Source organism: Suillus paluster, assembly GCF_016628075.1.
Source record: "Suillus paluster strain FC165 chromosome Unknown EDB91scaffold_102, whole genome shotgun sequence".
Taxonomy (NCBI): Eukaryota; Fungi; Basidiomycota; class Agaricomycetes; order Boletales; family Suillaceae; genus Suillus; species Suillus paluster.
This window is the reverse complement of record NW_024537662.1, coordinates 1-65,220: the sequence shown is the minus strand read 5'-3', so window position 1 is coordinate 65,220 and position 65,220 is coordinate 1. Positions and strand designations below refer to the sequence as shown.

The 65,220-nt window shown below is 47.0% G+C and overlaps 18 protein-coding genes across 18 annotated transcripts; 7 read left to right on the top strand and 11 right to left on the bottom strand.

The window, feature by feature from the left end:
• Positions 1-1,037: 1,037 nt before the first annotated feature.
• On the bottom strand, positions 1,038-2,866 carry EDB91DRAFT_1254209 (uncharacterized protein; the record flags this gene model as incomplete). Its single annotated transcript, XM_041323778.1, has 6 exons — positions 1,038-1,341; positions 1,393-1,961; positions 2,024-2,275; positions 2,324-2,686; positions 2,738-2,785; positions 2,834-2,866. The coding sequence occupies 6 exons, from the start codon at positions 2,864-2,866 to the stop codon at positions 1,038-1,040; spliced, it is 1,569 nt and encodes a 522-aa protein (XP_041171472.1).
• A 3,564-nt stretch (positions 2,867-6,430) lies between these two features.
• On the bottom strand, positions 6,431-8,671 carry EDB91DRAFT_1086684 (uncharacterized protein; the record flags this gene model as incomplete). The annotated part of the gene is made up of 11 exons (XM_041316088.1): positions 6,431-6,525; positions 6,646-6,901; positions 6,954-7,228; positions 7,281-7,519; positions 7,608-7,643; positions 7,795-7,881; positions 7,988-8,049; positions 8,167-8,213; positions 8,278-8,393; positions 8,560-8,617; positions 8,650-8,671. The coding sequence occupies 11 exons, from the start codon at positions 8,669-8,671 to the stop codon at positions 6,431-6,433; spliced, it is 1,293 nt and encodes a 430-aa protein (XP_041171471.1).
• Positions 8,672-9,992: 1,321 nt separating this feature from the next.
• EDB91DRAFT_1086683 (uncharacterized protein) lies at positions 9,993-10,727 on the top strand (the record flags this gene model as incomplete). Its single annotated transcript, XM_041316087.1, has 3 exons — positions 9,993-10,034; positions 10,228-10,427; positions 10,481-10,727. The coding sequence occupies 3 exons, from the start codon at positions 9,993-9,995 to the stop codon at positions 10,725-10,727; spliced, it is 489 nt and encodes a 162-aa protein (XP_041171470.1).
• A 937-nt stretch (positions 10,728-11,664) lies between these two features.
• On the top strand, positions 11,665-13,524 carry EDB91DRAFT_1086682 (uncharacterized protein; the record flags this gene model as incomplete). The annotated part of the gene is made up of 12 exons (XM_041316086.1): positions 11,665-11,676; positions 11,729-11,802; positions 11,857-11,913; positions 11,964-12,036; positions 12,091-12,352; positions 12,401-12,425; positions 12,487-12,535; positions 12,618-12,717; positions 12,781-12,822; positions 12,947-13,191; positions 13,244-13,295; positions 13,487-13,524. 12 exons carry the CDS (start codon positions 11,665-11,667, stop codon positions 13,522-13,524), a joined length of 1,029 nt encoding a protein of 342 aa, XP_041171469.1.
• A 415-nt stretch (positions 13,525-13,939) lies between these two features.
• Positions 13,940-14,895, bottom strand: EDB91DRAFT_1086681 (uncharacterized protein; the record flags this gene model as incomplete). Its single annotated transcript, XM_041316085.1, has 6 exons — positions 13,940-14,029; positions 14,292-14,441; positions 14,488-14,514; positions 14,582-14,641; positions 14,693-14,705; positions 14,861-14,895. The coding sequence occupies 6 exons, from the start codon at positions 14,893-14,895 to the stop codon at positions 13,940-13,942; spliced, it is 375 nt and encodes a 124-aa protein (XP_041171468.1).
• Positions 14,896-18,142: 3,247 nt separating this feature from the next.
• Positions 18,143-19,432, top strand: EDB91DRAFT_1239614 (uncharacterized protein; the record flags this gene model as incomplete). The annotated part of the gene is made up of 7 exons (XM_041321878.1): positions 18,143-18,300; positions 18,350-18,458; positions 18,504-18,700; positions 18,752-18,884; positions 18,943-19,071; positions 19,125-19,270; positions 19,321-19,432. 7 exons carry the CDS (start codon positions 18,143-18,145, stop codon positions 19,430-19,432), a joined length of 984 nt encoding a protein of 327 aa, XP_041171467.1.
• Positions 19,433-22,104: 2,672 nt separating this feature from the next.
• On the bottom strand, positions 22,105-24,557 carry EDB91DRAFT_1254203 (uncharacterized protein; the record flags this gene model as incomplete). Its single annotated transcript, XM_041323777.1, has 8 exons — positions 22,105-22,126; positions 22,174-23,156; positions 23,203-23,279; positions 23,336-23,485; positions 23,544-23,650; positions 23,699-23,827; positions 23,879-24,264; positions 24,318-24,557. 8 exons carry the CDS (start codon positions 24,555-24,557, stop codon positions 22,105-22,107), a joined length of 2,094 nt encoding a protein of 697 aa, XP_041171466.1.
• Positions 24,558-26,671: 2,114 nt separating this feature from the next.
• Positions 26,672-30,677, top strand: EDB91DRAFT_1330919 (uncharacterized protein; the record flags this gene model as incomplete). Its single annotated transcript, XM_041325372.1, has 12 exons — positions 26,672-26,702; positions 27,445-27,626; positions 27,688-28,059; positions 28,110-28,297; positions 28,357-28,522; positions 28,574-28,715; positions 28,750-29,135; positions 29,232-29,355; positions 29,395-29,401; positions 29,496-29,597; positions 29,646-30,310; positions 30,360-30,677. 12 exons carry the CDS (start codon positions 26,672-26,674, stop codon positions 30,659-30,661), a joined length of 2,667 nt encoding a protein of 888 aa, XP_041171465.1. The 3' UTR covers positions 30,662-30,677.
• Positions 30,678-32,525: 1,848 nt separating this feature from the next.
• Positions 32,526-34,405, bottom strand: EDB91DRAFT_1263533 (uncharacterized protein; the record flags this gene model as incomplete). Its single annotated transcript, XM_041324455.1, has 5 exons — positions 32,526-32,582; positions 32,656-32,762; positions 32,813-32,999; positions 33,054-33,154; positions 33,214-34,405. 5 exons carry the CDS (start codon positions 34,403-34,405, stop codon positions 32,526-32,528), a joined length of 1,644 nt encoding a protein of 547 aa, XP_041171464.1.
• A 1,251-nt stretch (positions 34,406-35,656) lies between these two features.
• Positions 35,657-36,530, bottom strand: EDB91DRAFT_1086676 (uncharacterized protein; the record flags this gene model as incomplete). Its single annotated transcript, XM_041316084.1, has 3 exons — positions 35,657-36,239; positions 36,294-36,368; positions 36,427-36,530. 3 exons carry the CDS (start codon positions 36,528-36,530, stop codon positions 35,657-35,659), a joined length of 762 nt encoding a protein of 253 aa, XP_041171463.1.
• Positions 36,531-40,539: 4,009 nt separating this feature from the next.
• Positions 40,540-41,668, bottom strand: EDB91DRAFT_56719 (uncharacterized protein). Its single transcript, XM_041327728.1, has 4 exons — positions 41,450-41,668; positions 41,303-41,395; positions 41,123-41,251; positions 40,540-41,071 (listed from the first exon to the last, which is right to left on the bottom strand). Exons 1-4 carry the CDS (start codon positions 41,527-41,529, stop codon positions 40,693-40,695), a joined length of 681 nt encoding a protein of 226 aa, XP_041171462.1. The 5' UTR covers positions 41,530-41,668; the 3' UTR covers positions 40,540-40,692.
• A 926-nt stretch (positions 41,669-42,594) lies between these two features.
• EDB91DRAFT_1263529 (YT521-B-like domain-containing protein) lies at positions 42,595-45,698 on the top strand (the record flags this gene model as incomplete). The annotated part of the gene is made up of 3 exons (XM_041324453.1): positions 42,595-44,286; positions 44,344-44,489; positions 44,543-45,698. 3 exons carry the CDS (start codon positions 42,595-42,597, stop codon positions 45,348-45,350), a joined length of 2,646 nt encoding a protein of 881 aa, XP_041171461.1. The 3' UTR covers positions 45,351-45,698.
• A 227-nt stretch (positions 45,699-45,925) lies between these two features.
• Positions 45,926-48,209, bottom strand: EDB91DRAFT_56760 (uncharacterized protein). Its single transcript, XM_041327729.1, has 5 exons — positions 47,955-48,209; positions 47,726-47,900; positions 47,532-47,672; positions 46,400-47,480; positions 45,926-46,344 (listed from the first exon to the last, which is right to left on the bottom strand). The coding sequence occupies exons 1-5, from the start codon at positions 47,995-47,997 to the stop codon at positions 46,012-46,014; spliced, it is 1,773 nt and encodes a 590-aa protein (XP_041171460.1). The 5' UTR covers positions 47,998-48,209; the 3' UTR covers positions 45,926-46,011.
• An 843-nt stretch (positions 48,210-49,052) lies between these two features.
• EDB91DRAFT_1263523 (cytochrome P450) lies at positions 49,053-51,323 on the bottom strand (the record flags this gene model as incomplete). The annotated part of the gene is made up of 12 exons (XM_041324452.1): positions 49,053-49,269; positions 49,335-49,601; positions 49,654-49,678; positions 49,725-49,781; positions 49,834-50,023; positions 50,078-50,091; positions 50,147-50,264; positions 50,313-50,428; positions 50,480-50,631; positions 50,687-50,875; positions 50,928-51,057; positions 51,107-51,323. 12 exons carry the CDS (start codon positions 51,321-51,323, stop codon positions 49,179-49,181), a joined length of 1,566 nt encoding a protein of 521 aa, XP_041171459.1. The 3' UTR covers positions 49,053-49,178.
• A 646-nt stretch (positions 51,324-51,969) lies between these two features.
• EDB91DRAFT_1165750 (inositol hexakisphosphate-domain-containing protein) lies at positions 51,970-58,308 on the top strand. The gene is made up of 33 exons (XM_041319971.1): positions 51,970-52,384; positions 52,439-52,636; positions 52,755-52,890; positions 52,947-52,981; positions 53,035-53,150; positions 53,224-53,231; positions 53,287-53,317; positions 53,380-53,625; positions 53,678-53,689; positions 53,751-53,850; positions 53,899-54,063; positions 54,179-54,308; positions 54,359-54,434; positions 54,509-54,528; positions 54,586-54,769; positions 54,822-54,850; positions 54,903-55,180; positions 55,238-55,328; positions 55,390-55,666; positions 55,724-55,880; positions 55,932-56,096; positions 56,144-56,263; positions 56,317-56,518; positions 56,574-56,684; positions 56,734-56,754; positions 56,804-56,879; positions 56,930-57,000; positions 57,047-57,269; positions 57,321-57,344; positions 57,395-57,656; positions 57,711-57,834; positions 57,885-57,962; positions 58,018-58,308. Exons 1-33 carry the CDS (start codon positions 52,039-52,041, stop codon positions 58,160-58,162), a joined length of 4,257 nt encoding a protein of 1,418 aa, XP_041171458.1. The 5' UTR covers positions 51,970-52,038; the 3' UTR covers positions 58,163-58,308.
• A 57-nt stretch (positions 58,309-58,365) lies between these two features.
• Positions 58,366-59,929, top strand: EDB91DRAFT_1165746 (uncharacterized protein). The gene is made up of 3 exons (XM_041319970.1): positions 58,366-59,156; positions 59,213-59,623; positions 59,649-59,929. The coding sequence occupies exons 1-3, from the start codon at positions 58,550-58,552 to the stop codon at positions 59,759-59,761; spliced, it is 1,131 nt and encodes a 376-aa protein (XP_041171457.1). The 5' UTR covers positions 58,366-58,549; the 3' UTR covers positions 59,762-59,929.
• Positions 59,930-59,984: 55 nt separating this feature from the next.
• Positions 59,985-61,781, bottom strand: EDB91DRAFT_56268 (uncharacterized protein). Its single transcript, XM_041327719.1, has 9 exons — positions 61,660-61,781; positions 61,572-61,600; positions 61,500-61,513; positions 61,412-61,447; positions 61,180-61,239; positions 60,992-61,126; positions 60,701-60,935; positions 60,584-60,638; positions 59,985-60,526 (listed from the first exon to the last, which is right to left on the bottom strand). Exons 1-9 carry the CDS (start codon positions 61,678-61,680, stop codon positions 60,305-60,307), a joined length of 807 nt encoding a protein of 268 aa, XP_041171456.1. The 5' UTR covers positions 61,681-61,781; the 3' UTR covers positions 59,985-60,304.
• A 1,206-nt stretch (positions 61,782-62,987) lies between these two features.
• On the bottom strand, positions 62,988-63,447 carry EDB91DRAFT_1165731 (uncharacterized protein). Its single transcript, XM_041319969.1, has 3 exons — positions 63,247-63,447; positions 63,103-63,177; positions 62,988-63,048 (listed from the first exon to the last, which is right to left on the bottom strand). The coding sequence occupies exons 1-2, from the start codon at positions 63,412-63,414 to the stop codon at positions 63,133-63,135; spliced, it is 213 nt and encodes a 70-aa protein (XP_041171455.1). The 5' UTR covers positions 63,415-63,447; the 3' UTR covers positions 62,988-63,048; positions 63,103-63,132.
• Between the last annotated feature and the right edge of the window lie 1,773 nt (positions 63,448-65,220).

Sequence of the window (65,220 nt, the reverse complement as noted above, 5' to 3'; positions counted from 1 at the left end):
CGCACAAGATCAGTGACACGCTCGCCAGCATTGAGTGTTGGCGGCTCACGTTCATAACACTCTAACTCCCTTCTAGCATCCTTGCAATCTTCCTCGACTGCTTTGCCTCCCGTTCGTGCCATTGTTGAAGGTCCAACACCACATATGGGAGCTGTGGAAGGGACACCTGTTCCTGTGTTATTTTTCGCTTTTTGGTGCCTTAGTACCACTGGCAGCAGCAGTACTCTTTTGTTTCCTGGTGCCTGCAGCTGATTTTTGTGTATTATTGACCATCATTGTGACATTCTCGAATGGTGGAGGTGGCATGTACTAGATAGGATGAGGCATGTAGGGCACATAACTTCCTGATGCCGGCGGCAGAAGGTTTGATGGATGGGTGACCTGTGATGGGGTATGAAGGCTGCTTGGCAATCCATAAGCCTGGTGTTGAAAAGCATGATGATACCGCGGGTAAACTGGAGTAGTACTAGCAAAAGAAGGATGAGTGGGAGCACTTGAAATCGGAGATGGCTGAATGTGTAACTGCTGAAAACTCATATTTTGAAAAAAAAAATTCTCCGTCAGACAGAGAGCTCGAATACTTATACCAGCTGCTTGGTGTTGTGAAAGGGCATGGCCACAGGCCTCCCATTGATCTCGATGAGCGGCAAGCAAATGTATTGCATAGCCTTGCATCGGCTTGCGGGCGTAGAATCCTCCGAAACTGATGTGCAGTCATGATAGGTCTGAATTTACAGATATTGTCAAGTAATAGTCGAGTCGGTAGATGAGAAATGACGACCAGAGGCTGGTGCTCCATGCAAGTATAGTGCTCAAGATAAGAAACTATCTTTCTTCATCTTGATGCACAATTAGGCAAATTGGGTTGTTGCATCGCCTTGTTTACAAAAATGTTTGGTCGAAGTGTAATGAACCGGGTTGTGAGGATGAACTGCCTCATTTTCGAAGTGAAGTGTCACAAGTCAGTTTGAACTGCGTTCAGTTCACCAGCAACACTAACTTGGGGCTATGATCATATGGTTCCGAGTCAGGATGGTTTAGGATTCGTAATCTAACTTGTGTTCAATGGTAAACATGTTATCTAGCTCCTCAATAATAGATTCCGTACTTCCATTTTGCTCCTGATCAAATAGAACTTCTTCCTCGACGCCAGTAGGCTCATACTCAGAGTTTTCACTATCGATCTCCTCATGTTCGTCACCCTCTCTACCATCAACGGTGATCTCCTGGGGACTGGAAACGTCGGAAGGAGAACCCACAGGCAGCATGTCCTGATGAGAATAGACATGGCCCACCCCCAGACCATAATGAAACCGCATGAGCATGTCCCTGTCTACAAATCTATTGCGCAATTTTAGTGAAGGAAAATTTACGAACCTTGAATGCACTTACCGATTAACGAAATATTCTTGCCAGTCGCCTCTGTCTCTAGCCATGCCAGACAATCCTCTGCCATCTGCATGGTGCATTCCTTTAGAGAAGTGAGGGATTATATGACTAGCTCTGAGGACATCTACTGGATTCAGGAAACCAAAAGCGCCTTCACTATCCAACAACGAAAAACAAATGTGATCCAAAGCCATCCTGCAACTATCAGCATCTGCAGCCTCATACCAGCGTACAAATAGAAACTCCATTTGATGGGGAGTCTGATAGGAACCTCTGACAACAACAGTGTTGACGTGGTGGATTCCTAATACATTGGCGTAATGATAGTGTCCTGATTCGCTAGAACTACTGAGCACCATGATGTTGCAGTGAGAGGTCTTGGGATTGATAACATCCTGATCGCGTCTTGTGTCGTAGGTTGTATAGTTGATGCATGCAATATTGTGGTGGAAGATGCGATTCCTTTTGAAGAGAATTTGATTGATGTCGCCATGTGCCGCTTGATCCAAATCAGCAAATTGAGATGATAGGACACGTTGGAGAAGATGGTCTTTCAAGCGTGAAAAATAATTCTGCATATCAAGTATTTGGCAATCAATGATCTATTCGTAGAAATCAACATAGCGATACTCACCTTCATGGCTGGATCGCCCTCGCGCAAACGCAAATGAGAACCTATGTTGTCGTTAATTTTCTCACTCAGACCGATGTGGTGGTGAATGGTAGGATCACTGTCTGCCGCTTCATGGGATTGGGACTGTTGAAGGTGATTCTTGATACGTCTGATGCGTGTTTGGTGACGCTCAATCTGAGTTAGTTGGTGAACAAATGTTTTGCGGTCTGTTCTGAGATATCTTTGTTTTCCTGTGCGATGCTCAAGTTCTCCCTGTCATAGACGTCAAACACAAATAAGCTGAGAACTCCAGAAACTTACTGCCTCTGTGCTATAAGAATCAGTAGTACCGAGGCGCCTTATACACAACGCGTAATCTCCAAGCGAGTGGAACTTGTAAGTGTGCAAATTTAAGGAAACTTTCCTGTGCAACACATTGCGTTCTACAGATTCCGCCATCCCATCTGGCTTGTCCTCATGCTTGGAAGGGTTCTTGCCCTTGCCAGCTTGAGTTTGTCGAGCTGCTTCCTTTGCCTGACGCCTCGATCGCGTATTCACTTCCTTGTCTAGCTCTCTTGCATCATAGGCTGTGCAGACATTTGCCTTGAATCTGCGGAACTGCTTGCCAAGCTCGGTTGTTGTCTGATCTAGAATATCTAACGTCAAGTCAGAATGCATGTGGAGCTTGGCAAGGCCATGCCAATACGCTAGGGTAAAAAGGAGGTCTCAAATGACCGTGTCGTGAGGACGGGGGAGAAGATCATCGAAAACAGGAATCGCACACTAAGGAGAATCAGCCTAGCTAATGTAGTAGCCTGCACGTTGACTTACCTGGAGGAGATCTTCAAAGTTACGTGCCGCCATGTTTGATAGATCTGAAGTATTTGCTGTGAATCTTCTAATAGTCGATTGTCCAAACGGCGGGACCTGTCTGTATCTGTGAAGATGTAATCTAAGCATCAGCGTACTGTGGATATTAGAAGAAGAAGAAAAAGCCAACCTCTTATCTAGTTCATGGATCAGATCTTTATCAGCCAATCATAAGATCCTCAATAGGTGAATGAGCAGTGATCTCCAAGCGCCAAGTTCAACTTCATGAAGAAGATCTACAACCAATGCTTCAAATACGTTGAAGCCATGTGCACCAAGTCTATTAGAAAAAATGTTCTGATGTTGCTCGTCAGCTGAGTTAGACAAGTGATAAAGTTGCTTACACATGTCGGTACCCAGGAGCAAGGCTTGAGTAGATTCTCTACAGCGATGCTGTCAATGCCACGATTCTGGTCGTAGATGATGCTTCTAGCTGTGACAACCAAATGGTCGCGCTGTGGGTGAGGAAAATAGACTCCATGTGGATCAGAAGTCTAACAAGGGTGTGAGGCTTATACTCGTCCCGAGGGGATTGCTACTGGGTAGTGAGTCCTCAAATAAGTGCAAGGAAACAAAGACTAGACTCTGTCTAGCGAGCCGAAGGGTTCCGGTCCTTACTAGGACTGGGAACACAAAGATGCGGAGGGTTCCCGATGAGCGGAACTCAGCGCGTGACAAGTGGAACTATGGGGAACTAATGGAACTAACGCAGAACAAACAGGACGAACAGGGAACAAACAGAACTAATGGGGAACAAATGGAGGGAAAAGAAACTACGAGCCTGCAGGAGGATGATTGGGCAAAGTCGGACCAGGCTTGTGTCTGGTACTTGCTCCAAGTCGTCGGATCCGATGTCGGGCATTTTGAGCGGAACTCATGGGGGTGGGAACGATACAATGTGATCAGGAATAGATTCGGGAAGATATTTTAAACAGTGAGTGGAGTACTGGGAAGTACTCTGTAAGTGGAAGTGGAGTCGAGTCTATCAGAAGGTAAAAAACTAAGATCCCATCTATTGCTACCTATATAGGAAGGGGTTCCGAAATGCAATATGCTACAACCGGGTGAGGCTGTGAGATAAGGAATCGGTCCCGAGTAGCAGAAGGATCCGTATAAGTACCGTAACACATGGGAAATGAGATAGGAACATGTTGGTGACACGAGGAACGTAGCTAGTACTCACCAGCGAGGATGGAAGGACTTGGACAGGACAGAGGAGGATGTTCTGAAGGCTAAAGGAATATAATGCGTGTGGTACGTGATTGTTCCGCTGGGTTCTGCTGGGTTCCGTGTAGTGGACGGGTTGGGGAAGATGCGGATGGGTAGCGGGATGGTAGCGGAACGCACGGGAAAATGGTGGGAAGGCATGGGAATTATAGGGGATATGGGCCTACAGTGGGGACGTTCCCCACAGCGCGCTTCATCTGAACACAGGAGTGTGGTGCGTTGCTGCCTGTCACGAGCCATGCCGAGACTGTGGAGTCTTATCTTTGGAATAAGACATCTAGGACATGGGCATCCACCTAGTTGGCATATAGTGGCAATGAGGACTCTGTTCTGTTGAGCTTCTGGCATTGCGTTTAAAGGTAAAGGACTCACTTCTCTGGGTAATCCGCTGAGTAAGTAAAAATCCTTGGGTAGAATCGTCTTGTGATACCATCACAACAGTTGATTATGATACCATGGGCATATGCCGCCAAGAACTTGTCATCAAGTATAACCCCCCACTGTGCCTGGAATAATTCTCTGTGACAGTGCGTCGTACATTCCCGGCCAACACCCTTTCCACCTGTGTGTTGACAAGTAAAGTCCTTGAACGAATCCGGAAGCTGCAAGCTACTATTGAGTTCATGCACGACAAAGAAAACATGTTAGAACATCACCTTTTGAAAGTATGCAATATGATTACCTAAATGAGAAGAGGGTTTGCACCGACGATACTTGGATTCATTACCAAAATAAAGATAAATGGGCCATAGTTTGGCATTGCCAAAACTGGTCAGATGGGTCGTGTCTGACCAGAACATGAGTGCAACTATAGCCCTGGGGAGATCACAACCAGGTTCCCCCAGAGAGTTTTGCAGATCGCGGTGTGCATCCATAAATGCTGGAGATGTATATAGCTCCCCTTGGATGTTGACCTCGCTCTGAAGGTGGTCAGGTTTCCATAGGAGCTCATATGGCTCGTAATGAAATCGTTCATCATCACCTGCATTCGCCAGTTTCTCCCGAATAACGCCGACTAAAGAGCGATGGTACAGTTCGACGCCCGAGTATGATAGAACTCCTGGATTATTGCTGGTGCGAGAGAAAGGGACCTGAATAGACACATCAGTTTTATGCCAGCCCGCATCTTCATCCTCTCACTCCTCATTTCCATCCTTGTAGTCGTTTTGACCTAGGGTCGAGTTGATTTTCTCCCAAGGCGTTGAGTGAACACCGGCGCTGTCAAAATCATGATCTGTGACAATACTGAGGAGATCATTGAAGCTCTTTTGAGACTTCTGCACCCCTCCATTCCAGTACCAATCACCAAGCTCCAACAACGATTGATTTGGGTATGGGTAGTATGGTGAAGCCTCGTGTGTAGTGGTCTCCATATTTGATAGAGGACGAGGAATAGCGCTAATGTCCCCTAGTGTGACTGCCTCTTCAGGATCATGAGACGGCGGGTTTGGGGAGAAGAACCAGTGCACGAGTCCAAAAGTATTTCGAGGGGAGCAAAAAGGAGGTCGTATTTCTGAAGGTGGGGTTAAAGAAGGGGGGGGGAGAGTCTGAAGATTGATCTACTTTGTTTATTGGAATGCTGGGAAGAGGTTCAGGTAGAACATCCTGGAATTGCCTGTAGCGCTTAGGCAGCTGGACATCGTTGCGTCTCTCCCTATGCTGGGCTAAGGGCTAGTCATCATGACTATTATTGTCGAGGGGTGCGGCAACAGTATGCACCGCTAACACCGATGTAGAATTAGAAGTCCCAGAAGCTATGGCATGATGGAAGATAGGAGAAGTCGGCCTGGCATCTGAAGAAACAACCTGAGGGTGTGAAGAGCTTTCATGATCATCAAGGCGCTTTCTTGCCCTTTTGACGGACCCAAGAAGATCTTTTGCTTTGCTCAAAGCAGAGAACAGTCATTTTTTGCCCTTGATGCAAGATTTTTGGTGTCTGGTGAAAGCACTTTCCTGCTGAAACCCTCGGCCACAAGTACATGTGAAAATGGGTTGGTTCATTGAAGACTGAACAGGACACATGGATGCGCACTAGGGACCATCCAATGACGCTGGTCAATCAGGGGACCATCATCGTTCAGAATCAATAAACGATAAAAGAATATGCAGCAGAATTAGGTAAGCAGAATTCGTGAGCTAGACCTTTCATGCATCAAGCTCGGTTGTCACAGTAGCATTATTCAAATACTCGCTGCACTTTTCACAATCTGTTGTATGAGACTGGTCAACTTGGCTCGCTCAAACCTGGTGCTCTCTCACAAATACATATATATATGAAAAGACATGCCTACAATTGTGAGTTGACGTTACAAGTACTTAGTTAATCCATAATCATACATCGATACTGTACATCATGGACTCCGGGCTTTTGCAGGAACAACCATTAGGAGTCAGACCATCCACAGCTTTCTTCTGTGTAAGAGGAGCTATCCATTAAGTGTTCATACTGGACAACAAATGAGCGACAGTGCAGCTGAGGACCTCCCATAGACCAGCCTGGGCAGTGTCAATCACCATGAGTTTGAAAATATGGCAGTTGCACTCACTAGTATTGCTCTCAGTAAGGTATTGTATGGCATCTGAGAGGAGCTCCACCTCTGTTTGAGCACGCCGCAGTTTTGATTGCATTAGACTCAGCTGAGCTTCAAGGAAGTGCTGTTCAGCTTGGACATCGGATAAATCACCGGCTTGCAATATCAACATCTGCAAGGACGCTTGTTCCATCACTCTATCATCCATGTAGTATTCCTCCATACATTCCTCAACCCATGTACTGACCAAATGGTAAGGGCATTGAGTTGCCTACCAGACATCATGAGAATCAATACAAAGATGTAATTGTAACCATGCTCACTTCAGGCAACACTAGTGTAGTGTATATTGTCATGAGTTTGGATGCAATGGATGTTGGTTCTTCTTTCACAATAGCAGGAACGGTATCCTTGGCGGATTCAAGCCTACCTTCACCAGCAGAATTAGACTTGCCAGTCAAGATACCGCTTAACCACTCTCTGCATTTCATATGCACTAGATCTGGCTGGCGCAAGCTCCCTGAACCAACTCTTGAGAAAGTGCCTGGCAAACGCCTGTCTCCCACTGAGAGTTGAATTACAGGACTTCCATGGCGTACTTCCAAATAAATGTCAATATTTCCAGGCATATATATGAGTGGTGTACATACACCCTAACTGCAGCTGAAAGACGTCCGTGGCCTGAGAGTATAGCGACAGTTCCAATTGAGCTCTATCTCTCTTATCTTCCAAGAACTCTAGCTCCCTTTCAAACCGAAATCTGCTGCTGAAGTTCTGTGTTTGCGTCTTGCGTAATTGTGTTTCTTGCATAATTTCTATGTGGTGTGCTATAACAAGGCGCCATAAATCTCCAGAGAAGACATAGTCCTCCAATAGAAAAAGCAGCAATCTAAGTTCAAATTGAAGCTGCTTGCAACACATTAGAGGAGATAATTCGATGACAGAGGGTGAGTAGCTGACCGTGGGGTTTGACTGACAATCGATCCACCATCTTAATCCGTCGACCCCTGGACCTGCAGCACAGGAAGACAAAGCGAGAGCTCCTTTACATGATATTATTGATGGTGGAAGGAGTGATGAAAGACGGCTGTTGAGAGTCGACATCATGTGTATATACAGAGGCGGTGAGATTTGGGGTGATGGTACAGAACGCAGTGTGCTTACTCGTGGGAATTTGAGGGACTCAACAGTCTATACTTAAGACAGATACCAAGGATCGCAGACACAGGTATATCATAATCAAGCCCAGCTCTAGTGAATAGGAAAGTCCAACAATACTCTTAATTTAAAATACTATTCTTTGCGCACCAGTGAAACCTCATAGATCTCTTAGTCCCCACTCTCTTGCACAACTTACAAGTTTGAAACAGTATCTGGAACTCTTCTCTGCTGATTCCACTGCTGGTAAAAGAGTGAAGTCTAGAAAATAGATTGTCTTGTTCTTTATGAGACCACATCATTAATATTGATGGGGGGCGACAGTCTGTCATTAACTCCTTAGCACTAGTAGACGCAACAATATATCGTAAGACTAACCTCTGAGAGGATATGCTTGAGTGCTTTGTGTCCGTAGCTGAAAGTACCTGTTGATTTTCACTGAATGATCTTCAGAGTCAGTAAGACGCATGACACCAAAGAAAAACCAACCTTCGTATGTGCAACTATCTTTAGCGCATCTCGCTGTCCAGATCCAAGTTTCGCTTGTCTCATCCCACCAAGGATACACAATAGACTCAACATAGGTTTGTTGTGTCCCATTAGCACTGTACATCCCATCAGCACAAAGACAGCAAGGATACCGGAGATTTCTTTCTTGTCTATAGTCATGAAACTGATCTGGAGAAATCATGTTGTTCTGATCATCGGTTGGCCTTGCATTACAGCAAGTGCGGGTAAGATATTGATGTATACAGGAATGATATGTCATACCACGCCCAATCAATCATGGTTTTTGACCTTGCGTCATAGTGGAGGAGGGCAAAGGGCCCTAGCATAGCTTGAGTGATGAGTTTAGCTAACCTTCGAATGTTATCTTCATCATGCAGGGGAGCAGTTATGGCAGATGATGACGAAGGTGAAGAAGGATGCTCCATAGATATTGCAGCTCAGCGCAGGCTATTTTATAGGTCTGCTTTATGCTGAAATGGCAGCGTTATTTGATATCTTAGATCGGCCTAACAGTTTCATAATCGGCCACCAGCAGGCACTGCAAGTTCACTGTTGGAAGTTAGCGCTTGGACAATTGTCGTAGGCAAACACTTACTAAGTTGGCGGTACCACAAATAAATAATGTCACAATCCTCCTGTAGAGGCATACATATTAAGGCATAGCCTAGAGAAATATGCGGGTGCTCCAGCAAAACAGATTCTAATGCATTGAAGTCCTCAAACTTGCGAGGCAGTGAAGTATAGCGCCGCACTTTTGAGGTATCTGTATGTATGAAGTGAGTGCACAAAATCACAGAATGCGACATGCTGCATTACTTCCCTTTGTACTGTCTTACCGGCGGTACTTGTATGCTAGAATGATTTTCTGCATGAGCACCATACTGATTCCATGCGCATAGTAACCGTGACAGAAGTGATGTTGTCTCTACTATGTGTCATGTGTTGAATTATTGCTGGCACTTCCCTTCTTCAAGTTGTTGTCAGGCACGCGCCTGACTGCTGGATCACTGAGTATTTTTGCGGAGCCCATGCATCATGGTCGGCAGTCGGGCCATAATAGTACTAGGTGTACTAGGCCCGGGCCATTAATATTAGTAGACACCGATGCAAATAGATGCTTATCATGGGGCATTGGGCAAGATACCGTTGTTGTCAGGTGTGCGCCTGACTGCTGGATCACCGAGTATTTCTGCAGAGCCCATGCAGTCAGCAGTCGGACCATACTAGTACTATAGCTAGGCGTACTAGGCCCGGGGCATTAAATATTAGTAGACACCAATGCAAATGGGAATGATGCTTATCATGGGGCATTGGGCAAGATACCAATCACCATTTGATTTCTACATATCTTTGGCACACTTTGTCGCCATTCAAAAACGAGTTGCTTGCCTCATTGTGTTGTTGCGATTTACTGTACATCTCTGATGGGGAAACCCGTCTTGCAAAGGTTTTCTCCTGAAGAGTAAGTTGTCCTTGCGGGCCGAGTGGTGGATGCACTTGAAGCATGCGGAAAAGAAAGTTGTGTTCACCCTCAAATCTGCGGTCACGAACAGTTTTCATTTCTTCGGCGACAGGTTGTTGGTGGGGCGCCAAATTTGTTGGAGGCAAGTTATCCGCACAAGTCAACTGTCTATGGTCATTCCACTAAATGATTGACTCAGGCTCTTTATGACACAAAACTCAAGTCTTCAACTATGTGGGATACGCTTCGCTCTCTCCTGCTAGCTTGCAAACATGTAAGTCGTGTCATCCACGTGGTTTTGCAAAATAACTCATTTCCAGCGAAAAGAACATGAAAACTGGGTAGCTCCGTAACCCATTTAATTTAGCAGGCGCAGGTGCAACAGTCAAACGTGCTCATCAGGGTTCGCAGTGGACCGCTTCCCGCTTTTTCCATTGACACCCATTGTTTCTTCTGTGTTTGTGCAGCCACTAACCAAACCTTTAATGTTGCAAGCAAGCACGAGTACAACTATTGATGGGGATGGTCTCCCTGAGTGCCCTGCTTGCCTCCCATCACGACCTCAAACTGGATGTCTGTTGTTGAAAAGACTAGATATTGTGAAGATTTTAGTACAGGAGAGGAGGGGTGAGTTTGTTGCGTGGATTGCTGCTGTGGCACACCCAAGGTATGTGTACTGTCCTTTTTCAGTCCTTCATCACCCATTCCATTCCATCGCAGCACTCCCAATCCGGCTGCCATCACTCCAGCCCTGGCACCATCTACAGCCCTGAATAGTAGCACAGCGCCAGCCGAGCACTACCACCCCACCCAGCCATCTGTGTCTACCCGCGGGCTCAATGAGATCGATGTCCTTGCTGTACACAATGGGAATCAGCTGGCTCGCTCATTATTCGAGGGTGGCAACAGCAGCCACAGAAGAGGACATCGACGATTCTGGCGCGAGTGCGCCCAACGGTCAAGATGATCATGAATCACTGATTCATGCAAGGGGTAAGCCCCTTGATTTACGTGCTCAGCCTTTACTGATTGTCTGCATGGATGTAATTAATACTGCAAGAGCATGGGTCAGTGTGTAGGTTCTTTGAAGTTGGAATGTCAACTGGTTGTGAGCGAGATCACGCAAACGGATTTCTGTCTGCAGTAAGTTTTCTCTTGATTCAATCACTTGCACTTGCGCTCATCAGTGCCCTTGCTGGCCAAATCAAGAGGCTCAGTCTACTATTAGGGTATCAAATAAAGTGCATTTTCTTTGCGGGGCGGCTGCTGCATACTACTAGTAGTATAACATGACGAAAATTCACAGTCCTTTAAAGTTCTCTCCTTCAAAGCTCAAGAACACTTGTAGAGCTTGGAACAGTGGGCCCAAACAAGCGTCAAGAGGGTGGAACACAGCACTAACCAGTGATTAAGAAGCCATCTACGTGACAGGCTGATAAACATTACAGCCTTTCCCTCTAACATAAGAATTTCAGGTAGGTGTGGCACTTTTCATCCGAGTAACTCCGAGTATTGCATTGTATAACTTTATCTTTCTGTGGTCGATTGCCTGATACCTAGGACAAGTCCTGGACGCCAAACCGTGATCCGCCTGCATGATACAAACTCCAACCCCAGTCAAGATCACACATTTTCAACTGAGAATTGGTGTGCATTTATTAAGTAGCCCTAGGGTTTAATCAATATCATTCACAAGTCTAAGAAATGTTTTTCCGAGTCCTCTCTCCCTCTCGTATTTAATTAATTAATATTCTGTTTGACTCCCGGGAGTCTGGGATTGTATTAGATAAGCAATTGAGATGCAGCCCTTCGCAGCATGTCTGCGGCAGCACTCCTAGTATAAGATCATCTTATCTTGACACTCACCCTAATTCATCATTCTGCCATTTTTCTTCTAATAAATGATGACAATGTTGGTAAGTTGAATGGCCTGCACTCTCAGACCACAACTGAAGCATATTTGAGTAGAATATGGTTCCCTTTGACCGCAGTACCCCTGTGTGGCCTACACAGCTAGGACGGTATGCCCAAAAGGCAAGACGGTGAGTACACATCACTATATACTCTAACTACTACTGGATACCTAATTTCATCAGAGCGCCACCGCTAGTTCCCGACTTCCTGGTGCAGGAAATGCAATTTGACGACTTTCGGTCAATGCCCTTTCTCACTAACGACAGACACCGTAACTTATCATTAACAGGCACAATGTATATGATAAATGGGAGGAGCATATCCATCCATCTGGAGCCACTTATTATTACAGTAAGACATGGGTGAGTGCCAATTGTGTGAATACTGGTAGTAATACTCTCATTTCACTGCAATAGAAAACATACACTGGATTGAATGTAAGAGATTGTCCAAAAGTTCAGTTGCAGAACTTTGAGGTGTGGGTGGCATCAATGAGAGGTAGGGTAAAAGGCGACCCCACCATAGTCGCTGAGCCGGCCAGGACACAGCATGTAGATGGTGATGTCTATCTGTACTACCTTGTAGCGCCAGATGTGCACGTCATTGGCTGGCTAGAGCCTTTGGATGGCACTCATCTTTTTAGAGAATGTGATTCTGCTAGGGAATGGAACCATAAAAGTGCATTACATTTGAGTGTTATGATCTACAGACTAGATTGTTTTTCAGGACTTGAGCTTGAGGCCCAGTTTTGGTAAGTGATTGTTGAAATCAACATAAACATAAATGGCTGATTCAAATAAACTGCTTGACAGGAAGCATGTAGAATTCTTTCCCCACAACTTCAAGCTCGATCACTTGCTTGTAAGAAAGCTGCGTACTGAACTGGATTGGTTTCATGCAGGCATGTTCCATCACATTCTAGTGCTGAATAGAATGATCTCAGCAAAGTGCAGATGCATTGATTTTAGACAACTCCACTTCGGCTACCATATTCTCTAACAAGGAAGCAACAGAGAAAATTATCACCAGACTGGCCAGTCTAGGTATGTAATGTTGCATTGCCCCTTTACAGCATCCTCATGATGAAAGCGCACATGATCTTACAGGTTCTGATGGAAATATAACAGAGCCAGGCGTCGCATTGTTCGGTGAGTAATTGTGTGAATAAGACAGTACGGAAACTTATATCATTACCGTCAGGCAGACTATACCACATGCTACATATGTTAGCCATTTCTCTTACCAGGTATTGTTACTAATTAGACGGTGCAGGTCACCACCAATACCTTAACTATTATGGACAACCTGAAGCATGTCTTTTACGGTCCCATTCAATGGGCCACAGGCATAGAAAGAGGGAGCCCTTTCCCTTCATAGCTACACTAGCTATGTTTTGCCTTCCCATGTTGGTTCGAGAACGCCTCAACCAAATCTACGTTGACGGCCTTATCAATTCCCTCGACATAAAGAACTTTGTTGACGACTTCAGCTCCCAGAATACAGCACAAATAACTCTGGTGAGTGATATATTACAAGGGTAGAGAATGAGAACTCATGTACATGTGGCAGGCAGGAGTCATCATGGCGGTTGACGCTGGTTTCCTTGCTGTCCAAGGTGTAGGTACAGGAACGGTAGCAGAGTCTATTTTGAAGGGATCCATTATATTCTGTGTGGGCTGCATGTTTGCAGGCATGTTCATGCAACACTTTGGAGAGAAATTGAAAATGCTGAGATTTGTGGTTTGTTTGATTTTGTGCTCTGCAGCTATAAGTCTGACATTACCACTTAACCAGACATATTATCTTGATCAGGGGATGGCAGTTGTCATTGGGGTGTTCAGCACACCTAGGTTTTTTTGTATCATGAGGCAAGTAAAGTTTTGGATTATAGTCCCTTACTTTTACTCACAAAAGACGTACTTTAGCATCACATGGTCCAGCATTGGATTTCTTGCCAGTGCCTTCATAGACGCTGAGCACTCCAAACCCGCCCTGATTACATGTGTTTGCTGCCTCCTCATTGTGGTGGGCATCTTAGCCCCATTGGCTTGGTATGGGTTTCAAGCAAGGATAGACCCATACTTGCACGTTGACAAAGTCTAGATTTTATTATGTGTCACAGTATTGATGCTTTGTGTATATTATGTATAAATGTTCTCACTACAAGCCAGTTCATCACTGTCATGCATACGTGTATTCCAAGTTGGGAGCTTGCTAGCCGTACTTTCGGTGTTCAACGTTCACAATGATCTACTGTCAAACCAGTCACAGACCTCTTAATCGTCCCTTCCAGTGCCTCCACTTCTCTCTATATACATTCATTTTCTGGTCAAGTTCCTTATGTCCATTAATTGACTGTCAACTATATATATGCATCTAATTCCATTTTCCATAATACAAAAGATGCCGGATGGGCACTGATGAGTCTCTGGGTATACATCGAGTGCTCCTCTGGTGGGTAGATAGTACAATAGTAGAGTAGGATGTTGCAAGGTGAGATGGGTTACTATGAACAGAAAAGCAAAAAATTGAAAACGTAAAATCACATCAATGCACTCATCCCTAGATCCTAAGCTTAGTACTTCAGACAAACATTTTAAAAAGAAATGTAGCTGACCCTTCTAAATGTTGCTACCAGATTTGCAGCTGTGCACAATGCTGCCCAGATAGTATCTCTCACGGCGCCTATCACACCTTGAACCCTGCTAAAAAATGGTCTGCTACCACCGATGCCAGCATTGGTGGTGGCATTGGCGGCGGCATTGGACTAGATGCTTAGATAATGATCATGTGCGTATATGTAGATCACTTACCTGTGCCCAAAAACATTCCGCTTGAGTCTATTGCATTTTGTTAGCTTTGTTAGCGTTGATCATTGATCGTTGATCGATTATTGTAAGCACTTACAATGATTTTTTTAGGCATTGTGCCCATCGAACTGCCAGCGTTGAAAACATCTGAACCCATCTGCTGTACCCGTTCGATAAGCGATCAGGGGTTATACATCTTAAATCTTACCATATACAGATATCTATTATGTATGAGACAGATTAGAGTCGAGTTAGATGATTGCCCAAGCAGCATTCGGGAATTGCCAATAGTATTGCTGTGCATGTTTTAATCGCAAAATTTTCGCTCTCTTGCTAAACTTCTTCCACCATCCATGAGCGTGTGAGCCTCCCATACCTTCCTTCTTGGCTCGACTCCAGAGATCGATACATGAAACGCACAGAAGTTTGAACATCTGTTGGCTGTTGGATCTGGATTCAAAGTATGTCCTTCAGCGCTTTTCTTGATCAGTCACACAAACTTTCAAGACCATCACAACTTCATCCTAAGTCCAACTCCCCCTTCCTGCTTTCTCACTTTCCTTCTATCACTCTCTTGCATCTTTTGATCATTCCATGTCTCCTTCACCTTCAATGCATATATGTGGTGCACCTGAATACTAATTCTGATCAGCAGTAGATTTACGGTTCTTCATGTTGATTTTACTTCTTGAGGGCGTAAATTTTTATCACTGTCCAAACCATTCTATCACTCTGATTAGCTTTCTTGCTCACCACAGCTGATGTCCTCAATTGCCACCCTCTGCACCAATTTTTGCCTCACGCAGATCCAGGTGATATCAGATGAAAGGATTGCTATAGTTTGAGTTTGGGTATCTCAGGGTATGTTCAGTCGTCTAGTTTTCTTACCACTTTTACTAACCGGTATCCCCGTCCCATGCAATCAGTTTCATCCCTTGCACCCAGTCTCACTCCGCCTCAATTCAATAGTGCTGTGCCGACCAAATGGTCACATGCTTCATCTGAACACAGGAGTATGATGTGTTGCTGCCTGTCGCGAGCCATGCCGAGATTGTGGAGTCTTATCTTTGGAATAAGACATCTAGGACATGGGCATCCACCTAGTTGGCCTATAGTGGCAATGAGGACTTTGTTCTGTTGAGCTTCTGGCATTGTGTTTAAAGGCAAAAGACTCACTTCTATGGGCAGTCCGCAAGTAAGGGGCAGAATCCTCACTTATCTCATGTTGTTTATGTTGGCGGTCTAGTCCTGATCAAATAGAACTTCTTCTTTGACGCCAGTATGCTCATACAAGAACATGAAATGGTATCTGGTTTACATAGTTCTACCCTGTGATTGAGCGCACCGCTGGTGAGACCTCGCTCTTCAAGTAGCTCTCTCGTATATTCATTTCTACCATCTCTTTTCCTTCTTCTGCTTGGCGCCAATCTATTAAATATAGGTCATGACCCAGAGATCCGGATATGGAGCGTATCGAATCGAGTCGAAACTCGCTAATATTGTCTGTTGCTTGGATGCTAGATGACAACGGTGTCTTCACCCTGGGACAAGATGGTGTTATCAGCAAATGGACGCGAAATGCAAGTGTCGATGTTCTTGCTCCCGAGGTCAACCGTAGCTGACCATTTCAACCAGAACCAGAACAATTGGCAGTGGGCGAAGCTCCTCAATGCGGGGAAGTAGGAATCCACCAGCTTCACCTACAACAGGGATCGTCTTGCCATTGCATTTCCTCGCTTTGGGTTAAAGGTGTGGTTATGGATCAAAGGTTTGTGCTACTCTCACATCTCAGAAAACATTGTCATATCTGTCACAGGCACCTGGCAACCACAGTGGTCCGTTCTTTTACAAGGATGACGAGGCATTACTTGGAGGCACTAATGACGGTGTACTGTAAGGGTATCTAAAAGTGTTGCTCTGGTAACTCTCTGATAACAGATCACGACAGATGGTATTGCCAAGTTCCCAACAGGACGCTCCGAGCCTACTCATTTCTCGAAGCTAAGATGCACGCACCCCATTTCTGATTGCCTCATCTCACAGCTGACATTATCTACGCAATAGACGACACCTGGACGTCAGTCCAAACGGAGCTCAGGTCTCTGCATCTCAAGTAGGCGCTTGTGCTTATCTTGTAGGCGTTCAAGGAATGGATTGCACAGGCAAAATTGAGCAGGTGTATGCGATTAACAGAGACTTGGCAAGTGATGTGAAACAAGCTCCTCCTGTGGTGTTCGTCAATGGTGGCCATTGTGCGGTATTTCACAACAGAGATTCCTCCTGTTTGGTCTGGATCAAATTGAAAGGCGAGGTCCTGAGTGGTTTGGATCATGGGGGGTAGTAAGCCTATTGTGATTTGCGCTCGTCTTCTCGCTGACTTGGCGGCATCTGATCTAGATGAGAAAACCCAGGTTGTCGCAGTCAGTATACTATTCCTTTTGTGACGTGCGTTTCTGAATAGCCTTGTAGGACTTTGACTATGGATCCCAGTTATACATCGTCACAGGAACTGCTCTAGACTTTCTGTTGCTATTTTTGCACCTCCTTAATTCATTATGTTGATGGTGAGCTATACACCGTTGTCATTACTTGACAGACTACTATAAATTCTTGTGCGCATTGGTGAAAAGCTGAAACTATGTCTCCACATGACTGAGGGGTCACTACGGCATTCCCACTGCTTCCCAATCATCTGTCGAGCTTTGTTTCAATTGTGGGACATGGTATTGCATTTGCAATCTCACCTAAGCATGGAGACGGTGCGTCCCATTGCATTTGGGCTGGACTGTAGCATTCTACATCAGTGGGTGCATACTTCTCTAGAATGTTTGCACACTGGTTCTCCTCTAGCCATCTTAATCAGTATTTCTTGTATAGTTCCAAGTAATGACTGCAGTTTTTCTCAGCCACCTCCAGACGCTGGTGCAGGTCACTGGTTAATATAAGATCTTCCACTGCACATGCAGCCAGGGTTTGGTCACTGGCAGGCTGTGGGTGCGCACCCTCAGCACAAGAGCTTCTGTACGAGCGCAGGTGAATCATTTAATGTGCTCCTTTTGACAAACATACATAACTGGCATCTTCACCTGCGATCCCTTGCCTCTCTGTGTATCGTCCAGTGTCGAATTCCCATTGATTTTGATCCTTTAGAGGTATGAAGCCAAGCGCATTCAATAACGTATTATGAGCTCACTGTAAGTTCAAATTTATGGTGCAGCTGTTCAATGGCGGTGATTGTTTCATTGCAAGATTTTGACTATCCAGCACAGATACTAATGGTACTTTATACCCTGCAAGAAAATGCTGTTCCATCGAGTAGGCATTCCCATTTCAAACAGTAGCGCTATGACACATTTACTGTCAAATTAAGGAGCTGTGGGCATATTACAGCATAAGGATGGCATGCCTATTGGCATGATGACACACTTAATATGGCACCAACATGTATTCACGTCATTCCTGCAATGCCGTGTCCTCTGATACTAAAGTATAAATCAAAGTATGGTTGCAGGTGGAATACCTGTGAAAGTCCAATATGGAAGACGACAAATCTTCTTCGAATGAATCTCACAAGAGAGGTTCAACATCAGCTCTTCAGCTCGGACCTCGTAAGAGAGCATAAGTCTTCAAATTACTCAAATTATCATTATCTCAGCTGATGCCAGAGTTCAGCTTGAAGTCTGATCCTCTAGTTTCGCATGGTCGACATTTTGGACGTACAGTTTTCACCCTCTGCAATTATCCCTCCCTGTTAACTAATGGCATACTATGTTTGGAACAACTGGAAGATGCAACACTGGAAGACTTTTGTGCTGAGTCAATATTAACTTCATTTCTGTTGACTCGAATCTAACGCAGTCATCAGAGAGCGCAGAGAGCATAGAGTCTTTGAAAAGCTCTTGGACTCTTACCCTGGGCTGTTGGAGCGACTAAGGGAAGGCTCGGAGGAAGAAATCCTTCATGTTGGAGAACTAGTGAGTCGCCCACCCATACCTGGCCAATATCCTTACTTAGCCTAGAATATCGGTAAAGGGGCATCTGCTGCTAGAGGTGAGGACACAAAGTTGTTGAAACCTGTGGTAATAGATTGGATAGTACCTGCAGGTGAAGTCGTCCTGCCTCCCTTGCCAAGAAATTCGAAGATCAATTGCAGCTTCAACCACCCTCTCACGGGTCGCTTACTCTGTCCCACTGAATTGGATTGGGATGATGAGGAGTAGGTCTTACATTCAGACACCAATCACTGACGCTTCATGGTGCCAATTAGGACAAAACAGCATTTGCAAAGTGGTGTAATCTCTGTCAGCGGAGACCAATGGCCTCTTTTCTTATATGCCAACGAGGCCTATGATCCAGAGGATCCCTGGAATGGTCTTCTGAGGACATGCCTACTCATAAATGTGAGCGCACTTAGTGTATTGTAAATACATGAACATTTATTGCATACCCTTTCACCAGGCATTTAGGCATATATTTACTTCACCAAGTTCAGTGGACAGAGAGCCCAAGGCTACAAGAGCTGGAAATGCTCACCTTCACGGCATGACTGCTGTTACCGGTGCTTCTATAGCATATGTCATGACTCAGGTTTTTAAACTGGTTGAAATTAACATTGGTTTTGTAACTAATAATTGAGATAGGTTAGATTTGCGCTGTGTTCATCCTCAGTATTCTCTCGCACGGACACAGCAACCAATTCAGAGACCTTTTATCACTCTCTTCTTGACCTTTTAGAAGATCCAGATGAGCAAGGGGAAGTGACAGATCTACTGGTCTGGTGGAATCGGTAAGCAACATGTTTGGTGTTGATCGTTCGAGCACTTAATTTCATTTTAGTCAGATATTTCCAACTTCCTCAGCTGCCAAAAGGACCCCCAAAACTAACAGTGCGCTGTCTAAGATCCGTCAAAAGTGTGCCACCGCCCTCGCAGCTGCTAGTATTTCATAATATATATATATTTATTAGCGCTACTATTTGTTTATAATATACATGTTAGAGCAATGTGATTCTATGTATTTCCTGTGAACTGAGAACATTTAATGGAAACCTGTTGGGACGCAACAACGCTCAACTACTTCTCAGCATCATGGTTTCTCACGAACATTCCTTGTAGGTAGCTGTAAGTTGTCATACGTGAGAGAGAGTTTGGCAGCACCACAATATCAAACTAACCTTGCAGCTCAATACCAGACCCAGCCTCACTGTTGTGGTATGGTAGCGCTCAGCCACCCATGAACTCCCTTGTAGAGATGATGCAGACCTGCCTCCATAAAAGAGCGCTCTGAACAGCTGTAAGTTGTTATAAGTCAGAGAGATTTTGGCGGCGCCAAGATATCAGACTGACCTTGCAGCTCAATACCAGACCCAGCCTCACTGTCATGGTGTGGTAGTGCTCAACCACCCATGAACTCCCTTGTAGAGATGGTACAGACCTGCCTCCAAAAAAGAGCGCTCTGAACAGCTGTAAGTTGTTATAAGTCAGAGAGATTTTGGCGGCACCACAATATCAGACTGACCTTGCAGCTCAATACCAGACCCAGCCTCACTGTCATGGTGTGGTAGCACTCAGCCACCCATGAACTCCCTTGTAGAGATGATACAGACCTGCCTCCAAAAAAGAGCGCTCTGAACAGCTGTAAATTGTTATAAGTGAGAGAGATTTTGGCAGCACCACGATATCAGACTGACCTTGCAGCTCAATACCAGACCCAGCCTCACTGTCATGGTGTGGTAGTGCTCAACCACCCATGAACTCCCTTGTAGAGATGGTACATACCTGCCTCCATAAAAGAGCGCTCTGAGCAGCTGTAAGTTGTAATAAACGAGAGAGATTTTGGCGGCGCCACAATATCAGACTGACCTTGCAGCACTTGGTCAGCACCTAATCTCATGGTGAAAGTGGCAGATCTAGATTTCACAGCCAAGCTTTGCCAGTGGCTGTCAGGTGATATCTATAATCAAGCTGCTTTTCAAACTCAGCATGTTGAGCGCATGCTGCAAATGGTGATCATGGCCTGCCAACAGTTGGTGTGATTGAGCGCCTGAGAACTGCCACCATCCATCTAACCAGTGATTAAGAAGCCATTTACTTGACAGGCTGATAGACATTACAGCCTTTCCCTCTAACATAAGAAAGGTAGGTATGGCACTTTTCATCCAAGTAACTCCGGATAAACAAAGCTTTGTCTGCAGATCTATCATAATGATACAAATTTTATTTATTTTAGACTGGATAATGCATTGTAAAACTTTATCTTTCTGCGGTCAATTGCCTGATGCTGTATACAATGGTCAATTATTGTTAGTTACTAAGAGGAGCTGGACTTAGTGATATAAATCTCAAAAGTGACATCATCTTGCCAGTCAAAGCTGAAGTCGGCCTCATCGTGGAAAGCATCTAATGGTTGCTTAGCATGTGCGTCATGTTGAGAGCGCCCAGAGCGTGCAGGCCCCAGTGTCATTTTGATGCAAGAATTCATTGCAGTTGTAGGGATGCAGTGATGCATCGAGCGCTGCAGTGAATTTTCTGTTGCAGTGATGCATTAGTGACGCATCAGTAATGCACTCTGATGCATCAGTAATGCACTCTGATGCACTAGCATCAGCAATGCATCAAACCAAAAATCGGGAATCGTCCCACGGTCGTACATGAATCAACAATACCGCCAGGTACTGGTCCACATCCCGCCGCCAGCTGCTCACCGTTATACACTGCGCGCAAATCCCTCTTGCAGCCCTACAGCTGCACAATGCCCCCGGGGTCATATGTGAATCAACAATACCACCAGGTACAGGTCCACATCCTGTCACCACCTGGTCGCCGCTATACACTGTGCACGAACCATCCCGCCGCCAGCTGCTCGCCGTTATATACTGCACACAAATCCGTATTGCAGCTGCACAATGCCCCCAGGGTCGTGTATGAATCAACAATACCGCCAGGTACAGGTCCACATCCCGCCACCACCTGGTCGCCTCTATACACTGCTCACGAATCATCCTGCCGCCGACTACTTGCCGCTATGCAGTGTGCATGAATCCCTCTTACAGCCCTGCAGCTGTACACACCTGCCCACTGTACTACCCTGCGCATATATCCCTCTTGCAGCCCCGCTTGCCACTACACCTTTGCCAATATACCCTTTCTCGACTTCACCTTCGTATGCGAGCCAGACATCTCTGTGTATGGTCGCTCTCAGGTGTGGATCCACACTCCTTGGAAACCTTTGGATGGGCTTGGGTGGGCTAGAGACACCCAGTGGCCCATATCCATATCAATTGCAAATTCAGAATCAAAATGAGCGTCAAGGCACTTTGAAGTTTCCCTGGCGCACCGACTGGATCCAACATATGTGATTTATGTACTAGTTTGCAGCCTCGAACTTCAGGGATCACTTGTAGTATGTTTGCCACGTATCTCATAGTTCGACATAGTATTCTACCTCCAGTTAATCTTGCAAGCACTCCATATACTTGGGGATTAAATGACAACACAACTATATCCATTGATCACCCACACAGAGACTATATGTACTACTTAGCGACAAATATTACTATGAACGAGAATGAAATGATTAAGTAGAGAAGCAAATTTTCGATCATGACATGAAGACATAGGCTCACACCTTCGTTCGCTTTTTCCTGTGTCCGTTAGCATTGAGCAAGTGAGGAAGATATCGAAGACGTACTTTGCAGAAATCACACCCTCCATGGTTGAGTTAGCGGGACGCTTCATTGCCCTAGCATCCTCTGAAACAGATTGAGTTTCCTTACCAATGCTAACAAATGTCAGACCATCTGACCCAATGGCATCGGCAATATCATTCCACTTGGATTTGATTGGAATTTGTTTTGAGGCACGTTGAGCTACAGGATTGCCTTCATCCACAGCGGTGTGCGATGTCTCCGTTAATTTGGCGACAGGTCTTGCTTTTGGTTTGGGTTTGGGTTTGGCAGTGTTCATGGGTGCGATGATGGGGGTGGACTCCATGGCGGGATTGTGTTTGACTTTGGTAGCGGGCTTTGACTTGAATTTGCGCTTTGACTTAGCAAGACCAGCACCAGCGTGAGTGTCAGCAAGATCCTGTATGCCCTCGGTCGGAGAAGGAGGATTTGCTGCTGGAAGAATGGGCAGCTGTTGAGTGAACTGAGGAAGGGTGTCATCCTGCTCAGTTGGCGAAGGAGGATTTGCCGCTGGAAGAATGGGCAACTGTTGAGTGAACTGAGGAAGGGCGTCATCCTGCTCAGTCGTGGCAGTGCTGCGCTTGGCAGATATTGGAGAGCTCAAGAAGGAGGACAGGCTACGCATCTCCCACCCCTGTGAATCAGAATTGGCACCATTCCATGTGTGCGTGTCATATTGTGTGTCAAATGAGGGCGCTGATGAGCTGAATGCGGGGGAAAATAAGTTCTGCGTGGTGTTGTCGCTACCAAAATAACCCAGTGCCATAAGATCAGCATGGGAAAAAGACAACCCAAGCACCTCGACGGTACCAGGCACACTGGATTGCAGCGTGCTAAACGAATTTGGAGGCACAGTGGCAATGTTGTCCCATGCGTGTTCGAGCGATGCATCAGGCTGGGCCTGTTTGAATGATGCATCAGGCTGGGCCTGTTTGAACGGTGCATCAGGCTGGGCCTGTACGAATGATGCATCACATTGTGCCTGTGTCTGCAAAGTGTTAGATTAAATAGGGAGAATAATGAAAAGTACTTACCTCAGAGTAGAGTGCAGATTGATTAAGTTCACCGAGTGGTGATGCATCACTGATTCCGGTTGAGGAACTTGCGAAGCCTGTTATTGATGCATCAGTTTGCATCAGGTGGCTGCAAAATGATATAAAGACCTACCTAGATTATCCCAGTCGATGGAATCACCACGTTGTCCTTCATTGTTCTCTTCACCATCCTCGGATTCTTTGCCACTGTTGCATCCTTCGAGCTCCTCAGTCTGATCGCCGTCTTCAACATCTGGCAGCAGCGGGTTACGCTTGTTCGGAGCTGATGGTTGAGTCTTATGGTGAGCCTATAGTGACTTGGACAACAAGGATTAGCTTACGGAATATCAACTCAGCGTATTCCTGGTATGCGGCAAGGAAAGTGTTGTCCTTGTCAGGGCATAACTGAGAAAAGTCGTTCCCAGCAGGAGTTTCTGATGGATGGCACCTTAGTAAGGTGAGCTTGGTAGTCAGATTTACGGTTTGGTGCACTTACGATAAAGTTACGATATTCCAATTCTGCCTCGGGTCCGGTCCAGCGCACATGAAGGAGACTATAAATCGAGTCTTTTTCTTGATGAGGCGTGCAAAGCGCTGGCATATGATTGGTAAATCATCGATACCTCTATAGGCTGTGTAAGTAACATCATAATCATAATCATTAACTAGTACTTACTTCACAATGGCATCAGCGTCGGTTTCATCATTGTTGTCGTCATCGTCGGCTTTATCGTGTAGCATGTCCTTCTTTACCTTTTTCTGCTTATTGTACTTCTCTCTCACCTCCTTCTTCACCTCGTCTGACTCATCTTCCAGGAGCTCTTTGCAAAACTTTCGGCCCAATGCCATGCGGCGACCAGCTGTAGCTACGTTACCTGCCTCTTGTTCAGCCGCTACTAGAGGTTTGATCCGTTCATCGTAGACCATATCCATGTAGATTTCTTCAACAGATTTTGCGCGCGACTTCGGCAGCAGTGCGCTTTCAAATACAGAGATTTCCTTCTTGAGGCCACGATTTTTCTTGGACACGTTTGTCCGCCAACGGAACCAGGTCTGCAATCGCTACCAGGGTTTTGGTTAGCAGTAAAAAGTTGTCAAAACATTCGACAACTCACTACTTTACGCGTTTTTTCAGCAGCAAGTTCTTCAGCTTGTTGCTCTTCTGTTAGTGGTATTTCGATGGGGATATCGGGGAAGAGGGCGGCTTGCTCAGGCCAACTTTTAAACCAATAAAGATGAGTCTTGGCCCAGAAGTGCGCGTAGTCCTTGTCCTCGCCGTGTAGTGCAATATACTCCGGCAACTGTTCATGGAGCCATTTGTATTGTTCCTTAGTAGTCCACTGAGCTGCTGGCATCTGTCATAGGATTTTAAGTCATATACCATGTTAAGAGTGTCGCTATCATACCTTTGTTTTTCTTTGCACAATGATAGACAAGTGTGTCCCTCTACCAATGTCTATGCCCGTCCTTATATCATTCCACTGGCATCTGATCAGGGCTCGTTGAAAATCAATATCGGCGAATGAAAAAGGAGGCTAATTTAGCTGGCAATGACTTACTACAGGATCCGATTGCAGGACAGTCAAAACAAAAATGGTGGTACCGGTACCAGTCTGTTCTGGCGCCAGTCGGTGTCTCTGGGTGGATCAGGTAATGAGGGTACCGAACTGAGTTTAGCTAGCAAAGACTTACTACTGGGTCCGATCACAGGAAAATCAAAACGCAAATGGTGGTGTCGGTGCCAGTTTGTGTGTCTAGGGCCAGTCTGTGTGTCTGGTGGATTGGGCAATCGTTCATTACAAACTGAATCAAAGTGAAGTGCGATAAGGAGCGAGTTGAGCGAGTTGATGAACATTGATCTGGTTTGATCAAGGTGAGCTCAGATGATGACATGTATGAAAGAGTGACTTCACCTGTGCGCGACATGTTGATCAGGGCATACGCTGAAAGGAAATGCATTCTGACTGGCTCTAAGCGAAGTGAAATAAGGAGCACGACACCGACCTTGTTCAATAAAAGTGAGCTCAGATGGATAGTGTGCACAGAAGAGTGGCTTTACCTTTACCTTTTGTTGACTGGGGCGTACACTGAAAGGAAATGGTCATCCAAAGAAGGAATGCGGAACGATGGTACTTACTGCCAACCAATACCAGAAAAGAGTGTTAAATCCCGCAGGTGATCTTGGTTGCGGGTGAGCTTATAGTACACTTACATAGAGCATCACAAATAAGTACAGAATCTTGCATCGGGCAAGAGACTCACTTGGATATTGAACATCGGAATTCAGCGTTTGCATGAGCCACTACTTTGCGATAAGTACATTTGTCATATTGGCCAGCTACTAGAGACTCACCTGGACGACATCAGAAGTTGGCAGATGCTGGTACCAATCCAACACAATGCGCAAAATCATGAGTGAGGCAGCAGTAGTTATAGAGTTATTGAGTGATCAGTATAGTAGTTCCAACATGTGCATGGTTGAAGTGATTGAAGTGATTGACTTGGAGCCTAAAGCGGCAGTGCAATCGCCAACTCCATTCTTGCATCTCTTCCCAGCATTTCACTCCACCGGCGTAATACTCAACTTTCCTCTCCCATATCTCCAATGATACAGCAATCTCCCATGCCCGCCCCATACATCAATCTATGTGATCAACAGACATTTTTGTTATTCACTGTGCGTACTGTAATCTTATCACTAAGACTACTCCTGACATCATTGTCTCGCATTAACCATAATGATGCATCTGGTGACCCGCATCTGCGATCTCCGCACTGGAAATCAAATTTCTCAATGAGTGCATCATATCACTGTTTTAAGTCTAATCAAGTTTACTAGACGCTGCTACGTTATTCAGGGTGAGTGGTCCGCCATATCATTAATGGCGGTTCATAAGGCTAACTCAAAAATCACTGCAAATACCAGTCTCCCTTGCATTGACCACCACTAATATGACATTGATGTCAATGCTCGTGACCCAGGGTGAGTAGTTCACTTTATGAATGGAAGGTGCTTCCCAGGCTAATCCAAAAACTACAGCGCATTTGAGTCCCACTCCCAGGATACCTCTCAATGAATGATCCGCTGATCCTCTTTGGATCAGTATTACTACAACACCCTACATGACCGAACCAGAGGAGTCCGTGACTGTGCACGAGGGCAGTATAGAGTTTGAGGAGGCCACAAATGCTATGGCGGACGAGTGCTTTTTATATTTATATGAAGGAATTTTCTATAACATGCCTGCCCAGCGCAATCTAAAACCCCCTTTTTATTGTGTTACTCGGGGCCGCTACATCAGTGTTTTTCCGGCATATCTCTGGTGAGTTTTCACGTTCTCATTAATATTTTTTATACTTAACACCTACCATAGGAATAGTGTAAAAATCGAACTCTGGACACCAGGCAATTATGTTGCTACCGTCTTTGTGGTTCAGTCACTTGTTCTGGGAGAACAGGAGGTTCATCATGCCATCAGACGTAGGCTCACAGCGAGCAGGTGACACACTAGTAGGTTTGATACTATACCTCGTTTGGTAGCATTTGCTGACATCTCGTTAAGATTAGAGTTATGGTTATGCGGGTGTTGCTCAGTCTACAGTTGGGACTAGTTAGTTATGGGATGATGTCATACTACGAGAATGCCAAGTACTAGTCATTTTGAGAACAATGCATTGACATGTTTGGGCAATAACCCTAACCCTAAATGTGCAACACTACAGTTTGGTCAATTGTGCTGTCGTGTTGGTAATCAATGTTGCAACATTCAACGACAAATGTCTACAGATCCTCCTTGTGCCGGGGAATCTTCAATTCAGACTATTGTATGCACTCCGGCAACATCCGCAGCACTGAAGAAGTTACAGAAACGAAAGAAGAAACCCAAGCTCAATTTTTACCGCTCAGCCACCTTGGTGCCGCCTTCTCGCCAGCATACCCAATAAGATGTTCATAAAGATGGGACCATTGGCTATACACTGAAGCATCTTCGACCTCCCAAGAACACTAAAGCAACCATCAAGAATCTAACTCATACTGCACCGACTCTGCACGATGTGCCGTTTTCAATTCCTGAGCCATTCGATGATCTCCCGCCCGAAGTATCATTGGACTTTTTAGGTGAGGAAAGCAGAAACCGAGGAGCGGGTGTATGTACACTACATTATTCTTTGACTTTTTCCTTACCATGTTTACCGTGATTATTTAGGATAATCCTTTGCTGATGTGGTTGAAGCACTGAGGAATATTCCTTCGTGAATTCATCTGTCTCGAAGGGAGATGTGGCCAAGCCGGCACTCAGTCTTGCTTGGAATGTAATCGTCCCAGCCCAGAGTACCAGTGTGAAGACTGCTTAGGGTCAGAGCTTTATTGCACAACTTGCATCTTGTCGGCCCATGTGCGCCACCCACTTCACCGATTGCAGGTACGTTTTCATATTTGATTGGGAGAGTTGGACATGAAACTAATATAAGATATCGATGCAGAGGTGGAACAGTCAATACTTCGAGCAAACCTCACTGAAAACCCTGGGCCTTCGCATCCAGCTTGGCCACACCACTGGCCAGAAATGTCTTAATCCTCAGCGTGCATTTAATGATGATTTTGTCATTGTCGACACCCGCGGTATCCATGAAGTGGCCCTTGACTTCTGCAATTGTGCAACAGCCGAAAGCCACGTGCAGCAGCTGCTTAGAATATCCTGGTTTCCTTCGACAACATCAGATCCAAAAATGGCCGCAACGTTCTCTGTTCTTGAGCAATACCACTTACTCTCTTTCGAGTCAAAAATATCTACATATGAGTTTTATCACGCGCTCAGGCGGATGTCCGATAACACTGGCCTACTTCCTGTCAAGGTAAATTCATATTTTCAAGTACCTTTGCAGTTACTCCAGCTGCCCTACAGGATCGATACGAGTCGTTTTTGCGAATGATACACGAGTGGCGCCACTTGAAGATGCTTAAGCGTTCGGGGCGAGGTCACGAGGCTAGTGGTATAGATGGGACAGCTGAGGGTGAATGTGCCATATTGTGCCCAGCGTGCCCACACCCAGGGAAGAACCTTCCAGCGGATTGGAAAGATGCCCCTCGACAGTAAGTTTAGAGCGAGCTTCAGTCCAGAGTAGAATGATTGCTGATATAGGTACTGTTAGGTGGTTATGCGGATTATTCCTCGCGATTGATGCAAATTTCTGGTTAAAACGCAAGGCTGTCTCAAATGACAATGTTGACCCAAGCCTGAGTCGTGGCTGGGGTTATTTCGTGGAGGAAGATGCTTATAAAGGCTTCTTGCATGACAGTGCAGACAGCATCCAAGAGGTTAGTTAGTTTTATTTATTCTATTTGTATACTCACATCTATCTTTTGCAGAAATCAACGTGTTCAAGTCACGCCGCTGTAAACATGGCTGATACAAAATCTAACCGCGGACTCGCCATTACTGGTTTAGGTACAATCGATTGTGCTCGCCACAACATGAAAAGGCCTAATGCAGTGGGGGATCTCCAAAAGGGTGAAAGGTAAGTCGTCATTTGCATTTCACACAGTTGACAATCTAATGCGGGCACATAGATATATTAATATGGACTATCTATTCTTCTCAACACTTCGCCATACCATACTCGACACTCTCAACGTATCCTATGATATCGCGTGCCAGTGGCACAAAAGATTATGGCACTGTATGAGTGCCTTTCTGTTTTCAATGCACCTCTCGCATACCGTCAAGACCGTCTCATTTTTTGTGCCCAAGTTCCACCTACCCGCTCATATTGAGCAGTGCCAAACCTCCTTCTCATTCAATTTCAAGAGCGGGGTAGGAAGGACCGACGGAGAAGCGCCAGAACATGGCTGGGCTAATATTAACCCTGTCGCTTCAAGCACGAAAGAAATGGGTCCTGGTGCACGGCGAGACACCCTTGACGACTACTTCGTCGAACTGGAAAAAACTTGTTGGACTTGGTGCGTCTATTTTTGTCAAAATAATACATTAACTTACATTTTATCAGGTAGTACTATGCTTTGCAAGATGAAGGATGCATTGCCGGAGCGAGAGAACCATCGTGAAGCATTTGAGGACCTTGATGATGGCTTGCGAGGCGAATACGGTGCCACCCTCGAACAGTGGAGAGAACAGGTGGAGGCTTGGGAGCGTGACGCTGCACAGCCCAATCCTTTTGAATGAAAGGCAGAAAATAAGTACGAGTTTGTGATGGTAATACTTATGTGCTCATCTTAATCCTCCGTATATCACAGGTATCACTATGGCTTCTGTATGACTGGAGCTGGCTAGGGAGGACCAGATTGACCTTCAAACAGGGACTTACCTTGCCCTACATGAGGATTGCACTCCCAGTGTATTAATCAGCACTGGCTTAGAACTCGAGGAACAACAGTGAGTGTCCCAATCATTGCTTATCGGACCTCGTTCTTACTTTGATAGACGGCGAATGAAAGCAGACAGAGCTGGCCTCGGAGTCCATGCGACGGACAATCAAGAAGGAAAGATGCTTCAGCGAAGCAACACTCTCCAACGGAGGATTGACGCCTGGGGGAAAATGCAGGAACTATACATGCCGTTTCTCGCTACACTACGTGCGAGCAAGGCCTCAGTATCTAAGAATGTGGCCGCTGCACCAGAAGCCATCAAGTTGTGGCTGCCGTCCCATATTAGCAGGACCTCTCCTTGTGACACCCGTCTCCAAGCCATTGAATGGAAGCTGCGGTATGGGCAAGCTCACGACGCCCTCCGTTCTCTATGTTCGAACTTACGTGCTCTGACTGCGATCCTCAAGTATAAGGATCGGCACCTTCGTGGGCAAGGAGCGAACACGCGGGCACAGAATACATTGAAAGCCGTTGAAGCAAGGATCGAGGCCGCTGCCAGCACTTACGAGCATGCACGTAAATCCCTCGTTGTTCTTGCACCACGAGTGAATCAGACCCAGTCCGGGTGGCACTCGTCACTGCGGCCGCTAGACCGAGCTGACATCCGCTCGATGACAGACATACTATGGGGAGAATCGGAGGGAACGAGAAAGCTGTCATGGATTTGGAGTATGCGGGGAGCAGCTCCCAATGAGATGGACAATGAAAATACCTTGGAAGGTAGGCGGCTCTTCATTTTTGCTTCCTAGCCAGGCTCACAGTAGATCAGACATGCGAATAGAGTGGTGCAAAGCCTGGGCACGGGCGATGTGCTGGGCAGAAGAGGTGGAATTGTTGAAGGAGGAGATGCGAAGGATTCTGCAGTTTTTTGAGTGGGATGCGCAGCGCTGGGACGAGCGGGGCCTGGGAAACGCACTACAACTTGACGATGCAGATCAACACGAGGGACAGATGGCGTGTGCCAAACGTCAAGCCGTTTTACGTCGAATGCTTGCCGAGTCTTTCAAGACCAGCTGGGCTGACACCCTGGCTCTGGTGGACACATTCGAAGACATGGACTTAAGCACATAAACCTTAGTTAGAATTTCGGTCACTCAATACATGTTAGCGAGAGTTGGTATCAAAATTGCATTGTTTGAACAACAAGTTATGGCGCAAAACAGCAACAGCAGGCACAAAAAAGAGCAAAGGCTCGAAATGGCAACAGCGGGCGCGAGACAATGGGCGCACAAAAGCGGGAGGAGGGCGGCATGCGGGCGCACAAAAGCAGGAGGGATGCGAGGAGGGTGGGATGCGAGAAGGCACCGAGGGCGGGTGGGATGCATGATGCATCACAGTGCATCAACCTGGAGGACTGATGCATTAGCAGACGGAGAAGGTGAGGGGATGCATCAGAACTTAACCTGGAGGACTGATGCATTAGCAGACGGAGGGGAGGATGCGTCAGAAATCAACCTGGAGGACTGATGCATCAGAAAGCGGAGGGGATGCATCAGAAAGCGGAGGTGGGAGGGTGGTGGTACAATTGCACCAATGATGCATCACTGGAGTGCTACAGTTGCACTGTTTGATGCATCAATATGACACGAACCTGTCGAGCGTGCGCCACAAATTTAAAGGCGAGGGATAGGTAAGCACACACGTAGGACACTCGAAAGTATCAACCAATTAGACTTGTATAAGGAAATTAAACTCGACTAAGTGCTAGTTACTAAGAGGAACTGGACTTAGTGATATAAATCTCAAAAACGACATCACCTTAGCTCAAGTAACGAGCAAAAGCTTCACTAAAGACTTTGGGAAGGTAAGAAGCCTGCCAAAATGGGTTAAATAGCCGGATGGCAAGGTGGATGCCTGGAACGGCCTGGATGTAGCATAGGTCAGCAAGGTACATGGTCTCCCTACACATCCCCCGCAATTTAACAACAACAACACTAATCACAGTCACCCTCGCACTTAGACTCTACTAGTAAATATTGTACTCGCTTGCTTAGTACGCCGAATACTAACTGACCTTGCGCTCTTGCTTGACCGCCGAGCTGACTTTGAAACCAGCCTATGTGACATGTCGTGACTTACAGTGACATTTGCGTGACTGCCGACTTCTGGGGGTGCCGAGTGTACGGGAACAGATAGTATCGGCGTTCACGTCTTGAATCTCTGTTCCACCAATCGCATTGCTCCATCACCAGCGCCGTAAGCTCTCCATAAGCATCAATCTTCTTTTTGACAAGCGAAAATTATGGGTCTTTTGCTGATGTAGACTCATCGTGAGGGCGTTTCCCTGATGCTAAACACAGCGTTCTCTTCAAAGGTTCCGTCGTACCTTTTATCCGCTGAGCCGGGGGGGCTGATAATGGCGGAGATATTATCCCCACAGAGTCGTCACAGCCCACCATTCATGCTCGTCTGAAAATCGAGTTGTTTATGTCTTTGAATGCCTGTTCTTCTCCCTCTTCAGTAGGCAGAACTCTGAGGATCTAACGGATAACAGTTCTCGCAAATTTTTATTGAGCACTGTGCGAGTAACATGAGAGTGGGAATAGTTGGACAAGATGGAGGGTCTCAGAGCGTTTAAGACCTGAGAAGGCGAGATGGGAAGGGCACTGCTCAAAGGGCTCTGGAGTCTGGAAGGGAGGATAACGAGAACAGGAAGGGGGCATAAGACATACGAGTCACCAGAGAATTCGAAGTCAGCTGGAGAGCAAGGTCAAATTTTGAAGGTGACGTCCGGCGGCCACTAACGATGTGCCGATGAGAGCAAAATTAATATTTGAGGTGGTACTAGGTGAGATATGAAAAAAAAAGTAATTAGCTATGTCCCCTGAACTCCCGGATCTGACTACCAATAAGTAATAGAACTTGTACAACAAAAGAAAATGCAAGTATCATGAGACGATGGAGATGCGAGGATGGTATATGGTATCCAAAAACATTAAAGAGAACTACCTGCGCAGCAGACAGCATGAAGATGTCTCGTTTGATTGTGTGGCTGACCGTGCACACAGTCACTAAATGTATCATCAGCCCGACTCGACAAATATAAATCCTAAGTAAAGAGATACCTTTTCAACAGCGGGTATTTTTCCCGGGATGGGAGGATGGGACACAACGCCGGAGTGAGCATACACACAGTCCATCTTTACATCCGGCAGCGGATGACCGCTCGTTCCTGTTTAAGAGCGTAAATGTAGGACCTTCGTGACTATGAAAATACACTACCAGCATGACAATATGGGATTCCATCTTCCTTGTGACCCCACCACATCACAGGCGACCACTCGTCCACGAGGTTGGCGAGTGTCTGGAGGTGCCCGTATGTGGCTGGCTGGGGGCCACGTGGTCGGCACAGTGCGAGGAGAGTGAAGACAGAGGCAAATATCAACTGTGCTATACATAAGTTGAAGATCTGAATGAGAGCGTGAGCAGGTTTAGCAGTTGTACTTGGACAGTAAACACAAACCTGGTATGTATTCATTTGTATCGCGAATCCTATAAATACTGTGTTGTTGCCACCTCCCACCCACATAGGACCGAAAATGAACGAAAGCCCGAACATCCAGTCTATAGTGTTAATGATATCGTTCAAGGGAACCCATCAAAGATAGTCGCGAATGACTCACGTAGCACAGGCTTCAGGACAAAAAGGACTAGACCGAGGGGATTAGTGAGAAATGCCTTCAGCGGGTTCGTTGTTGTGGAAAGTCCATTACTTGATGTAGCACACCTCCATTGTCTTTCATTTTGAATGACGTTCACGATGAGCTCAGAGCAATGCAGCCCAAGTGTCAAGGGTGCCTGGAAAACCGCTATGTTGACAACGGCCAGAAGCCACACCCAAATAGTGTTACCTCCGGAGGTTGAAACATCATAGGTGAGGGCAGGAGTGTCACCACTGGGAATAAATGACCACGATTGCGGGGACGTAGGTGTGGTGTTGTGTTTGTACACGACAAGCGCACCCCATCCAGCACATGCTACAACGAGCACCCAAATAAATAAAATAACTTTTCGGATGCTAGGGTGAGCATGCCACGCTGAGGGCTGTGCCTCCAACGGCTTCATTGGACCTCCAGTCGTGTCTATGTCGGACACACCACACATACATCGGAAAGAAGCTGGAGTTAATTGTGTGTGGTGAATCAGAGCAGCAGTGACGTCGAAAGGTGAGGAGCTCCACGTCAATATTTTGACAGCTCGCATCCCTGCCAATGTGATCGCCACTTGCAGGAAAAGGGTGAGGCCCAAAATGAGGAGAGGGAACCCTGCGATCCAAAAGTAATATACGGCGAGTGGTGCTGAGCTGTAGGATATAGTGAGGAGGACAGCCATGATACCATTAAACAGGGCGCCGTTAGGATTGCACCATCCACGAGCTGCGGTCATGAGGCGTAGATTGCTGTTGAAAGTAAGACGGGAGTCTGAGGCTAGTGCAGAGCGCAACGAGATGTTATGCATGAAGCCAATGGACTCCGTGCATAATGTGACGATCAAGTTTAGTGTCAGGGACAGCATCCTTAACTGCAGATCGCTTTCAAACGATAGCACTTGAACGATACCCGAGATTCCGTGAGTGGAAATAATGAGAATGCCTGCAACAATGCAAAAGCAGCTGATGATACTCGAGCATGCCACTCCAGCAAGGGCATATCTGCGAGTCGTCAGAGTGCGGTTGTAGAAATCGGTTACAGTCTCAGCAGTGGACTTCGCGTTAGAGATTATCGAGTCGGAGTCAGGGAGGGCGCCGTGTGCAAGAAGACTGGATATACTCCCAGTCTTCCAATATTGTTCTGTCGATTCGGAAGAAGCTGCCATAAGAGAGGCATATAGAGGAGAGCCAGTACATTATGGCCACACTGGGGTGGATTAAGTACGATTCAACACACCTCGAGAAACCACCTCGTTGAGACACTGCTTCATGATTACACCTCGAGAAATCGCCTCGTTGAAACAATGCTTCATTATACACAGGAAGTGACAGACATGAGTTACCTTTTGAAATGAGGTGAGATGATGAGAAAATAGAACTGATAAATAGCGAAGGTGGGAAGAAGAGGTTCTAGTATCCAGCTTCGTCTATCGCTATCTATGTCGAAGGCCAGACAAACAGTGGTTGAGCTGGGACCGAGCATTAGCTCGGTTCGAACACTGGCAAGATTGCCGCCGGGTGGGTGGGAAAACTCGACATGTGGGCTGATTGAATGACCGTTAAAACGATATATTGATATACTATGCTGGTACGTGTACGGGTATTTGAATATTATAAACAAAGGCACGAGGCAAATATTATGACGAGATTGCATTAAATTCTGGGAGTAGAGGGTGGGCGAAAATATGTGAACGAGCGAGATAATGAGCGAGCGGGCTGTATATAATATTCGAATGAGTTATACGTTTTCGCTAACCGATTCTCGTTGAATTTTCACTCATTTCCCCCGGTAAATATTTTGCGTCAAAGTCTGGTGTATGATGCAGCGATGAAGAAAATCGAGAGAGAGAGGAGAATGCTTGACGCTCAGCTGGACATGTGGTGTCGGTTTCTTCCGGGTCGTTCAGGAACCGGCACCTATCACATTTCAAGTCTGCGCTAAATAGAACGAGCCCACACCCGTTGTGCCTTCGGCACAGGAAGCAACTTCAGGAACTTAATAATTAATAATTGATAATCATAGCAGAATTTTGAAAAATTTGAAATAAATTACATTTTTGAGCAGTATTCAGGATTTTGACAAAAGTAAAGGTACAATCAAAATACTATATACTTTTGTTTAGTTGTGAGAAAATAGGACAGAGGACACAGGAGAATTAGACACAAACAGTGAGACTGAAATTTACCTGGGACACTGGCTTGCAATCCCGTGGCCTCGTGCCTCGGCCAGCGGGATGCAAGCCAGTGTCCCAGGTAAATTTCAGTCTCACTGTTTGTGTCTAATTCTCCTGTGTCCTCTGTCCTATTTTCTGCTTTCCCGTTTTCCTGTCTCCCATCTCCCGTCCTCCCATTTGATACATCACTCCCATCCAATCAGAAATCAAGTCATATTATAGGAACAACTCTAACACAAAAAACTATTTAGAAGGCTCCCAGCCAGGTGGAGGTCCCTCTTTGCATAGCTCATTCAAATGCTGACGCTCCTCCCGACTTTTTCCCTTCATCTGCTGAAAGATGTGCTTTCGCCAAGCATCCACCACCTTGCGATGCTTTCGATGCTTATGTGCCTTCTCCAACTGAGAGCAGAAGGTATCTACATCCCTACTATTATCCTTGAGGTCTTGCTCATGTTGCTCTTCCCACCACATGATGTCCTTTTCCAACTTTGCATTAGATCGTTGGAGGTCATGGATTTTCTGATCCATGGCATTGAGATTCTCTCGCCAAGTGGTGACCTTAGCATATGGGTCGTTGAGTCGTCTCCGTTCGAGACGCATCATGTGGCTCTCGGACCAGCGGCGATGGAGTTCAGCAGACCAGTCGGTCACAGCAGGCGCCGACAACTCAGAAGGAGGGGGTACTGAAGGAGTTGTGGAAGTGGGAGGTGGGGCCAGCATGTCGACAGGCTGGCGATGACGTCGCTGCAGGCGGGCAGCAAAACTTGCATCAAAGCCCTGCAGAAGCCTGGCATTCCAGTCGACAGTAGGTCTGGGCTCCTGCCTTGTAGCTACCATAAATACACAATCAGACAGAGACAGAGAGAGAAAAACTCACCTCGTGACATGACCCAGCATGACCAGAGTGTCACGTGATAATGCGCCCGAGCCAGCATCAGGTGCTGAGGAAGCACTGGGAACAGCTGCTGTAAATTGTGTGATCAGACAAAAACAGACACCGAAAAACTCACATGGTGACGTGACCCGGTGTGACAGGGAGCTCCGCGTCACGTGACGCGGCCAAAAACGCGTCCGAGCCAGTATCAGGTGCTGGGGAAGTGCAGGAAATGGCCATGGTGAAGTGTTGAGGGCACTGAGAGGCAGCAGGATTTAATAGCTGATGGTGAGAGGTGATGGCAGGTGATCAGAAGCGACGGCAGGTGATTGGGAGCTGCTGGAATGGTAGAGCAGTGTTGTGTTGCGTCGCGTCTGGTGCAGTCGGTGCTGAAAAAAAAAACCACGTGAGATTGCCAAATCAAGCGAAATGTACATATGACCCAATTCGGACGGTATAGTAACGGACGACAGTTTTCGGAAATTGAAACTCCGCTTGACAGAACCACATGGCATCGCTCTTTTCAGCGACCTTAGCGAAAAAACATGGCGTCCATGCGACGAAACGTGGCATCCATGTGTGGGTGGCTGCGTTCCCACACCCTTCTCCCTTGCTTTTTAGAGACGTTCCCACACCCTTCTCCCTTACTTTTTAGACGAGTCCAAGCCCGTTGTGCCTTCGGCACAGGAAGCAAGCAGAGCACTTCGTGCTCTGCTGGAGGGGCCGTTGGCCCCTCCAGTCTTTATCATTTCAACATAGTCCTCAATACAATTTCAATAAATAAATCTTTGTCATATACAAATACACATTTATACAATCTATTGTACATCAATCTTCAATCAGTCTTCTAACCACCTCTGTGTATACTATATTGCTTGTCTTTCTCTCTTCTTCATCTTCAGGGAAAACCACAAATACTCTTGATGGGTGAGTGCACCGAGACAAACCCACATACAGCTGTCCATGACTGAACACAGGTGTCCTCAAATTTAGACCAACCCACTTGACACTCTGACCTTGAGCCTTGTTGATAGTCATTGCAAATGCAAGTCGCACAGGGAATTGTCGATGCTTCAGAGGAATGGGGTTCTCGTCATCACTGGCCTCCATATTCATCTGAGGAATCAGCACAGTGTCTTGATCTTGACCATCCACTTGATTGTTGCCCTCTTTGAGAATTTGACACTTGAGAATTCTTGTGTTCCAATCCACCAGGATCATCCGAGTCCCATTATACAGTCCCTGTGTGGGGTCCAAGTTGTGCAGGAGCATCAGAGGCACTCCTTTCTTCACCTCCAGTCTGTGCAGAGGGAACCCTGATGGGTTGAGAGTGTGAAGGAACTCTTGAGGGATGTATTCATATTCCCTGTCTGTCACTGAGTCTGCACTTTGTGTCTACATATTATTTAGTTGTGTGAAATCAATCATTTCTTACATCTTACATTTTAAAAATATTATATAGTTTTGTTTTAGTTATGGGATGTTGCACAAACTGTTTGACTGAAGGTTACCTGGGACACTGGCTTGCGATCCCGTGGCCTCGTGCCTCGGCCAGCGGGATGCAAGCCAGTGTCCCAGGTAACCTTCAGTCAAACTGTTTGTGTCATGCTATTGACTCATACACTTCCTCCCAATTATCTTGTCCCATGTCCCATTGTCCCATGTCTTGTTGTCCCGTGTCCTGTTGTCCCATTGTCCCATGTCCCGTGTCTCGTTGTCCCGTGTCCCATTGTCCTGTGTCCCATGTCCCGTTGTCCTGTTCTCCCGTGTCCCATTGTCCTGTGTCCCATGTCCCGTGTCCTGTTCTCCCGTTCTCCCGTGTCCCATGTCCCATGTCCTGTGTCCCATTGTCCCGTGTCCCATGTCCTGTGTCCTGTTGTCCTGTTCTCCCGTGTCCCATTGTCCCATGTCCCATTGTCCTGTCCTCCTCTTGTCCTCCCATCCTCTTATCCTCCTGTAGCCCTCTCATCCTCCCATTGTGTCCCCTTGTCCTCCTCTTGTCCTCCCATCCTCCCATCTTCCTATTCACCCCATTTCTCCATTCTCCATCTTCCCATTCCTCTGTTTACCCATTGCCAAATTTTCCCATCTTTATATTTTCGCAATTTTGCATTTTCACATTTTTGCATTTTGCATTTTTCACATTTTTCTACTTGCTTGGTGTTCTCTTTTCTCTTTTCCCCACAAAAATCCCAAAATCCCTTGTTGTCCTTCAATTTTTACTATTTATTATGTATTCACAGTTGCAGTACATATAAAATTCATTGTTGTTGTGCAAAATGGAGGGCCAGTGAGCACTTGCCAATCCCATTGTGGCTCAATTTTTACAAATTCCCACGTTTGGACAGTGAGCTCGTATAGTAAGGGACAACGGTTTTTGCAAATTCAAACTCCGCTTGACAGAACCACATGGGATCCTCTTTTCAGCGACCTTACCGACGCAACCGACGCAGCCGACACCATGTGCGCTACGCGAAAATGCCCAAATCGTCCCACCCCTTCCCCCATACCGTTCTCCCTTACTTTATAGATGAGTCCAAGCCCGTTGTGCCTTCGGCACAGGAAGCAAGCAGAGCACTTCGTGCTCTGCTGAAGGCACCTTTGGTGCCTTACCTCACTGTGTCTACATATTATTTAGTTGTGTGAAATAAATAAATTCTTACATCTTACATTTAAAAAATATTATATAGTTTTGTTTTAGTTATGGGATGTTGCACAAAGAGTTTGACTGAAGGTTACCTGGGACACTGGCTTGCGATCCCGTGGCCTCGTGCCTCGGCCAGCGGGATGCAAGCCAGTGTCCCAGGTAACCTTCAGTCAAACTGTTTGTGTCATGCTATTGATTCATACACTTCCTCCCAATTATCTTGTCCTGTGTCCTGTTGTCCCATGTCCCGTGTCCCGTGTCCCGTGTCCTGTTGTCCCGTGTCCCGTGTCCCGTGTCCTGTGTCCTGTGTCCCATTGTCCCATGTCCCATTGTCCCATTGTCCTGTGTCCCATTGTCATGTCCTCCCATCTCCCATCCTCCTATTGTCCTCCCATTATCCTCCCATCATCTTGTCCTCCTGTAGTCTTGTCCTCTTATCCTCTCATCCTCTCATTGTCCTCCCATCCCCCTGTCATCCTCCCATCCTCCCATCTCCCTATTCACCCCATTTCTTCATTCTATATCTTCCCATTCCCATGTTTACCCATTGCCCATTTTTCCCATCTTTATATTTTTGCATTTTCGCATTTTTCATATTTTTCTATTTGCTTGGTGTTCTTTTTCTATCCTATTGTGGCTACATTTATATGTATACACAATTACAGTACATATACATCATTGTTGTTGGAGCCACCTGCCAAATCAGTCAACCCTTACATACTAACGGACGAAGGTTTGCGCAAAATTCAAACTCCGCTTGACAGAACCACATGGCATTCCCTTTTTCAGCGCTCCAAGGGAGAAGGGATTCAAACAACCGACGCAACCGACGCAACCGAAACAACCGAAAATGCCCAAATCCTCCCACATTCCCCCCCTCCCTTCTCCCTTACTTTTTAAGACTTTTTAAGATTACTTTTTAGATCTCCACGGAGGCAGAGACTGCTCAGCGTAAGCATCATATCAAGAGCGCTGGACGGATCCGCAGTGCAAGCGAAACTCGGACATATGATCAACCAATTAGATTTGGCGATAACAATAGTACGATCTTCTGAATACACAGGATTCCATACACTGCTGATACATTCACTCATCTAGAGAATGCTGTCGCTAGGCATGGCGCGCGGTCCACAGATCTGGAAAGTTCTGGCCCTCGCTGCCCTGCACCAGCCTCGCCAGCCATTGAAAGTGCTTCTCGCCCACTTAGGCAAGAGCGGAAACCTGGAATATAACCGTGGTTTTTCTCGGCTGCCGCATGCGCTATGCAATAAAGACCACCGAGGAGGAACAGGGTACACTGTGACAGGAACGGATACATGGAATTAAGAGACATAAAAATTATAATTAAACAAAAAACATAAACTCTGGCTCTAGGACATGCGCTATGATAACACATGGAGTTAATGATGGCAAGGCAAGCGCTGGGCAGCTGAAGTTCGCTTCTGTAGTACTAGTTGGGCATGGGGTAACAGGAAACGGGTGGATCGTGTACGGGGAACCCGAGTGGATCATCTAATAGTAATAAAGTGCACCGACTAGCTAGTAACTATTAGTAAAAGTCGCACCACATGCACAAACCAAATAGTACGTACTGCATGCAGCGGTCCATGCATATGCATGAGCTTCGTGCTTTGTCACGATATACCAACGATATACCAACATTTTCAGTACAACCTCGTGTTACGACGTGTGTGATTATAGATTAGCTGCTCTATCATATGTACTTAGTAAGTATATCATTTATAAACTGAGTGATCATTTGTCCATAGTCGGCTGTTGAAACCGCAGTTCCCCTCGAGAGTGTTGTTGTATGAGCTTCGCGGTATCCGCGTCGTATACGATAAAGCACCAGAGCTCTTCAGCAGCTCTCGTCATATCCCTTAATTTCTGCGTGAGCTCTTGTCCTTGGGATAACAAGTTTCCGACCTCGTTCCCTTGCAGGAGTTCTGCCTCCAATGTGCGGGCTTGCAAACTATGTGCTTCTAAAAGTTTCAGGGCGTCCGAAATGATTGACAGGCGAAGTTGATAGTCGTGTGCGTTCTTCGTCAGACTATAGTAGAGATGTTCGAAATAGTCCTCGGGGTGAGGAGCCGTTGTCTGTACCACTGCTGTCCGAATATCTTGGATGCGTTGTCTATAAATTGAATCGATCAGACAGGGAAGCAGCGAGAGCCGAAAAGCATACTGTAAATCAATGCGGTGGACAGTGCTATCAGGCGGCGATATCTTGTGTTCAGGAAATTGGCTCTTGCTATCGGACATAAACGTCTCTTGTTCTGCAACCTTCCCCTCAGGCTGGGGAGAATGCCCAGAGCTTGGTATTGATGAGTGGGCATGCAACCACATAAAATACTGCGCAGCTCACAGCCGTGCGGCCTTCACAGGCCCAGACTTTTTTCTACCCGCACGTTGTGCCTTGTATTTGGCTGCCATTTTCACGCTTATTGTTTTTTTGTTCCTGTAAAGAATATAAACTGATTGCGATACATGAGACTGGTCTCTGAAGATTGACCTTTCATAATAATCCTGTCTATATTTTCGCGCAGCAACAGCTCTTTCTTCCGCTGTTGCATGAAGGCGGGGTCGGCCCATTGAAATCCAGAGTTACAACCACAGTCAGGCCGGTGAAGTTCACTTTGGTGTTGGTTGAAAACGCATGGAATAGAATACACCTAGTAGTTATGGGAGATTTATCGGGAAACTACTACCAGTCACAAAATGTGGCATTGGTGGTCACGCCAGGTCACAGCGGCAATCAAATTGGGCCTTGGCGTTAGGGCAACGATGAAGTGACGAAAAGTATGTGAGTGGTCCGTTATCAATTCACGACGGCTGTACTCTGACAATTATGCATCTACGAATGCAAATAAATGTACCAGGAAAATTGTAAAGCATGCTGTTTGAACGTGTATGACCCGATCAAACGGTTTGGGTCGATTCTACCAGGAGGCTTTCGACACGTTCTCATTATGAGCGGTGCTTATAACTCCAAGCTGATGCAATTGACGCGTCATCCCGAGTGGAGACGAATACTTGTGGGCTGTGACCTGCTGTGACGAGCTTATGGGGTCGAACTCTTGATGGTTTATTTTCTCGCCTCGACCCATCGAAGGTTATCATTATAGCTGCCAACATAAGCAACCTCCTTGATATGTCATGTTCCTGGTTAGGACGATGCACTATGGCCATACTATGGAGCGCTTAGCCTTACGACCCAGCGATCACAGCCTAGATGAATTGGAAATTGGGGGGAAATTGGAACCGAGTGAGTATTTTAGCTCGTCTGGGTAGGCGGGAGAATGGAGCGCAAGTGGTGTCGAGACCCGGGGCGGTACAACACAGTTCACCTTTGGAGGCCTCGCTAGTCTCCTGGCGTCCTGGAGAAGCGATGAGAGGGTTGGAGAAGTTCATGACATCATGTTTCTCACGGTGTCTCCTCCAGACTGTGACAATTCAAAAAGTCCAAGGCGATCTAGACGAGTAGCAAGGTGCCTGTAACACTCCCGTATCATCGAACGAACAGCTCATAGCAACATACCCTGTAAATCAGAAACACGAGCTTTAATTCCTTGTGAGTAGCATGCTTTTCCCTGCAATTTTCATATCTGAAGGGCATAGTTTAACGGATCACAGTTATATACGCGCTATAGGGCTAACATGGATCCTGAAACTGTTCTCAATGGTGTCCATTGCGTGCGAACGCCTATCCAGCAGCAACACCCGCAACATCAGGTACATCCCCCTCCCGGCACATCACGCCGTCCACACCCGTCAGTCCAGGCCAGCCATGTCCAGTTCTTCCCCTCAAGCTCTCCAGAGGTTCAGAGACAAACACAAGCTCCGCATGACGCGTCCGGGACTGTTGACACCAGTCCGCATCCAAATGTGTCACAAGGAAGCAACATACCACCATCCTCATTCATAGGAAGCCCGGTGCGGCACTACCCACCATCGTCATTTCAGCCAAATAACTATCCGGGACAATATACGTCATCCCAGCAGCACCTACCATTTTCAACCGCACACCCACAAATTTATCCATACACTCAAGCTCGTGTATATGCACCACACTCGCCTTTGGAACACGATCAGTACCAACAACATCTACTGGGCTTCCGACCCATGATGCAGGCGCACTCACCATCTAATGTGGGTTCTTATCCGCCGGCTGGGAATTCGGGAATGCATCCCACTACCCATAGTCCCCCAGCTCACTCTCCGCTACCTGTGCAGCAGCCTCCTCCTGGCACCTCTGGTTCACATAGCACATCGCAGTACCAGCCTATGCGTTATCCCAGCCCATGCCATCCTTACCATTACAATCATGCGTATCAGCCAAACCCGTACCAGTGGTACTATGGTTCACCAGTTCCACCTGGATTTAACGAGGGCATCCCCGTGCATTATCAACCTCAGTACCCAATAAACTTCCCACCCCAGCAGGACTCACCTTCATCCGACCTGGAGACACGTTTTTCTCAAGTCTCCATTCATGGCGGACCTACTTCACCTACACAGTCAACTGCTCTACCCGCTACTCTATTGGCAAGGCATCCACCTCAGGTACCTACGTCAGCAGCTCCCTCATCATCACCGGTTCCTGCATCGACCTCTCCCGTAGCATCTACTCGCCCCGAACGTCATGCTCTTCCCCCATCAACGACTACTAATTCATCCCGCCCTCATTCTGAACGTCCCCTTGTACGTCGGGCTTATCACCCCAATCCTCCCGCCCATAGATCTGAATGGGTGATGTGGATAGGGAATGTTTCAGGGGATGCCACCCATGACGAGCTCTGGAGATTCCTGAAACGCCCCACCTCTATTGACAACGACTCATCTGAGCCTGAAGACAGTGGTGTCTCATCAATTTTCTTAATCTCCCGGTCAAACTGCGCATTCGTAAACTTCGATACGGAAGAGCACTTACGGCGCGCAATCGCGCGGTTCAATGGAAAACAGCTCCCTGAACGGCGGGGTCCGCGACTTGTTTGTCGGGCACGTCGCAAGGAGGATGATCTGCGGGCTGGGGTAGGTGGGCAACGGGGAGTGGGCGTGCACACTCGCTATGTCCGCGAGCAACTTCAGCAAGAACAAACAGACAAGCAGGGGGAAGCACCAAGTGAAGACGATCAGTCATCGCCTACCGATCGCCGTTCAAGTGTATCGAGCGAGTCAGGGCATCCACTGGCTGTGTCGGGCGATGAGGGGGCTGCCAGGGCTCGCCAAGGGTCGCGACTCGAACACAGTGGCAAAGCTCACTCAAGTAGCTCCTATGGGTCGACAAACTCCAGTTTTCTGTCCCGACATTTTCCGAAACGGTTTTTCATTCTCAAGTCTTTAACGCAGGTTCGTATTTCAAGGGGATCACGAGTTGTAATTTTTTGTGACCTTTTCACCTTGTAGTTCGACCTAGACTTGAGCGTCGAAAACGGACTATGGGCAACTCAAAAGCATAACGAGGCCATTCTTGACCAGGCATACCGCACTAGCAATGACGTTATCTTGATATTTAGTGTGAACAAGAGCGGGGAGTTCTATGGATATGCACGGTATGTAATGTTCCATGTTTTCTTGCCAGTACTCATTTTAATGACCCTGTCAGGATGGCCGGACGGATATTACAGGGCGAGCACAGAGTTTTGTGGGCGTCGCATGGGGATTCTTCCTCGTCCTCTCTTTCCTCGTCTCGGCGGGAACCTGACTGTCCCACTCCACTTGCTGCTAACAATCAGTCCTTCTTCACGCCATCCGAAAACCGTCTCGTCGAGGAATCGCCACTGCCTTTTACACCATATTCGGGAGGTAACCTGAGCACAAAACCTTCTCCTATGGTGCCTCACCGATCATCTGCACCAGCTGCACTCGGTGCTCGCCCGCAACGGGAATTTTCAGCAGAGCCTCCGGCTCCGAAGTTCAGCCTCGGTGATAGCGGGAAGGTTAGGCTAGCCGTCAAGGATTTTGTAAGCACGACTTCCAATATTGTGCTCGACAAGAATGCGCCAGCCCGAGCGATGCGGAATCAGGGGAGCACGGATGAAGCGAAGTTGGGGGTATCTGCGTTGCAACCTGTGGAGGAGGAGAATCACAGTTTAAGTAGTGATGATGGTGATGCTGGGGAAACACAACCGAAGGATGACGCGATGCCATCGACGACCGAAAACGCGGGGAACGATGAACGAGATACTTGGGGGCAGGCATTCAAGGTGGAGTGGTGCTGTACTGACCGTCTTCCTTTCTATCGTACTCGACACCTTCGGAATCCTTGGAACCATGATCGGGAGATTAAGGTCTCACGGGATGGTACGGAGCTTGAGCCAGGGGTAGGTCAACAACTGTTGGAACAATGGCAGACACTCGTTGCTGCTCCAACGGTAGTGGAGACAAGCAAGTCAGCCGCCGCAATAGACTAACGTGCAGCCAAGCTCACGTCAATAGTCTCCTTGACTCTGAAGACGGTGGGGAATCGTGATGACTGACACGTTTGCACGTTCTCGAGACTTGAGAAAATCACGGCACACTTATCATCATAGACCATCCATTTTACTCGCATTCATTTTGATCTTCACTCATCTTCCAGACGTTATACGACCACAACTTGGATATTCACGGGACGATAATTTTCATCTTTGGGAGCAGGGGCTTGTGGCTTTCTATTTTCGTATCATGCCTGTTATTTAGTATACTTTCTGGTCAGTATATACTGACGCACTTATACACGCGTACATGCGAATCGACCTGAGTCTGAGGAGTGATGATGCTCTCTTTGGTTTTATGGTCATGACTCCCATTTGATTTCCTGGCCCTCTACGTGTATGCAGGCTATTAATGTACCCGATGTATAACGAATGAAGGCGTCTGCTGAGCGAGGCCCAGTCAATCAGAATGGCAGCATCGCCCATCGTAACTTAGACCTGTAGGGGGCATGCTTTACTAGATACGTGTGCAAGCAATCAGTGCAGATGAAACCATTATGTGGGTGTGCGTTGGTTAGGGTCCGCGGCACGTATAACATACTTCTGGTATGATATGTAATGCAGACAAAGGGCACGTCTGACGATCCTTCGTGATATCTCAAACACCGCCCTCTGATATTGAATCGTGCCAAGCCCTGACCCAGTCCGTTACTCGTCCCGCAAGTAACTTGCCCTCTATATCTCGCTTATTCATATCGATGCCTAACCTACCGTTCCTACGCATTTGCGCTTTGGAATTCTGGCCCAGCAACCATGCTTCCTCCACAGCAGAAGCCCAGTCGCCAGCCTCATAAGCCGCTCGAGAGAGTTCGATACCAACTCCTTCTTGTGAGAGCAGCAACTTGAGACCATGCTCTTCCACGAAAAGCGGGCGTGAGATATAAACGAAAGGCGTGCAAGAATCGACGCATTCCGAGACTGTTCCATATCCCTTCGGAAAGCATCAGCCAAGGAACAATACGAAAGAGCCACATAGATTAACACACTAATTTCCCTAGCAGAACATCTGCAACAGCCGTCAGATCAGGCATGTAGACGTATTTCGGAGCGACAAAAAACCTGTCGGGAGGCTGTTCATCTGCCCCATCTTGCCCCCACTTTGATACTCCGCATACAATTGCGATCCAAGATGAGTCGGGTAACAGCCGTGCATCAAGATCATCTGCGGCATGATCAAGCATTATGTCCGAAACCGAGGGAATGAAAGTATCGAAATATGAACGAGTGACGTTATCCTCTGCCTTGGTCAACATCGCGCATATATTAGCGCACGCTGGGCTAGGCTCGGGCTGTATGGCAGGAGTGGCGTTGTAAATGCGGCATGGCGAGTCCAGTTCGCTGAGAACGTTGCAAAGAGGGATCTCTGACAGTCGCGGACTATCAGGGATCTGTCGTAATTCTGCAAGAGAATTGTGTGGAGGTGTTCTGCATCCTGGACTTGAGTGACCCGTGCTGCTCCCGCGGCTGGAGGTCGGCGTCCGGAAGACCTGTCCACCAAATGATACAATTAGAATCTTTGTCTCATCCGGATTGTGTAAATGCTCAGGAACACCAATCGACGAAAGAAATCGGGATCGACCAGCAGTGGAGTAAACTGTATCCGGACTCTTGGTAATACCACGAACGAGAAGCGGAGCTTGGACGATGCTACGTGCACACGGCTTCTCAGTATGGGAGCCGGCAAAGGGTATCGAAGAATGGAGTCTGTATGCAGTGGGTTTCTGAACAAGGTGAGCTACGATGCCATCTAGGATTGTGTTGTTGTCCTGGTCAGTCCATGACGGCGCTGGTAACGATGGGGAGATCGAGAATGATGGAATGGGTATGCATCCAGGAAGTCGAACAAGAAGATCCGCGCAACGATAACCGAGATATATTTGTTGAACCAAGGGCTCAAGTTCTTCGCCTGAGATAGGACAGTCCGGAGCGAGGTCATCAATCAAAATTTCCTCTCCTAGAGGCGCATCCACTTGATCCGAAAATGTTGTTGAAAGGTAGCTGTATACAGAGTCGAATGTAAAATTTGTGATGAGGATGCAAGGCAACCCCGTGGCATTTGCGGCAAGGCTGAATAATTGGTAAGCATTAAGGCTGCCATGGTACATGCTGTGGGTTCACCATCCAAGGAAGGCAGCATCGCTAAGGACACAGTCAGCCTGTATGTCGAAGAGCCAACGCTTCTCTTGCTCCAGAAGAGATTCTTTGCGTGCCAGAAAGGACTTGAGAACTTCAACACTCTTGTAACGGTCGACTCGATATCTGATGGTTTTGCAATGAATGGAATGGGCAAATTGTAAGTCGCTACCACTCACGCCACGGGCTGCACAATGACTGGGTCGATCTCGGCGAAACGATAGAGGACCCCGAGACTAATACTGTCGCTGAAAACATGCTTTGGAGCAGACGAGATTATATATATTGTCATCCGAGATTCGAGGTTAATGAGGTGGCGAGCAAACGCGGAGACCCGCGTCGCATGACCGTAGCCTATAGAAAGAAGAAGTGAGGAATCTCCATCACTAGACAGCGTTCAATACGTACCATGCCCAGAGCAATAGTAGGCGAAAACGAGTGGCACCTTCATGGCGTGGAGTGACGAGCGCTGACTTGTACCGACTCCTAGGAAAAACTTCACCTCGGTGTCAGGCCTTTATAGGCACCATACTCGCTAGCCTGCTAATGGCTAAATGTCGAGTGGCGAATTTGGTTGCGCTTAGACTGGACAGTACTAGCTAAGCCTAGCTTATCGGTGTCGCGGTGCGTCTCGGCATTGAACGTGTATGCAAAATGACGTTCAGAATCGCTAGTAGCCGCGGTACAATCATTGCCAAGATCAGTTCGAACTTCCGAAAAAGTTGCTCACTGTAGTAGGCGACACGAAACGAGACTAGACCCATCTGCACGAGCTGATTTTTACGTTGACGCTTGAAGCTTAAGCTTGAAGGCTTAAAGCTTTCCTTGGGTATGGCGACGGGCTTCGCCACTAACGTATCACACCACCCTTCTATCTATTCACGTGCCTCGTTAGCATTCATATCTTCTCACTATGTATGGAAGCGGAAGGAAGTGGAGTTCACAGATCAGTAGCTGATGATAATATCAGGCCATGGCTTACCATAGAGAGCCTGGAGTTCATGCCGAATGTCATCATCAATTACATCTTGGCCGCCAACTTCTTAGATGCTCTGTGATTGTTTATATATGCAGGCGGTCGAGATCTTACTAAATCTTCCGATCAAGGCTGCAAATAAGCTTGATCGTTGGATGGGGAGCAAGCGATGAGACGAGGTTGATCAACAACACACAATAGTTGACGTAATGAGCCGTTGAGGCGCATTACGTCAAGGTAGCCTATGAGTCTATACGACTGATCATCGGGCCTGTCTAAATTCGAGATTCTTCTCTGTGTTGTCTAGCTACTTGGTTATCATATATTTTACGCTTCGGTGCTCTGCTCGAGTCTCCACTGCATGGCAAGGAAGGGAGTCGGGACGGACATGTGTGGAAAAACGCGTCCAACACATGGCGCCAAGGGTATTAATTAATGCTCGCTTAGTTTAGAATTGAGCACGGGCGCCTTTATCCTGACCCGATACAGTACTTGCTGCCCCGGGGGATACGGTCAGAAAATCATCCGTAGTTACGAACTCACTATCAGTAAAATCAAGGTCAATTGTAACTTGAACTTATCGTGTATGACATGTACAAAATTATTTGGTCATGCTTACATAAATATAATTATACAGCTGGCGTGAGTAGCTCGCTTCATATAGTGAGGTTGATTACGTCTGCAAGTTTATCTGCAGTCATGTCCGGGTTTTGGGGAATGACACGGCAAGGGAGAGAGACAGGGTGTCTGATTTATGTCATTGGTTAGCCGACACTACTCCCTGAGATGAGGGCATGGAACACGATACTTACGAACTAAGTCCAGTGGACCATTCGAAGATAGGGTCTACTTCCCTGCCATCTCCGTCCAACGGTCTCATAAAGCGGAAAGTTGATAGCAGAGACGCTATAGCAATCCATAAGGAAGCATCAGCAAAGTGCCTTCCAACACATATTCGGCGCCCAAAGCCGAAAGCAAAGTCAACAGTGTCGTCGTTCAGTTGTCCATTAGGCATGAAAAACCTCTCTGGTTTAAATTCATTAGGGTTTGGGTACTTCGCTTCGTCTTTTGATATGGCCCTGTAGCAATCGCCATAACGCAACTCAAGACTAAGCAAGTATCACGACGTACCAGAGATTTGCCATAACGATTGCACCTACGTGACGGTTAGCAGAAGCGATGTATTATAAGAAATACCATACCTTTGGGTATGTAATAACCATTGTACACGTCGCTGTTCGAAGTGCAGTGCGGCAAACCTGATTATGTCCCATGTAAGATCCTAACATACAATGTAGGAGACCAACCCACCAAGAGGGAACACTGGGTGCCATCTAAGCGTCTCACGCAAGACTGCTTCCACATATGGCAATGAAGATCGGTCTTCAAAGGTAGGAAGCCGCTGGGTGCCTATAACTGCCTTAATCTCCGCTTGTGCACATTTCTGTACATCTGGATAGAGCATCATTGCAAGGACAAAGATAGCGAGCGTTGACGCAGTCTAATTATCCGTCAGTTCGTGGGAAAGACCTTGAGATAGACAAGCAGGACCGACCGTTTCAACTCCGGCTTAGATACGATGACGTGTCAGCAGCGCCACTCAGGAAAATGAACTGCGGCATACCAATGAATGCGGTAGCAGAAGTTGACTTCAACGCAAGCTCAAATTCGTCCGCATTTCGGTGCATTTCTATCATCTTAAAAGACTCCGAGATCATACACCGATTCGAAGTTGCGGACATCTATGCCTCGTGTTGATAGGTCATTCCTAATCGGCAGAAAATACTTACCACGCGTTCTCGTGCATAGTAGAATGGAACGTCGGTCATGGCGGTAGCGTTCTTTTGCGATTGGATAGCGAGTCTTTTAAGACTTGCCCCAGGGAACCAAGCAGGCAGTTTTAGCACTACCTTGAGTCAGAAACAAATGTGTGGAGACGTAAACTGATAAAACTTACGAAACGGAAATGTCTCCAAGATAGCTGATGTCTGTGGGCTTGCCACCTGCAAAAAGACCTTGATCGCCTTTTCAGCGACAAGTAACAGGGGGTCCTCATTCGGCTTGGCCTCGTAATCGTATACAGCAGACATTATGACGGATGAGGCGAAGCTGGGGTTACCACCTTTTTGTCATCAAACTTGCCAAGGAACAAGGTATCACTCACAGTTCGATGTGGCGTTGGTAGTGCTCAGGGGTTTCTATGATGCCCTGCAGCAGCTGATGAACTTTGCGAAGTTGAGTAGGTAAGTAATCTTTTGCCGCATCAGGTCGGAATGACTGATGGAAAATTCGCCGATGTAATCGCCATTCGTCAGAGTACCTTAACTGGGCGCTGTTGAATTCAGAGCCGACTCTATGGGCGTGTCAGATTAATATATCTAAGAACTGAATTTTGGCCCCCTTACGCTTTGACGGCAGAGTTTGGTGGCCTGTCAGAATAAATACTAGAGCGCTGCTCTAACAGTGCTTTGGCGACTTCCTGCGATTGAAGAACAACAATTTGGTGTCCGAGTAGCTTACAGTAGATAACATTCCCTTTAACAAGAAGTAAGGAGGTATTTGCTTGGAAGATTGATGGACCTACCTCGGGTCGATGCCCACTGAGTGAAGCTGACCCATGGCTGACTGCCATCGAGATCGAGCAGATTACCCAGCACCGGAAAGCCCTTGGGGCCAGGGGGAAGGGAGATATTGTATGGACTTTTGCGTCGAACTTGGTGAACGACCAGAAAGAGGCATATAATGGCAGACAAATAGAGTATGAGAGAGGGGGACATCTCGGGCGGGGATACAGTCGACATCTCAGAGGCGGCTTTAAAGCATGCTATCCGAGCCTAGAAAGAAAAGTGTGCACATTAATATGTTAACACCAAGCCCTCCTGGAATGGAAATTCGATCGCCCAGATCGCATCATGTCGGCCTCCACCGGTAACATGAAAGGAGGGCTGGTCAGTGTCGCGAGGAGTTTTCCCGATCTGTGTATTTTCTACGTACTTGGAAAGATGATGGCGTCAGTGTCAGTCCCGTCTCCCACGAACCATTCCTGGGGCGGCTCCGCTGTCAATTGGCTGAGAGACACTTGATAAATGGATAAGCTATTACAACACAAATAGTACATGAAAGCCGAGCTTGTGGCAAAGTAGATGTGCGAGGCGAAAGGGCGGTGCACGAACCCGCGACGAACCTGAGGTCGGATTGACAATTTGATATGATCGACCTTCGTTTCAGATCTTTGGACTGACATTGAATCACGGATTAGGAGTAGACTGAATCCGCAAATTTGCCGCAAAGTAGTACATGAAAAGAAAAGTGAAACATGTATGTAAGTTATTATCAGCTGAGCTTGCGCGGCAATGGCTACTGGGAGTGTTCTCAACATTCTCACGCTTCACGTGGAACGTGAATAGATATGATGTAAGTGACACGACCTATCCTCATGTAAGTCGTGTGATACAAGTGGACCTTCAAATTCACGTATTGCAACCAGCTGCTAGCTTGTTTCCGGTCTCATCGCGGATGGATAACCCAACTCCCCCTTTTGCGTATCCCGAAGTAAGCGCTATGCATACCAGTCAGCGTCGCCGTCTGGCGACAACGTTATCAGTGGACGGCGTGATCGGACGTCCTGCATCAGTACCTTTGGTGGGCCGTTCGGCTCCCCAATTGGTGTCTGCAGGTGTAGAAGCCCTCAAGACATCTCGTGTCGCCAGCGAATCGAAGATATCGATGACAGGAACACAAGCCGTTGCACCTCTTGATCTCATGGGCAATCTGAAGCGAGCAGAACCATCCGTTGTCAAAACGAGATCGGGAAGCGTGTTATCCCGAGGCTTCATCTTGAAAACAGATTATTATCCGTCTGGTTCGCTTGCTTACCATCGGTCGTTGTAAAGTCAGTTTACGACGAGTTTGACAGGCCGAGCCCTTGATCTCGACTTGAATGTCCATGGTGCCCCCAACTTCAGGGCATCACGGCCAGGCAATACAAATGTTTTCGGAGTTGCACAACCACGCACACAAGGTCTACGAGCAATACTCTCTGTTTTGCGCTGTCGTCCTGGTACTACCAGTCCGTCCCATGTCGTTTGGTTTTCTACGCGGGAAGAACCGATCGGTAAGTGTTCCTTGCGATCTTCAGTTTATCATCATGACCTAGGTTATTATATTAAATTTTCGCGTGTCCGATTCGTAATGCTGGGTGATGCATTCGTTCTCGTTCTCCATCTTTCTAGTGTATATATCAGGGCGACCCTTCGTCTTGCGCGATTCCGCTGAACCACGAAGCCCTCTGTCATTATCCGACAGAGCTGAAAATCTAGAAGCCATTGAAGAACGTTTGAAAAACGACATCTTACAGGAATCAGCAAAGTGATAAATATCCGATATCGCTTTGTTGGTCCAAAGCACTGATTCTGTATGGCCAGGTATGGTGGCCTAATATTAACTCACAACGAATTGCGTGAGCAATGCAATCTTGTACTTGGACCGGACACTGAACATTGACTGTCACAGCTGCCGAGAGCGGGGCAGGCGCCATTTTGCCCACCTGGACTCATGTTGACAATGTCAACGTAAGAACATCACGAGAGCTCTGGGAGCAAATGCGTGCAGATGGATGGAATGTAGAGGTACATATGATTCTGTCAGCATGCACCGCTTGTCCTGATATGCAAATCTCGCGTTATGCTCTCCCCATTATAGTATCACCGGTATGTTGTTTATGTGTCCCGGCCCCCCCATCACGTCGTTGATTTATTACCTCAGTATCCCCATATCCCCTGACCGTCCTATTGAGGTGCGCACGTCATACTGAATAAAACAAAAACCTAACTAAGGTTTACTGCTTACACCGCCTAGGACAACTATCTAGATGCGTACCTGCGCGTTATCAAAAACACAGATCCAGTACGGAGTGCCCTTGTATTTTCTTGTGGCATGGGTGCCGTGCGAACTACATTTGCCATGGTCGCTGCCGTGATCGTCAGGAGAAAAATGCTGCTCGCTAGGGGCTTAGAAGATCCATACGCGAGTAGATCATCTTTCTTGAGCAATTTGGGTAATGGGGCCCATAAGATAGGTGACGGCAGCCCCGGTATCAGTACGGCAAGTCCATGATCTGTTCCTTCGTGAAAAACCCCTTGACACATTCTTTTAGCCTACAAATCAGGTATGGCGCGAGTACGTCAATTGATTGCACTCGAAGGTTGATGAGCTTGGTATTTCCTCAGGTAGCCACTGATATCAAGCTAGCTCAAGCACTGGAAAATGCCAGTGTACAGCAGGACCAAAATAAGTCACTTTTACGATTGACATATGTCTTGCAGCGACGTACGTATTCCTGCGGTCGTATTCCGGGCATAACTTTATCTCTCACAGATCTCCACTCACAGTCCGTAATTGCCTTGCTCATGGCGCAACCCACGCTCTTGGAGAACTTGCGCAAAGCGCACCAGGGCAACTATGGCGTAATACTGAGTTTGCTTGGATGTTTAGATCATGGCCTACAGGCTAAGAAACTGGTTGACCGTGTAATCGACGCATGTAGGTGCACCATTGCGCTTCATGATAGTGGTTTCAGATCTCGCATCTGTCGCAAATACAAAATGGCATTGTTGTACATTGAGAGTTGGCCGCTAACCATGTCTTTATTCCTTAGGCGATCATGTCACGAATCTTCGGGAAGATATACTCACCTACAGGGTCAAGTATTCCCTCACAACAGCCGATGGGGATGAAACCAAACGAGAAGAACTTTTATCCAAGGCTCGAAGAGCGCTGGAGAAATAGTACGTGTTAATCATAATCATTTGATAATTGCCTACCGGATATCGATTAGTTTCTTCATGATCACCTTTGCGAGCTACGTGGATTCTGTCCAAGACTTTGAGATGACCTTTTCGGATTGGCTGAAGGTGTGTATTCTCTTTTTGCATTTCATTGATGGAATGCTCCCTGGTGGCTGTCATGTTGACGTCTTAATCACTAGGCGAGAACGGAAATCTGGAAGTAAGTTGTCGCATACCAGTGACTCAATGCATTGAATGTCGACCCACATGTTTACAGTCAGGTCATGTTCCTCCGGAAGACATATGGTTCGAGGCTAAACATTTTCGCGCCTGTCAATGATCTCTCCATTTTGTCGAGATCCGGAACAGAAGATAAGTCCCTCGTAGCTGGACAGAAAAATGATGTGGAGATTGCCGGAGGACAGCTACTCGGTGATGAGTATAGTGACCACGTTGTCAAGGTTCGCTCTTCGAGATTAACGTGTATCACTCGGTCTTATTTCTTTGCCGCAGAATCGGAGCGGCATTATTTTGCGAGAGACGTACGTCATCTCGCATTTGCAACGTGTTTGACTTCTTATGTCTGTCAAACAGCACGCTTCTCAAGTCAGACCAGTGGCTTTCAGAGTCTTATCGTGTTTCTGACTCAGTCCGCGGGGCGATAAACTTTCGTAACATACCCGGGACAAACATTTATGCGAGTGGGCAACCGACTGAATCCGCAGTCGATGAGGTTGTGCATCGTGTCAAAGAAGCACACCCGGATGTAAACAAAGTTGTGTGGGTGACATTGAGAGAGGAGCCCATTGTTTATATCAATGGCGCGCCTTACTGTCTAAGGCGAGAGCGTTTCTCGCTCCGGAACATGAAGGGTTTGTGTGCCCAGGTTTCAGCTTTGATATTATTCCTGAAGAGTCGAAATGTTACAGATTATGGAGGAATTTCTGCATCCAGACTGGAAGTCTTGGAAGAGCGTCTCAAAGATGATGTCCTTGCGGAGCTCGAAGCGTTTGGGGGAAGGTGCGTTTTTGTTCCTTTCTAGTTTCTAGTTTCAAGTCTCATACCCTGAAATACGATGAAGGTTGCTCCTTCACACAGAGACCCCAGATGGGTCTGTGATTCCCATCTGGGAAGAAGTACACACTTCAAATGTTGCGGTGCTCAAGGACATTATGGCATCCCGCAAATCTGGACATGGCCTCGATCTCCAATACGTTCGGATTCCGATCACATCTGAGCGCCCTCCTGACTTCGCGGACATCAGTGAGCTTATGGACCTTGTTCTTCGAGCGGACTCCTCTAGTACGGTTATGGTTGTCAATTGTCAGCTTGGACGAGGAAGGAGCACTCTGACTTCGGTAAGTTCAGGTAGAAGGGAAAAACTTCTATGTTTTATTGATGTTCTTGCAATGCAGGTGTTGATTATCCTCATTCAACAATGGCTGAAGGAGAGTCGTGCGCTTCCTCAGCGGTCGCCTCGAACGAAGCCTCGCTCTTTGTCAATGTCGATGACTTCTGACATGTTTCAGGATGAGCCCGCAAATAAGCGCCACTCATATCAGATCATCAATAGTGCGTTATCAACCTTTCCTTTTGAGGTATATCACTGAGATATGTATGAAGATCTCCTTCGGATCGTCCGGAAAGGCCCTGCAGTCAAGAATACTGTTGACGAGGCCATTGATCGATGTGCGATTGTCATGAATCTCCGAGACTCCATCGAAGACGAGCGTATTTTGGCTGAGGAAGCGACTGAAGAGAAGCAAAAGCGCATACATGCGTCTAAAGGTAGAGACAACAATTTAACGTTCTATGCCAGTACTGAACACATGCAGGGCTGCACAATTTGCGACGCTACTTTGAGCTCATTCTGTTCCAGGCTTATCTGCAATCTACCGAGCCAGACACGATGCAGTCATTTGAAACATTCAAGAGTTTCATTGAGAATCGACCAGGTGAGTAGATCAGAATTTCAGGCATCCATTTTAAACCTCTTAATATGGCATAGTCATCAAAACGTTCGAGAAGGAACTCGTTGCGGAAGGCTTGCATGCCCTCAAACCGCTTGAGCGCGCGGACGTGAATGAGAGTGTTGCTCGCCCGGATGAAGTCAAGCAAGTAGTAGTCAACCGATCCGGCGGCATCCTCTCCGCATCTACGATCCTCAAGAGCGACTTCTTTTCCAACCTGCAAAAGATGACGCTTCCGGAGTACGCCCTTTCATACTTTCGATCAATCGCACGTTGTAATAATATTGATATATAGGAGGATCGAAGGCTCTCCTAATTTCCGTCGTGTGCCGCTGACCTTGAAGCTGGCTTCTTCTCGGAGTTCTTCTCCTATAGATCCGGCTGATGAGAAGATGGTGTGCGGAAGGTGAGTTTTCTGATATATGTCATTTGACGTTCACTCATTCCGCTTTCAGCGGAATGCCTACAGTTCAAGGGTAGGTTTGTAGTGTGCTTACGGAATAAGTTCTCACCGCGCGTCCGTAGTTTGCGGCGAGCCCTAGCACGTGTTGATGCTGATCCACAAGGACATGGTATGGTGTATTGGACATCCTTGCGAGAGGTGAGGCTGGGAATGTTGATGTTCGCTTCATTGTGGCTGAAGTGACATAGGAACCGGTCCTTTATATTGCCGGCCGGCCGCATGTTCTGCGAATCGTGGACAAGCCACTCGAAAACGTAGAGTGAGTGCGTATGAATCATGTTTGACATCGGGCTGATATCGTACAGAGCAACTGGGGTCACAACTGCCATGGTGGAAGCTATGGAAGAACGTTTCAAGAAAGATGTCATACGTGAGGTCAGAATGGGTGATGGACGCATCCTTTTGCATGATGAGGTCGAGGAGCGGCCCGGCGTGTTTTCTATTATACCCATATGGGAGACGGTGGATGAAGATGATATCATGACCCCAAGAGATGTTTTCAATCTTATGGCTAAGGAGGGATTCAAGGTCGGTCGTGGTATTATTGACTCAAATGTGCCATTACTGATTCTAACACAGATCAATTATGATCGAGTTGCTATCGTGAGCCACCAGTATTTCGTATGAAGGAATGCACTGATGGGAATTCGCAGACTGACGAGCAAGCGCCGTTGCCTGATGCTCTGTCACAATTACTGGAACGTGTCCAGAGTGGACACTCTGAGGCGGACGACTTCATATTCAATTGTCAAATGGGCCGTGGTCGCACGACTACGGGAATGGTCACAGCCTGTTTAATATCGACGACAATGAATTGGCAAGGCGAAGAGAACTACTTTGATGCACCGGAAGACCCCAACTTGACTGAATACGACAGCATTGATGGTCCTTCGGAGGAGCAGGCTTACCTCCAAGGTGTGATTCCCAGTGAAGTTCGAATATTGCGTGTCTGACGGTATGTTGTGATAGGGGAGTACAAGACTATATTGCAGCTTGTCGGCGTCTTGTCTCACGGCAAAATCGCAAAGCGCTTGACGGACCGTGCCATTGATCTTATGCAGGACGTGCAGAATCTCCGCAAGTCGATATATGAGTAAGTGGAAATAGCCGTATCGTACCTTGTCTGGCGCTAAAGGTGCATAGCTACAAACTCAAGGTAGAGGCGCTAGAAAAGGGAAGTGCCAAGCAACGGAAGTTGATGAACGTTGCGGTGAACTACCTGTGAGTGGTTTCTAACTGCGACCCACGGAGTTACTGAAACGCTTACTATGCGCAGCTATCGCTATGGCACGCTCATCGTGTTTGCAAACTATCTCATTGAAATACGGGAGATGCAAGGAAGGGAGACGAGAGGGTTTTCGGATTGGCTGCGAGAACATAGAGAGATTGCAAAACTGCTGGAGAGGAGGTCGTTGGACTGAGGATGGGCGCCCTCTCCGTGACGATACTGATGATCTGATGACGACGACGATACTTATACCATGTTGCACAGGCTTAGTATAATTGTTGATGATATGAAGTTGTACCTTGTTGCGTGCGCAGCACCGCGGCACCCGTATGCCTGTCACACTGTCTCACGGTGAGGTCACGATGGAGTATGGCACCGCCACGTCGTTTCATCAGATTTGCTTTTTACCAGACTTTCTTTCATTCACATTCACATTTTGTCGTCCTCGTCGTCGTCGGTTTCCCTCTAGTACGACACGCCTTCAAACGGCGAACGATACCACCTACGACGTGCTCAATCTTGCAAAATACCATAGAGAACATTCATTAATACTCGTGTTTTCGCTTGCCAAACGACAGCGATGAAGAGCGCAACAAAGAGTGCTACATCACGATGTCTGCTACTTCTTGTAGTGGCATCTTGTTTCCTGCTCTCAGTCGCACATGCGCCCCACCAGCAGCTTGAACGGCGACAGCAAACTATATCTCCGCCCGTGGTCGTCACAACTACAGCCCCAACTACCACGCAAACCACACCCACTCCAACTACCACTCCACAAACGACGTCAACAACCCCAACAACCACCTCGACAACTCCCACAACCACTACGCCCGCCCAAACGACAACTACGCCAACGACGACCACCTCGCAGCAGCAGAACCCTCCTACAACCACCTCGAACACTGCCCCGACTCAAACCACAGCTGCTCCCCTTCCAGTGACTACCTCGGAACAAGTTACCACTAATTCTGCAGGTCAGGTTATTACCAGCTTCGTCCAGGTTACAGTTACTTCCAGTAGTGCCACCCCGTCGAGCACACAATCATCATCATCATCGAGTAGCTCTAGTGGCCTAGGCACGGGGTCCATCGTTGGTCTTTCTGTAGCGGGTGGTGTCGCTGTGATTGGCATCGTCTCATTCTTTGTCTGGAAGTTCACTAGGAAACGCTTCGCAGACTTTGATGACAGTGCGTCTTTGATTCGTAATGTAAATATCTATCATCGCCTCACGAGGTAACCACAGACGAAGCAATCAAGTGGCCAGAACTGAACACTCATGGTGGTTCCGATGTTCACGCCTTGCCAACCAAATCTACGGGCCGGTCAGGTTTTGGTGTAGAAAATGACTCTGAGGTGAACCTCGCACGTGCACCGAGTCCCGGTGGATATGCCCATTCTGTAGCCGCCAACTCCCTTCCAGACACCTACAACGGCTCGCAAGACCCATATGCCGTCCCGCCCCTCCCACACCTCAATCCAAACCAACCCTACCACGACGAGCCCGGGGCTTTCACCCAACCAGGTTACTATGATCCCTATCGAGGCCCCGTGCCTAATACGTTTGGTGACGGTTTCTCGGACAGCCATAATCCAGAGGCCATCCCGATGACACGGATGGCGCGGACAGGCAGTCCGGGCCCGCAGATGGCATATGGTGTGCAGGGTCCGTGCGTCCCCAGGTCCGCAGGCGGCCATGGGGTACGCCCTTGATGGGCGTTCGGCAAGTCCCGCACTCGGCGCCGGAAGGGCATCGCCGGGTCCCCAGGCCGGATATGGATATGGGCCGAGATGATTTGTTTTGGGGGGCAAGGCGGATGAGGTATGCAAGGACAAATACGAGAATATGACAGTTGCTGGATATCTGCTAGATGTTTTCCGGAAATAGGGAAATTTTGTGTGGGTGGAATTCTAATACACGGCTGCTGCCGATTCGACAATGGACCTACTACGACGACCTATCAGCTACGACGGACGGTTCTTGGTCCGCCTTATGTGGTTGGTCACGTTCCAACACTCGTCTACGTTATCTACATGATCTTGGGTTCATTTTTGTTATGTTTGATCTAGCGTTTGGTTTTTTATTTGTCGTGACGGGTCTTGCGTTTCTCCGTATGATCATTTTGATTGTTTCATGCGGACTAAACTCCTGGATTCTTGGTCGGCGCCATCATCATTGTGATCGTCAACTACGTCGTGCTGCTTTCGGTACATCATTCTTTCCATCTCTTCTCACTGAAGACGCTCGCTCGCTGCAGCATATACGTATTTTTTTATTCTTTCTCATACATGTGTTATACTGTCCATCAAAACCATATACATATCCAATGAATGCCGATTACTGACATCTCAAGCCTACACACCACTGCCAGTTGACACACTGCACACGCTCCTGGAAAGCAATTGAAGTCATGGCGCTTCCTGTATTGGTGTCGGCCACGAGCTTAGCGTTAAACTCTCGAACGCTAAGAATCAAGCGCGGTCCCAGCATAAACATCTGTACGAGCTCGAAAATTTGAAGGAAACCAAGATAAATCTGAGTTGCCAGGGAAAATGAGTCCTATAGAAATGATGTCAATGAACTGCGTCCGTATAGAGGTTAGCGGCAGATGCATACCCCTGAGATCGACGGAGACAAATAAAGGAGGTTGAGGCAAGAAACAGCAACAAAACTGATATAACATGACTTTGAGTGAAAAAAGAACCCGGACATCATGTCGCATGATGAACTCACCTCGCAAAGTAAACTGCGTGAGTTTTCATCAACGCTGTGAAACAGTCCCCGATAATCCATCCTCTCGATGATCGCCGCAGTTCACGGAAGCGTTTTATAGCAATCCAGACTGCGAGACCTAGTGCGAGGACTTCCCATACAGTGATGAGTATCCAAGTCATGGTACCCAGAAGTAGGGCATTTTCCTCGGAGTTTTGAAACGTGCACTGATAGGTGCCTGAGAGAATGAGCTCCTCTGGTATTTGTCAATGAGTGCAATGCGCTTGGGATTTCATCTATAATTAAGCTTACCCCCTGAAGTATGCACCGTTACTATTGTGGTGAGCACTGCATTGGTGATGTTGACAGCCAGGAAGACGCTAACGAGAACTATCAGGACATTTCTGGACCGCTGGTACATGGCATGTAACCGAGCAATCATGATGACTTGCATGATATTTCAGTCAAAATCAGTGAGGTATAGTAACTGCATAGCTCACCGCCCAGTATTGCATTTACGACGGCACTCATCCAATCTAGTACGACAGATATAATCTGGCCTGACAGATCCATTTAGTGATCTGCCTCGGATGATCACACACTAGAAACAAACTCACAGCTGTGACAGTCATTATATTGGACCAACAAGCTGGTCAAGAATCTCACTCACCCCTAGACGTGATTGCAGTTAATGTTAATTGGACAGGAATTACAAGTGTTAGTGCGGAATGCTCACTACATCAGTCCCCGAGATTGTCGGAACACTGGCTGTATGCTGCCGGTCAGAAGGAACAAGCATGATGAATGTGAGGAGACATACACAGCATGCTGACGCTGATTGTGAGAGATGGTATATTAGTAGAGCGCCAATTGCTTAGCCTTCCAAACATACACAGCATATAGTATTCCAAGATAGCGCACCTGGGATATTTTGAGATGAGCACGACTTGCTAACCACACTTATAACGCAAGCTACATACACTGAGATACAGAGCGGTCATCAGGGACCAGCATTGCCTCTGTCGCGAATTAACTATATTTTCACGTTGTTCTTTTGGCGCGGGAAGTACTCTGCTCACCCAGATCAATTCAACCTAGTAAAATCATTCTTAGCGACCGTATGACTGCTCCGGTGGAATCGACCTACCTCTTGTCCGAATGTCAGTACTGTAAATACCATAAGGATATCAGCAGTTCTTTATTACTATCTTGCTCACCCCAATCGTAAATCACCCCAGCCGAGGAGGCAACTGCAGGAAAGGTTAGGTCGAGACGTCGTCGTCATCCAATTGGCTCTCCACGAACCTACAAAATAGCTGGATATGAGAGACGAATTGATGAATGGCCACCAACTGGGATCATCTGAAACTAGGGTCATACTATTCGTGGATGGTTACTACGAGCGAGCGTCGAACTGGGTGGGCGTACGACGAGGGCGTTCGCGCTAGATAATAGACCACCGTTCAGAGCTCTTATGGCTGAAATGATCAGTGCAGGGATGAGATCGGTTCATATTTTTGATCGACTAAAGTGATGAAAATACGTGAAACGCACTACATTAGACCCATCATGGAGTTTATGCGTCGGTTTGCATCAATCTGCACAGCCAGATACATAATCCGCGACTGATCTGCAGGCCCATATAAGTGCAGGAAACCTGCCTTCTTGTAAGGTCATAAATATATGAAAGGGAGGACCAATAAAGTCGTGATACTTAGTAAACAACAGCTGAGCGGCGCGATGGGAGAAACGCACGACAGATAACAACTGTAGGAATTTGGAAAGTACTGGCCGTAAAACGCCGTGATCGATGTAAAGTACCCTGGGTAGACTCACGAGTTCTCTGATGTGATAACGTATCCTGTTGAATAGTCAAAAGTTACACGGACTACGGACATTACCGGTAGTATTAGATAAGCATGGGCATCATTTGCATTCGCTCTTTACTCTACCTACCTCAGTGACTTGCTAGTCTACTGAGGTGAGCATACGCTACTTACACAATCCTTACTTAGCACTAACTACTGCTGCAGCTTACTTATTGCCGCATATCCCATAACATCGGGCAATCGTGCACGCAACGTTCGTGAAAGAGCAATGTCAGGGGCAATACACGATTCATTGCAAAAGTGACGCTCCCATGCAAGCCGGGGCGCAGCCTAATCTGTAGGGAGAGTGTACTTTGATGTCGGCTTAATACATCGGTTTTCTTGTGCATTCATGTAAAAACAGACGCCGCAAGTCGAGTAACATGGATGTTTTTTGTTTATGTTACAGAATTCATGCTAATGTTATTAAACTGTCTGGTTGAAGCAGCAGGGATATTTGTACGGTCACGAAGTAAGTATATTGATCAACTCCGCAACGACCTGCATATCGTGCGATCAACTACTGTACCAACGCGAAACGTAAATACGACTCACTGTCGCGACATGCTCAGTCTGCCAAGCTCATCATTTCTGGCAGGTCATGTTGCCTGAACCCTTGGGTACTGAAAGCTATTTGTACAAGGCGCAAAGAGTGAGTCATGGGGTTGAATGCCGGGTACAAAGCCAACTCATACTCACATCCAGCTTACAAGTATAACCCCAGCAACAGCCAAAGTTGTTGCCGTCGTCGCAATGGAAGTCTTTCGGTATGCACTCCCAGTTGGCAGCTGACTCAGCAGTGTCAGCACTGACAGAGATAGATGTTGTCAACGCAGCAACAAAGGCGAGGAGGAATGAGAAACGCATAGCTTGTGCTAGGTAGTATGGGATGCGCCAAGTGGATCTCGAATAATAGTTCTGATACTGGTAGTAGGAAGGTGGCTTGCTTTTATATCCTAGAATATATATATATTTGCGAAGCACTCGGCAGCTTCATCAGCATGGTTGCGCCAACGGACTTCAGGGAGCCTCTAGTATAGGCAGAATCACAGGGTCAGCGGATAAACAATCCAGAACATGTGAACTGCAAACATATGAACCCCAACACCACATAGTAAGGAGTGATGGAGATGCACCTTGTATCATATAAAGACAGGACGACTATCTTCCTTCTATTTTGTTTGCTTAGGCCAACATCGGAGATAACTCGATTTTCAGACGAGCATGAACGGTGGGCTGCGACGACTCTGTTGGAATGATATCTCCGCCGTTATCAGCACTGGGCCCGGCTCAGCGGATCTGTGTCACACACGGACGAGCGGTATAACGGAACCTTTGAAGAACAAGCTGCGATAACCTCGGATGTCTTCTCCTTTGAATACCACTCGGTTAGAGTCAGATGTCTCACATGTTCATTTTCCTAATTTCCGTGATCGTCATCGCCCAGTCCATACCAGGCAAAGGTGGAGAATGGACGCCAACTCCTATCAATATCGTTGCCGTTATGCACGACTCGAAACTCCCGGCGCAATCCTCCCAAATTTGAGAGCCCATTTATGCCAAGCGTTGATCGCATTCATTGCGGGACGGGAAGAGTGCAGGAAGATGTGGCCGATGATTGATGATCAGAGGCTGGAACACATTCACGGAAAAGTATATCGGTGGGTTGCTATGATTACGTGCGGCCGTTTCTTGCGTGACGCTGGTGGAGGTGGTGGAGGTGAACGAAGTGCGGAATAAAACGCTGGCGTGGCGTAAAGTGCTGGTAGAGTGTACGTGAGATGAGGAGTTAGAGGGTTTTGAAATAAAGGAAAGTCGTCCCCAGGACTCTGGGAGCTTGAGCCGTATGCTGGTGAATGAAACTTCCGTATATATTGAAAGAGTGGCAAGCCATATTATAAGATTTAATTACAGACGTGTCGTCGACGCGTCAAAGTCAATCAACGCGTGATTACTGAGATACGTGACATGCCGAACAGCGGCAAGTGCAAAACTCCGCTCAGTTAGAAGCAGAGGGAAGGGCTATCTTCATTCGTCTAAGGTCTACCTAGGCCTAGGGGAGACTATGCAGTGGGTTGCCGCGTTTGATGATTACAGCGTCAAGCTAGTCTCCCGTAGGCAGACCCGCTGATAGAAGGTTTCAGACATTGACATAAATGTGGGCGATGGCTTCGCTAACTCGTCAGAGCTCGCCTTAGCTCGCCTAGCCAGACCATAAAAGAAGGAAGGCATAGTGGTCGTTCCTTCTTGATCATATGTTTTCAGCTTACCACTTGGTACAAGGATATATCTGGTCAATCTGTCCAGCCTCTTTTCTCTTTGAAATCTTCAATGGTACTTCGGGAATGCCAAAATGACTGTATACGTAGTACAAGTTGTAGCGCAGTACTTGCGATACTTATTGTGCCACACACGGTGGCGCATCAGCAAAATCACATATTTCTTTTTTGGCTTTGTGCCTCTTAATCACAGTTAATCGCAGTTGTAATTTGACAGACCCTTCAGTCACATTGGATGTAGAAGTGGTGCCCCGGATGTGCCAAAAGGCCGTAGAATATGTCCCAGCCAGCACCGGCCTGGCCAGGTAGATATGTGGCTGGCCGGTTCGTAGAAGTGGGCACGGCCAGTGTACCTTGAACTCTGCTTAGGTACCGAAGGAATGTGTAGAGCGAG

What these genes read in the sequence shown, in the direction of transcription:
- EDB91DRAFT_1165750 (XM_041319971.1), top strand. Translation starts at nt 52,039, where the DNA reads ATGGATAACCCAACTCCCCCTTTTGCGTATCCCGAAGTAAGCGCTATG. An exon ending in CCCCTGACCGTCCTATTGAG is followed by an intron (nt 53,318 to 53,379) that starts GTGCGCACGTCA and finishes TACACCGCCTAG; the next exon opens with GACAACTATCTAGATGCGTA. An exon ending in CTCGAAGCGTTTGGGGGAAG is followed by an intron (nt 55,329 to 55,389) that starts GTGCGTTTTTGT and finishes AATACGATGAAG; the next exon opens with GTTGCTCCTTCACACAGAGA.
- EDB91DRAFT_56760 (XM_041327729.1), bottom strand. Translation starts at nt 47,997, where the DNA reads ATGAAGGTGCCACTCGTTTTCGCCTACTATTGCTCTGGGCATG. An exon ending in GTCATTGTGCAGCCCGTGGC is followed by an intron (nt 47,673 to 47,725) that starts GTGAGTGGTAGC and finishes CAAAACCATCAG; the next exon opens with ATATCGAGTCGACCGTTACA. An exon ending in GATGCTGCCTTCCTTGGATG is followed by an intron (nt 47,481 to 47,531) that starts GTGAACCCACAG and finishes CCAATTATTCAG; the next exon opens with CCTTGCCGCAAATGCCACGG.
- EDB91DRAFT_56268 (XM_041327719.1), bottom strand. Translation starts at nt 61,680, where the DNA reads ATGACCGCTCTGTATCTCAGT. An exon ending in TGACCGCTCTGTATCTCAGT is followed by an intron (nt 61,601 to 61,659) that starts GTATGTAGCTTG and finishes AAAATATCCCAG; the next exon opens with GTGCGCTATCTTGGAATACT. An exon ending in TGTCTCCGTCGATCTCAGGG is followed by an intron (nt 60,527 to 60,583) that starts GTATGCATCTGC and finishes TCATTTCTATAG; the next exon opens with GACTCATTTTCCCTGGCAAC.
- EDB91DRAFT_1165731 (XM_041319969.1), bottom strand. Translation starts at nt 63,414, where the DNA reads ATGCGTTTCTCATTCCTCCTCGCCTTTGTTGCTGCGTTGACAACATCT. An exon ending in GTTATACTTGTAAGCTGGAT is followed by an intron (nt 63,178 to 63,246) that starts GTGAGTATGAGT and finishes TTGTACAAATAG; the next exon opens with CTTTCAGTACCCAAGGGTTC.
- EDB91DRAFT_56719 (XM_041327728.1), bottom strand. Translation starts at nt 41,529, where the DNA reads ATGGGCCGACCCCGCCTTCATGCAACAGCGGAAGAAAGAGCTGTTGCT. An exon ending in AGACAGGATTATTATGAAAG is followed by an intron (nt 41,396 to 41,449) that starts GTCAATCTTCAG and finishes TATTCTTTACAG; the next exon opens with GAACAAAAAAACAATAAGCG. An exon ending in CCTGTGAAGGCCGCACGGCT is followed by an intron (nt 41,252 to 41,302) that starts GTGAGCTGCGCA and finishes ATCAATACCAAG; the next exon opens with CTCTGGGCATTCTCCCCAGC.
- EDB91DRAFT_1165746 (XM_041319970.1), top strand. Translation starts at nt 58,550, where the DNA reads ATGAAGAGCGCAACAAAGAGTGCTACATCACGATGTCTGCTACTTCTT. An exon ending in CTTCGCAGACTTTGATGACA is followed by an intron (nt 59,157 to 59,212) that starts GTGCGTCTTTGA and finishes AGGTAACCACAG; the next exon opens with ACGAAGCAATCAAGTGGCCA. An exon ending in GGGCCCGCAGATGGCATATG is followed by an intron (nt 59,624 to 59,648) that starts GTGTGCAGGGTC and finishes GTGCGTCCCCAG; the next exon opens with GTCCGCAGGCGGCCATGGGG.